This window comes from Enoplosus armatus, chromosome 9 (genome assembly GCF_043641665.1).
Source record: "Enoplosus armatus isolate fEnoArm2 chromosome 9, fEnoArm2.hap1, whole genome shotgun sequence".
In the NCBI taxonomy this organism is placed as follows: Eukaryota; Metazoa; Chordata; class Actinopteri; order Centrarchiformes; family Enoplosidae; genus Enoplosus; species Enoplosus armatus.
The window spans coordinates 5913706-5977590 of NC_092188.1; the positions used below are offsets into that span (position 1 = coordinate 5913706).

The following is a 63885-nucleotide window of genomic DNA, read 5'->3' on the forward strand; positions in this document are numbered from 1 at the left end:
CGCCATGGACAAGTTTGGCTACAAGTACGTTCTTTCTTGCCTGTGAATGTTCGTTGAAGGGTTCGCTCTTCACAGATAGACACATTATATGTTCCACATTATTTGAAATACTTACCCGTTTTTCTGTGATCTTTTAATCCTCTCCAGGCTTCCATACAAGATGTACTTTGGAGGAGTGTCAGCTCTGACGCCACTGCACTACCTCAAAATGAACGGCTTTCCCAACAACTACTGGGGCTGGGGTGGAGAGGACGACGATATTGGAGTCAGGTGAGAAAGTCTAAGCAATGAGCTCTTAAGGTCAGACTCAAAAGATAAATACATTGAAAAATGACCACATTCCAGCTCTGTTATGGAGAGAAGATCAATGTTTTGGTTGAACCACATAAGATTGTTGTGGGACCCACTATGTTTCTTCCCAGAGTGTCTCTGGCGGGGATGTACATCACTCGCCCATCACTGAAGGTTGGCCGTTACAAGATGATTAAACACAAGCTGGACAAAGGCAACGATGTGAACCCAAAGAGGTACAAGTTGCATGCAATTTAGTTTGAATGCAGACTCAAAAAATCTGAAATGTGACATTAAGGGGAGAAACTCTGTTGGCTTGATCATAAATAGAAACAGCAGAAACAATAGTATTTGCTCTATTTTTATGCAGCCTTTAATATTCATTGCTCTGTCTTTGCTCTCCATTTAAAGGTTCAACATGCTGGCCAAGACACGTCAGACCTGGAAGTTGGATGGGATGAACACAGCTGAATATGAGACAATCTCACGGCAATACCTGCCCCTCTACACCAACATCACTGTCAACATCGGCACTGAGGCCGGTCTACATCCACTTCCCCCAACCCCACATCTTCCTGCCAAAGCTGCAGGCAAACCTGCAGTCAAAGCACCTGCGGACGTCCCAGCGAAAGGCCCAGCGAAAGGCCCAGCGAAAGGCCCAGCGAAAGGCCCAGAACTCCTGCCAAACTCAAAGAGGGCCACTCAGAGAAGTAGTAGTGTACCCGCCGCGAGAGGCCGCTAATCATGTTTCACTCTGCCATAACTTCAATGGGTGGTTTTCCTCAGTGGCCTGGAGTTTTTTGATCATTTTGATTTTTTTCTTTGATTGTGCAGTATTAACATCATACTGCCTGCGGACAGTGGGGCACTCATTTGGGTGATAAAAACAATAGACCTGAATTTCTCAACCCTGTGGTGTGACGGCTCTCCACCTTGGTTCCTGTGGCATCACTGATTATTCTTCCAAGGGAGCCACAGTGAAGAGTGAAGGGTAAAAGTTGGACTCTATGAGTTTGTATATCTACAGCGCTGTGGTCGCTGGTTAAACCTTATGATGCCTTAGAATCTTGTTCTTCTTTTGTCTTTTCACTTGTACCTTACATTATTTAGAATATTTGATTTAATGGAGCAGTAGCTGCAATCTCCAGCAGTCACACTGTGCCACAACAGAGAGTCTGACTAATTTTTTGTCTCAATGCCAATGAATAATGAATGAAGGAGACGATTTTCGTTTCCAGTTGAGTGTGTGAAGCTGCTACAATGAGTACTGAGTAAAGGAATTTGACCGTTTTTTTTGTTGTTAGTGTTTGTTGTTTAATAGTTGCTACTATTACCGCTTCTGACATAACGGCGCACATATCCTATCTGTCTGCAAATATCTGGGGTCTTGTTTAGAAAGGGTTCGTACCCAGAGATGCTGATCTATATCCGCTCGGTTTGTGTATCAAAAGATAGACTAAGTCTTGTCTAATGTTTTCAAAGTTATGGATGCTGTACACATAGTTTTGTGTCTCTTATCATGTTCAGTGAATGAGATTAAAGTGAAAACATTATAAATTCTGTACACCAAGGCCAAGGTACAGCTCCTCTGTCTAGCGTTTATCAGTGCATTCAGTTCAGCCTTTCAAATTCCAGCATATCCAATATCATATTGAATTTTGTTATTTGTGCGTTTTTGTGTATTTGCCTTTGTCAAATGGAGCCGGTCTTGGTGACAGTGATCAGTCCTCTGCCTTCAGATGAGCTTGTGATTCACATCAAAATGGAGTCTGTCTTGCTTGATTCTTTTCTTCCTTTTTTTTTTGATTTTATGTACAGTGTACTATATAACCCATTATGTCTTCCTCAAGAGTGCTGGCATCTTTGTGGTATCTTTTGTCCATGTCCTGACCTTGATCTATACAAATCAATGAGAAATGAACTAGGAAAGGCATTTGTTCTGCACAAAATACAATTTCACTTCTGCAGCGTCATCAGATCAGTGTAGGTCCAGGAGTAGAGATTAGTAAATGCTGCTGTTTGAAGCTCAAGTTACAGTAGCTAAATTTATCCATGTAGATAGACAAGTTAGTTCAGTAGCTTGAGACCAAAACACAACATAGCAAGTCTCTGTGGTCGCTGTTGATTGGTAATGGAAGTTATTTTGCTGTTGTCACAAGAGAACATTGTGATTTTGCATGTTTGAAGGATTATATTGTCCTCCTTTGTGTTTTGAGAAAATTGGACTAATTTTAATGATTTAAAAACCCACAAAGTGAAGTCTAAATGCACTGTCTTCAAGTTGACATGTCAATGATGAGGTTTTCACCCAACAGAGTCTGGCATTTTGTGAAGTTTAACTGAAAATCGGAGATGTGATACAGATATCTTTAGCAATATTTTCAAGTTATAGGTTGGCTCGGCAATAAGGAAACAGGCTGTGTTTTGTTCTCTTTTCATTCTTGAAATCTTTTCATTTCAAACACATAAAAACAATTTTATCTCTTGATGTAATTTTCAATATTGAACAAGCTTCCCAGCGATGTTACTCTAAAAGCCAGTCTTTTAACACGTCTGCCATGTCCTTCCCACTAGTGTCCGTCTACTGCATGTCGACCCCCCCCCCCCCCCCCCCCCCCCCCCGCCGCCCTGACAGATTTGATTGTTTACACTAGAAAAAGAAACAGTCCCTTTACCCAGCGAGTGTGGCTGTACTGGCAGGTGAACAGGCTGAAACCAAAGACAACTGCATGGAAACCTGTGATGATGGATAAAAAGTGTGTGTGTGTGTGTGTGTGTGTGTGTGTGTGTGTGTGTGTGTGTGTGTGTGTGTGTGTGTGTGTGTGTGTGTGTGTGTGTGTGTGTGTGTGTGTGTGTGTGTGTGTGTGTGTGTATTAAGTATACTCCATGTGTTGTGAATGATTTCCGTTACACTATTATTTTATCTTAATGGATGGGCTTATCATAATATTTGTAACCTCTTTCAGTTCTGTGTTAAAAAATATCAAACCCAACATGTATTCAGAACAAACCACAGATGGAAAAACCCTGTTTTTTAGTGAAGGGATGAGGATTTTTAAACGCTGTACTGAAACCTTTTTTTTTTAATCTTCATGTCATGTGGTATTTGTCTGCTGAAGTGGACGAGACGAGCTCTGAGAGTGGTTGCCTGTGATTTTCATAAATAGATGACTATATATTGTATTATCATTTGACGTGAATTCATATTCAACTCCTATGGCCTTAGCAACACACAACACTAGTATTTCAACACTCGGTCACTATTAGCATCTTAATATCAAGACCAAATATGCATGGTAAGGAGCCTGTTATTAAGGGTATGGGAATGTACTGAGCACAACATGGAGATGATACATATCGGTGCTCACCTAGAAAATATAAAGCATGCTGAAGTGTCTGTTGTGAACTGGAAACTGTCTTATTGTGACTTTAAATGCAAGTTTCCATCTGCTGTGCAGAGTGCTCCTCACTGTTGTGTAAAATCTGAGGAAAAGCGAAATGAGCTTATATTCCCAAAGTCACAATGTACAGTCTCCGTCATTTACTGTGTAACACTTGACCTGATGTTTTGGGTTTTCTTTAAGCTACTTTATGTTTGATTGGATTTGATTTGACTTGACTCCGTTCTGGTGTGGATTAGCTCAGCAACAATAGAAAGCAGTCATCACAAATTAGTACTGAAGCAACCAAGGGCAATGTGACTTTGTGAGTTATTTCTGCTCTCTATGAATTCTGCACAGTCCTGAGTGGCCTTAAATTCATTAATAAACTGATGATTCAAAAGAAATGCTGTCACTTATTTTTTTATTGGGTTTATTTGGATTTTTTTTGTGTATTTTTGTATCTTGAAACTTAAGTGAGTGGTCAGAAGCATATCCTTCCCAATACATACAGTACAGGCCAAGTGCAAGTGAAGTAAATACAAATAAACATGCCTTTAAGTATACAAGAAAACAATTAACCAAATACTTCTAATGGACCCTGCCCCCCTCACCCCCCTCTAGACTCACCCCAAGTAGGTGATCACAGATGTGATTTGGTTTTCATCAATACAGTTGTATTGGATCACATTAGATCCTACAGGTTTACCTAAAAAAGCGACCACTAAGTCCCGGGCTTGCCATGTGAACAAAATGGGACCTTTTCAATTTAAAGACAAGAAAGACACCATGCAGTTGTAGAATCAGAAATCAGTAATGTCTTTCCCCCCAAAAGTCCAGTGTCCCTGTGTCTGTGAACCAGTTGTGTTCGCTGGATGATACATGCCCAAGTTGGAGTTACGACTGCTAGGAATTGAACCCTAGTCTCTGCAAAGGTGGATGAGTTTTCTTATTTTGTTGTTGCTGCTGCTTAACTAGCCGTCCACCCTTTAGTTGGAATAGCTTTTGCATTTAGGACTTCAGAAAATCAGCAAGTCATGCTATCATCTAAAATCTGACTGAGCTGAATATATTGTCATGAGGATTTTTCATGACTGAACACTCAGCTTGCTTGTCTTGATGTGGTCTGACAGTGCTAGGCTCATTAAAAATGTAATTTCCCCTGAATTAAGAATAATAATACTAATATTCCAAAATTCAAAGGAAAATCCCTTAAGTCATTTACAGTCACCACATGCTTAAATCTTGAATTCTGCAGTCAAACACTGGAACTTAGTGTGGTCAACAATTAACTGAAACAATGCATCTATATTAAAATGGTAACAAATACTTCGAATCATCACTGGTCGGTGCAGTTCATCATTAAGTCCAATAGAGGGCACTCTACGACCACATGTGACTGCAATACATTCCTTTGATAACATAAAACGCTTTGACAAGTAAGATGAAGAAACAACTACAACCAAATAATTTATCTGTGCTCATATGAACAGTGCTGAACAGTGGTTAGCACTGTCGCACGGGAGGTAAAGCTGGTTAGAGCGGGTTGGGGGTTCGATCCCCGGCTGCCCCCGTCATGTCGAAGTGTCCTTGAGCAAGACACTGAACCGTGAAGGTTGAAAGGCGCTGTATAAGTGAGATCATTTACCATTTATTCATTTATTTAGCATAATGTTCAAGGTGCATGGCTTGTGTCTTACATGTGGATAAACTTACATTTGCAGAAATAAAGAAATATCTAATTTCTACCTCAATAAATACCAAAACGAATGTACTTTGTCTAATTTACGCACATTGTGCACAAAACCAGCAACTCAATGGGACCAAGAAGCCACACTACGCCACATTATGTAGCTTGAACTATGAATATCCCTCTAAGGTAATGACTTCTAACTATCTGGTTAACAGAAAACGTAAGGAGCCAATCACAGAACATGATGCTGAAACTGCTGATTCTTGTTCTTGAAGGGGCAAAGGAAATGTTCAAATATTAATTAGCTAATCATCTACATAACTGAGCACATATTGATCCTATTGATCTGTTACTGTCATCAACCAAGCGTCAACTATTATGTCATCCCTTATTCGCAATTCACCCTGTGTGGCCCTTGTCCATTTCCCCCCATGGCCAATTTTAATTTAATTAACCTTGACAGTGCAGTTGTGGGTTAAATTATCAAATGGAAATTTGGAGGAAGATCAGGAGATCTCAAGAGCATTGAGTAGACACCATCCCTTTCCCCACCATGCTGATACTGCTGGACTTGCATGTAGTTTGGCGCTCAGCTGCGTTTCTCCCTGCTGCTCTTATGTCATCAATGACCTCTGCCATAGTGGCCCTCGGTGTTGGACTGCCCTCCAACACCCTACTGACCAGGTCGCAGTCAACATTTCCCCTCAGCACAAATGTACCTGTCAGGAATGTCAGGTATCCAATGAGAAGCTCAGCGATGTTCTTACCCATCACCTTCACGTCTGAGCGACGGTCTGTATACCATGTAATCTCACCGTGTGATGTAATGCAATGTAATTTCATTCACTTCAGTGAGGGAACCAGAAAGCTGTGGTTTCACTAACCCACATGTAGAGGGCGCACAACCACACAAAAGCTTAGCGACCATGTGATGTGGCTAAACCTACTTTGCATTTTCTACATTCACACTTATGTAAAATTATTCGCTGTGCTATGATTTTATCAGGCTTTAGGTCTTGAGGTCTCTTTGTACATTTTTCTCAAAGCGCTTTTGCCAGCATCACTAGCCATCTTAAAAAGGAGGATCACATGTCATTAATGTGACGATGATTGCTCTAAAAGACTGATGGGAAATGGGTTGTCATGTCCGTCTCAGTTGTACATGCAGAGAGGAATGCTGTCAAGCTGGTTCATGCTGCAAAAGAAAACAGATGGTGAATACAGTCTTGTTGTCTTTTCCTTTATTATTCCTGAACATCCTACACATTTTTAGATTGCTAGAGAGAGTTAACAGATTGTTTTATTTAACATTCAAATATAAATTTACCAAAGTTCATCAATACACCCCCGACATGTTTAGAGCCTGACTACCTGATCCCCTGAATTTCACTGTAGTGCCACCATGAGGTTGACATTTGTCATTTTGAATGAAGTATCTCAACAACAACTGGATGGATTGTCATGAAATGTGGTTCAGACATTCATGTCCACCTCAGGATGAACTGACATAACTTTGGTGATCCCCTGACTTTTTATCTAGCATCACCAGCAGGTCAAAGTTTGGACTTTTCTGGTGAAATATCTTAACATCTACTGTATGAAGTGACACAAAATCTAGACATTTGTGGCCCTCAGACGATGAATCCTCATGACTTTGGTGATCCCCTGACTTTCCTCTAGCGCCACCATGAGGTTGACCTTTGTCACTTTAAGTGAAAGGTCGCGGCAACTATTGGAAGGATTGCCATTAAATGGGGTTCAGACATTCAGGATGATTTGTCCAATATCAGCTGTAGCCTACTTTGTTTTTGGTGGTAATTAACAAATGTTAGCATGCTAACATGCTATACCTACACCTACTAGGCATAAGCATATTAGCATTGTTACTGTGAGCATGTTAGCATTTAGTAAACTCTCACAGAGCCACCAGACTCTTGTTTTTGCCACATAGGCAACAATAATGTCTCTCATCCAAAGGCTTGCTCTGAGGACCTAGCCTATGGTCGTCTGCTGAGTTCAGACTGTGAAATGCAGGTTTCCTCCCTCCATCTTGTTTGTCCCTAACTGCCAGTTGGATTTGGCACAATTATCATAGTAAAAACCTCAGCATATAAAAACAACTCAAAACCAAACAAAAACGTTGGAATGATCTGATTTAAAAGACACATTATTAACAAGAATTACACATTAGATACTCAAAAATAAATATTCATAGCAAGGTCAGGCCATCCATTAAGAGTTTTGTTGCCATTGGTAACATGTGACAGTGACTCTTTTACCTGCCACTTTCCTTTTACAGTTTCTCAAAAGTACTGCTGTTTTTGAATTCTTTAGTCAAAAATACTTTGCCACCTTCTTTTGAAAGCAGGTCATCATCACTATGTAGGGTCGCCCTGGTAACGGACAAACAGAGACATTTTTACTTGTCAACTCTGCAAAGGAAACCACACGTCTCACTTTGTTTGTGGCTTAGATGGACTGAAGGATTAACTGCTTCAGATCCACAGATAACAAATTATGTCAGAAACGGTTGCTTTTGATGTCACTGGTTTGGAGCAGGAGGCAACATGTGAAAAGGCTTTAAGACACATCAGTGGGACAAAGACAGATGGTAAATCTTAGATTTGGCAAAAGAAAAAAATACAGATATGCATTTTTGCAACACTGAGCAGGGTGAGCACACTGAGTAGAGTTCAGTGCAGTCAGCAGTGTTGATGTTTTAAGGCACCCTGTGCAGATTACTAGATGGTGGTGGGGTCAAATGCAGTTCATAAGCAGCAGTGTTAAACAAAAACAAACTGGTGGACTGTGAAACAAGCTCTTCTGGTTTTTAAAAGGGTCAGTAGAATAAAAAAAACAGTGTCTGTTGTTTTGTGTATCTGAGCCCTGATCACTAAGAACTAGAACTCTGCATCCAGTGCTGAAACCATTAGTTGATTAAATAATTCATTGATTAAATTCATCTGTAACAATTTTGATAATCAACTGGTGGTTCAATAATCAAATGTTGTACATTGTAGTAGATTCGATACCTTTGGTTTTAAACTCTTGGTAAGACAAAAGAAGACATTTGAAGACATTACCTTGGGTTTTCAGCAGATTAATCCATTATGAAAATAGATGGTCACTGCAGCCCTATTTGCTTCCCCTGAAAAGACGACTGCAACCTTTATTTGATGTTTTTTGGTAATGTAACCCTGACAGCAAACTGAAAACTGATTTAATGTCAGTGTCATGCCCGGGAGTGATGATGAAAATTTTTGATGTCTGAAATTGAAGTCAGACTTATACTGTCTGGTTGCTGTCTAAATGTGTTTGAAACTGCACAATGTGTTCAAGAGTTATAACTTTTTAAATGTTTGGGGAAGATTGGATGATCATTTTACCAAAAATTCAAAATGACAGAAAATCTGAACCAAAGAATTCAGGACAAAAGTGCTTTACGAATATGGTGATATTTGATCCAGCCTTGTTTGGATCACCAAAAACTCACTTTCTTTGCCCTACCCTGCTCATTAGGATCTGTTTTTCTGTGTGTTATTTGTTAATTAATTGTTTCCTGTTTTATTTTGATAAACTCACCTCTCCTATCGTGTCAGAGAACTTCGCTTCCTGACATTTTGTCACATTGATTAGTTTCACCTGTCCCTCATCATCCTTCCCTCCAGTGCCAGTTTGTCTTTGATCCGAATATCTAGCGTTCCAGCGTTAATGTTTAGTGTTTCTGTTTTGTTTTGTTTTTTTATCTCTGCTTGTTTTCCTGACCTCGTCTCAGCCTGCTCCCTGCCGGATTTGCCTGCCCCTCCTCTAACTGATTGTGTGTACCAAACCCATTTTGGCAAGTAAATTACCACCACATTACCACATTTGCCACCAAACTTTCCACCAAATGTGATTGAAATCCATTAACAGGTTTGAGATATCCAGTTAACTTGCATGTAACTCGTAAGTTCAGCCATAGAAGTCAACAATATTGGAGCTAATGGAAATCAGTATTATATTATAGTTTGTTTGTTGTATGCTACTAACCCATGTTGTCTGGCTTCTGATAGTGATATATGTATATATATTAGCTACAGAAAAGCAACAACTGTCATTAACTGCTCAGATTTTCTAATTGTTAAAGCAATGACAAAAAAGGTGTAATACATATGAGTATGAATCATCCCAAAGAAACAAAATCTCTGCAATTGCAACAGATATTTCAGAGTTTGTTTATATACATAAAGACACATAATGTATGAGCCATGTTCACAGTCTTATACTTTCAGGTGCTGAAAAAACATTCACAGATGGTTGTTCATGCCTGCAGATATTTCTTTCTTGGCAAGTACATTAAAAGCTCAATCAAATTCCTAACATGGCTGAATTTCATGTTACAGCACATCCAAATCCATTTCAAGATGTCTACTCATTACCGCTTCAAAATGTTTGTAACAAGTCCATTTTATCTGTGACAGAAACAGGTGCCTACTGTAGCGCTGTCTCAGTTTACTCTTTAGCTCAGTGAAAATATATTTTACATGCTTCCCTAAGAAGATACCAAAAGTTAGGTGACCCTGAACTAACTATTCAACCAGCACATGCAATCCTTTTTGAGGAGATAAAGTATCTGCCGAATAACAAATCAATAAATGTGTATTCTTACTTGCTATTAAACTTGACATCGTCGTACTTGACTATCTTCCCATCACGAGTCACCACCTCCTTCTGCTCCCATGTTTCCACCTCTCCGTTTTTCTCCTCAAAGCGCCGCACCACCACCCTCCCTGTTGTGGGCAGGTTGCACGGCAGATCCTTGGCAGCCTCATGGTACAACCTCATTTTCATGAAGTCTTTTGTGAGGTCAGCTCCGCGTGTCGGTACCAGAGTCTGGTCTTTGCTTTTGTCCTCTGTCCTTGGAGGGGAAGGAGAGAGGTGCAGTGCGCCTTGAGGACGCAAAACTTTTAAGTCTGGTTTGGGTGAACGCTCCCATTTCAGCGGCGATGGAGACCTGTTGAGTGGTGATGGATCTCTGTTAAAGGGTGAAGGAGCCCTATTTAATGGTGATGGATCTCTGTTAAAGGGCGAAGGAGCCCTGTTTAATGGGGATGGATCCCTGTTAAGTGGTGATGGAGCTCTGTTCCTTGGTGATGGATCCCTGTTAAAAGGTGATGGAGCCCTGTTCATTGGAGATGCACCTCTGTTTATTGGTGACGGAGACCGGTTTCTGACATTAACGTGAGATGAAGGTGGCGTAAGGTGCTCTTTTTGAATGGGTGTACTGGTGATGATGCCTGCACCTCCGGCCTTTCGTAACTCACTTATGACCCCACCTATGGAGGCCCTCAGAGAAGGGTCGGGATCCACCATCCTACACACAGCGTGGCAGTACGGCTGATCCTGCAGGGTCTCCTTGATCTTGGCTGGACAGACACTGGGCGTGTACAGCCGAATCCGCGCACAGAGCTCAGCGATGATCTTACCCATGGCCCACACATCTGAGCGCTGGTCCCGCTGGCTGCCCATCTGCAGCACCTCAGGGGCCGAGTAGGCCTCGTTCCCCATGTCCATGGCGGAGTTGAGACCATGTCGGAAGAACTTGGCCAGTCCCAGGTCGATGATGACAGCTCTGTTTGTGTTATGCTCCACCTGGAGAAAAAATGTTGTTTAGTGTAGTTGAAATATTGTATTACTAAATTACAAACAAAACAATTCAGAGCTTTAAAAGTGGGATAATGTACAACAAGTCCTTAGGATTCATCCTATGGGCTCCTTGGATATCTGTACCAAAATGTAATGGTTGAGTCTGGACCAAACTGGTGGACTCATAGACCGACCGACATTGCCATCCCTAGAACCACCCTGCTAGCATGGCTAACAAACTATGACAGGAAAGTGTATGTACATGAGCAAAACACAGGGAAAGCACAGAGAAGCACAGAGAATCTGGGTTTTCATGGTTTGCTACACTGGCAAGATAAGGATCAGCCTTCAGAGCACCTGTTTGCTCATATCCGACCCAAGTAGTTCTTCTTCACTCTGTCTTTTAGAACTTTTGATCAATGAATATGTGGCTGGAACACTCTTCACTCTTTTGACATGAACCCTTCATACAATTTGCTGACAATCTGTTGTTCAGGCCTCCCCTCACCATGATGTTTTCAGGCTTGAGGTCTTGATGGACAATATCTCTGGAGTGGAGGTGAAGCAGCCCTTCACACATGCCGATGATAATAGTGCCTCTGTTAGATGGAGTCAACTGTAGAGATGAAAATTGAGATCAAATTTAGTCGGACTGGCATCAAGTGTCACCCGCATAATATTCAAACCAACTTCCTCATGATGAGTTGAACTCCCTTTTCCTTCAGGCCTGATTTAAACAGCTCTTCTGGAGTTAACAAGGCGTAACAGTGAGGCAGGTACACACACGCAAAAACACTGGATGTCACACATCCTACGACTGACTTTTGCAGACTACAGCCGCAGAAAACATTAGTCAGATTTCTGTCATTGAATTCAAACTCTGAGTCTGAGGTTCGGTCAGAATAAGAAGGAGGTTTATATCCTAAACCAATGCACACTACAAGAACCTGATGTGTCCCAAATGTCCATGGTGACCTGCCTTATTTTGTGCAAACCGTGCAGACTCTCAAGGGTTTTTAGAATTTGTCATGGCCAAATTGGACCACGATTTAAAGTCTGAGTATAACTTAGTGTGTTCCTGGTTTCCACAGTTTCATGAAAAGCAAATGTGGTTTTACTATTTTGTGTATTCTACACACTACTATCCTTTACTATCTTTAATTTCACCTTGAATCATGTGCCTTTTGTCTGTTGTCATGTTAACTTTACCTGTATTTTAGACTTTGACGCTTTGAAGATGGTGGTCTCTAAGTCCTCTCCGAAGATGAACTCTAGAGGAATTATCCATTTCCCGTCTTTGAGATTTATGTTGCCCAGAAGCTTTACTATGTTGGGATGATTTGCCTTGCTGTGGATCAGTGGTAACAAGTCATGGAGAGAAAGAGAAATTGACCAGTCAGCATGAAAGAAAAGAAAATGACCATTTGTTGTCTGAAAGATTTGAAACCATCTGGATCCTCTATCTTTATGTAAAGAGAATCTGCATCAATGTCCTGTAAAGTTTTGAGTCCCAAAATGGACATCACCCGTAAAAACCTTGCAGCTCAGATTTTGTTCAGTTCCATGTTTTTACATAATCTAAAATCAAGTTCATTTGTATAGCCCAGTATATACATTGTCTCAAAGGGGTTTAGGTCAGATACGTTTCCTGAGAAAAGCCCTAACTCCTTACGAAGTACAATAAATAAATACATTTAATTAACAAAAAAAAAAATAGAACTACAATGTGTCATTTAATGTGGTCATGTCCACAAATGACAATGTTAATATTTTGTACATACAAGGAACCAAATATGTACTTACAGGGTACCCTAAAATTAATATTATTGGATGCAAAACAATATATTCCTGGTGCTGGCTCTATCAGTAACACTGAGGTTATACTTTGAGCTAAATGCTAACGTATTATACAAATGTTGGCCTGCTGGCGGGACTAGAGCCGTTGGGGGGTCATCAGAGTCACTAGTATTCATCTTCCGAGCACCATGAATGTCTGTATAAACTTTCATGGCAATCCATTACATAGTTGTTGAGATATTTCAGTCTGGACCAATGTGATGGACTGACTTAGAGCCCTGACACTAGCATGGCCAAAAACGCAGAACAGCTTATTATCATGATGTATGACTCATGCCTTTCAATCTTGCATGTTTGGCTTGATGTATATCCACCCACTTTATCAATGTTGTATGATAAATAACTATGTGTATTCCCTACAAGAAAATCCATTGAATTGCGTGGGACCTTAGATGAGTTTGTATAGGAATGGCTCACATACTCTGGTTGTGAGTGGCCCACAATGATCTTTATTGGAGCATACCAGATTTTAATGGCTTTATTAATTAGGTTTTATTTAACTTTAAATGTTTTGTAGTGTTTCTACCCCTTGTTTCTGTCTCTTTTCTTGTGATAGGATAGCTTTAGTTAGTTTATGGTAAGGAATTTGTGTCTTCTAAGTACACACTGCTTCCATGAAAGATTCTGTTTTGATGTGGTGGGAGGGGACCACTCACTATTTTTTTTGTTATGTGGTGAACATAACAAAAAAATGAGTGATTACACAGCTGTTTTTCTCCCTCTGACATGTTGGAAACTTAGGTGTTTTACCTTCCAGCATTTATAAGAAATCAGCTTCTCCTTTTTCAGCAGCTCCTTCTTTCTAGTTCTTTTTAATCACCCACTCTGCCATTTTTGAGACAGCAAACATCAACAAAACCACTTACTTGTACACTTCACACTCTCTCTCCAGGTCCTTTCTACTGATGAGATGGTGGGGGACCTTCTTTATGGCAGCCCAGGTATCATTGTACTTCTGCTTGTACACCTTACCAAAACAGCCTTGTGCGAGAGTGCCGGTGGAGTACGCCATCTAGGAGACTGGACAGTGAGGGTGAAGTCATTTTTATAATCATATTGACGCTCAGATGAAACAATGTCATTTCAGGGGTAGACTAAATGGCAGGAAAAAAACTCACTCCCTGCAGTAAGTGCCAGTTTTGTGAAGACCACGATGCTTGCTTACTTGCTTGCTGTGGTTTTAACTGTGTAATTGATGTTGTGGTTTGTGGTGCTGTCGTCTTTAGATCTCTGTTTGCTAATGCAGCTGCCCTGTGCGGTAAATGTTGTTGTAATTTTTGGGACTTTCCTCTTTGCCAGCTTGCACAACAGTTAAGAGTTTGTGACTGTAAGGCAAGAGCACCTCAGACAGGATCTACTATCATGATCATGGTCATAAAGGCAACCAAACATGTCAAGCTTAATTCAGCAGTGTGCATCAGCTGTCAGTGTAATGTTATTTAGAGAGCTACCAAACTCAATCAAACTGTCTCCAGTGCAGGACTTTTACTTGTAGTGGAGTATCTTTAGATTTAGGTATCACTATTTTTATTTATAAGTGAAAGAACTGAATACTTCTTCCACCACTAACAGTCTCAATGAAATCATGAAACTAACTGCAAAACATTATGAGATTTACCAAATACTACTGCTACTAAACCACAGAGCTAATGTGTGGGATTGTCAAATGTTCCTACAAATATCTTTCATCCACGCGCCTGAATGGGTTGAATATCAGGAAATGAGCATTCTCAGGAAGGGAGTGTCACCCTTGCTGAGTAAGGAAATGTCACAGCCTGATGATTCAACTGAACTGCCATTTAGTTTCACTTAACTGGAATGAGTATCTGAACAAATAGGAGATACGGTATGGGCGGTGATTAAAAAGAGTCTGAGACCAGGATATCCTGAATCCTGAACATGAATAAATAATACGAGCAAGCTGCTGACCTTAGTGACTGTATAAATGAACCATAACTGAGCCTGTTGTGTAAATAACAGCTCCCATGCGCTGATCTAAACAGACATGTTTATTGTTAAAAAAGAATTTGACAGAAGAGTGAGCCCCAGTCAGCATTCTGCAGCCGATTTCACACAGACTTTGAGCTGTGTGTTGTTTTACAGGAAGATTAAAAAGCTGACAAACTGGTAAGTCCACAAGAGGAAATCATTTTTTTTTTTTTCTTTGCATTGGCTGGAGCACAACGTTGGCATCTTGAAGCACACTGTCATGTTTAAGTTAGCCAATAGCTTGAGAATTAATCATAGTATCAGAGAGAATACAGTCAGTCAATTTACCTTACAGCAATTTATATTCATAAAGGACAGACTGAGGCTGTTATAATAACCAGTTAACACATCACATGAAAGGCTCATCTGTGAATACTTTATGTTTAATCAAGGCATTTTTGCTATTGTTATTATTTATTATAACCCCCTGAAGTTCTATAATCTAGTTGATCCAGAGCCAATACTACACCTCTCTACAACTTTCCTAAAAGTGTATGCATCTATTTTGTCCTATGTTGTTCCACAGAAATCTTCTCAGGTTCCTACCTTTATGTTGTAGAGGGAAAGCGGCGGGGTCAGGTCTGAACACGAGTTGACATAGTTGTCTCTCTTTATACCTGTTCCACGCCTTCTTGTAGCTGGTCCATGGCCCTGAGCGAAGAAGGCACACCTGAGTACTACAGCAGCCTGAGTGGAAGTCGGGACTGAGAAACACACTGTACTGGAGAACCAATGAGAATAGAAAATAAACACTAGGACGAGGGGGAGGGGTATTCCCACTCTGATGACCGTGTGGAAAATACATGAGCAACACCTATAATACATTCCAGGGATTGATTATGAAACAAAGGGCCCATGAGCACAGGCACTTAAAAGCAACCAAATTGTTTTTGTACCCAAAACCTAACCAAACCGTAACCATAATATTGTCAAATGATTTCATCCTGCCAATAGGGGCCAAGAGGTTGGTATGAGTGAAATGCCTTAACAACTGTTTCCATTCATTTTTGGTTCAGATGCTCCCCAAAGGATAAATTGTAATAACTTCGGTGATCCCTTAACTTTTGAGTGTTGCACCATTGTCAGGTCAGAATTGTATTTATCTATATATTCTTTACAGTATCGTTGACCATTGTGTGCCTTTTATCAGAGAGACACAGTAGAGACATGACAGGATATGAGGGGAGATAGAAGGGAAATTATATACAAAAAAGGTCCCTGGCTGGGCGTGAAGGGAGGAAGTTGTGGTACATGTTCGACACACATGCCCCGAGCAAAATACTTTTCATTTAAATTCAGATGTTTCCTTTTATTTGTACCCATCTGAATGTTTATGAAGCACATGGTTGACATTTTTTTTCCACCAAAGGTTGTTTCAGCTCCACACCCACATCCAATGAAATAAGCTATTTGTAGTGATGTGTATTATTTAATACTAATCATAAAGGTAGTCTTTTCAGACAATGATATGTAGTACAAAGTTGCCACGTATGCAATGTTCCAGGTAAACAATTAACAGATGTTGGGGCACCTTAAAGATAAGATGCATTGTTGTTTAGACGAGATCTTCCTTGGTATGTGAAAAGTTATCTTTGAGAGGTTAAGGTACGTGAAACATCATTCTGAGAGGTCTCTTTTCCTGACCCCTAGATAGGGAACGGAAGTTTACAGACTTGTGTGTTGTAGTAGGACCCCATGCATGTCTAAAGGTATAAAAGATGAGCTTGAACAGTGTTCGGGGCAGCAGTACTGATTCGGCTACGGGTGCTGTCCAGGCCAAGATGCGCATGCCTGTTGATCCTGATCTTTGATGCAAATAAAGAATATTATGTAAAAAGTCAGTATCAGCGGAGTTTCCTTCCATCATCGAATCATCGCCTACATCCGGGGAATGAAGAAGAAATTAACAACAGTAGCATTATTCTCAAACTGCGAATGCTTCCGTGAGTGGGTGGCAATGTTACTGGCTCCTCTCTCTTATTTTTTCCATGTATACATTCATACATTTCACTTCGGGGCAGTTCAGAGTCTTGATCAAATGGTTTCATCACATCAAGAAGCTGGTGAGACAGTGAGAAGTACCAGTTTTCTGTGCTCACAGCACTTAAATAACAAATATATTTATTATATTATTGTAAAACCTACATTACATTCATTTATTTTTCTATTTTATACCTATAATATAACTCCTGCCCTATTTTATGTCTTAGATTTACATTTCTTTACTTAGCATAGTTGGAAGGAGCCTGAGAACAAAGAATTATATTGCCAACGACGGCTTCACTGTAATCGTTGTGCATGTGACAAATAAAGAATTTGAACTTCCAACCCAAGTCTGGACAGTTTTCCATAATCGCCTTTCTTTAATTTGTTCTGACATCTTAATATATAATCTTCACAATAATATTGTTCAAGTTTGGCATTTAGAATGTCAGAAAATGATACCAAACAAAATGTACAGAAGTACAAAAAGCTTTTCCTTGCCTAGTTTTTCCCCCAATTGTTGTTGGACTGATATTGGGCTCTTACATCTTTTACATGAATAGAATTGTGAGGCTTTACGCTTTTGAAAAATATTGTTTCATTAAGGTTGGTTAAGATTGAATGAAGACTTGATGACATCCCAAATAAGAAAACTTTTTTGATTACTTTTTTGTTTTGGGAGTGCATTTTCTTCCCTTTTTATTATTCATTCATTTTTGTTGCGTCTTTTTATTTGTTTTAATGTTAAAATCCTGGTTATGGCCCTGCCTGGCAGAACAGTTTCAGTAGTCTCACGAAATCAGGAACTTGCCGTGGACTAAAAAGCTCATAGTGAAACAATTTCAGTTCCATTATTGATCATGATTCAACAAGAGGTTGTCAACCTGATGGGTTTTTTTTCGAAGGGGACAGTGTTTCAGTGTTTCTTGTTTCCCTGCTGCTCTCTTTGGACTTGGTCTCAAATAACCACTTGTGACAGGATTTTTCCTTCCGTAATTTTGAATCTGTAATAAACGGCACTCACTTCTCGACAGAAGAAATGCACATGCAGAGAAAACAACTGAATGAAAATGGAAGGGATTAACAAAAGTAGGCCAGGATAGAGTGAGAAAGAGGAAGTCTGAGGTTTGTCATGCTACAGTATGATCCACTGGATGCTACAATAAAATATGTACAAATAAATGCACAGGGGAAGGTTATGTACCGATGTGTATTTAGAGCAGTCTACTTGTGATCTCAAAAGACACGTTTCAATGGCAGGTATAACCTATGCCTCTCTTTCACTTTCTCTTTTCTCTCTTTGTCGCATATCATGAAACATGTTAATGGGTAACTACATGTGTTGTTGGTGTTGTTGAAAAAAGAGCTCTAACTTGTTGAATTCCGCTATCCTCTGAGGAACTAGAGTCTCTCAAAACAAAACCAAATTCTGTTTAATAAATTTAAATACATGACAAATTGCTAGAGCTACTTCTTCCAAAAACACGGCCAAGTAAAGGTTAAAGAAGCAAATAAAACACAGTGTTTCTTAGCTTACCGGAAATGTCAAATTGCATCAACCCAAGTAGAATGGGCCTCTTGAAGACTTCCACCAGATGGCGATACTGTCTCATAGTTAGTTAGTTGTCTTAGGGGACGAGGACGATGTCATATATCTACCATTCATTTCCTGGATTTAGCACTCTCCTTTCAAGTCACCAAAAGCAGCTCTTCTGTTATTTTTGACAACAATGACGCACCCGACGGATTATTTGTCCCATCCTCGGTCAGAAAGTAAGTTTGTTCATTTAAATTCCATCGTTTGAATGCTTTTGGTGGACAGTAGGGATGCTTTTTACTGAGCTCATATTTAAGGGCCTGCTGCATGTTTCATTCATTGCAGGCCTACAAACCAGCTTTGACAGGATTGCAGTCTTTCTGAGGCCTGAACTCGTTTTTTTTTTTTTTTGTTCTTGTTTTTTTGTTCATATATTTAAGGCTAAAAATCGAACTAATAGGGATATCAAAAGCACCTTGTGTTACTGTACGTTCATTATTTTTATTTCTGGTAATTGAAGTAAAGAGTAAAGACAAAAAAATATGAATTATTTACTGTTTTATGTTTTACACTTGAGGTGGCCAAGGCCCTCACACCCAGGAGAGCGGGTATGTTTCTCTTTTCTCTTTTATTATCCTTTGAAAACATACAGCCTTTGGACGAGGTTAATCCGAACGTCATTTCATTGCACACCTGATGTTACTGTATTTGTTTCCATTAATGTGGGTAAAATGTGATACTTTGTAATTGTTGATTTATTTCACATTTATTTCTCTGGAAGTACCTGCACCTCTCTCTTAAAGGGGACAATTTAGTATTTTGTAAAGGAATCTTGTTTTTTTTTTTCAAATTACAGAGATGATGGCCTCTCCTCCAACATGGAGCACAAGTTCAGTGATAATTACAACAAAAGTGCTTTTCCTGTAGCGGACAAAGGCAGCTTAGTGATACCCATTCCTAAAGGGGAACCAGACGTCTTTGAGTGGCCTGAGAAGGCAGGAAAGATGTGGTCACACCCATCAGTGCTTTGGTATGCTGCTGGTCCAAAGGCAGCGTTGCACCCTGTATCTGCTGAGGGAGGGTTCTTAAAACCACCCACTCTATCTATGGTTCAAACAAAATACTTTCCACCACAAGCAACACCAATAGCCCAGTCAGAAAACAACCCGGAAGAAGAAACTTTCAAGGTTTCACTCGGAACAACAGCCATTACAGAGGGGCAGCAGGATGCAGAAGTGGTAGAAGGTAGCTGCATCATGGACACCAAGATGGACACCAAGGGAAACGCAGCAAAACCAAAAGATCCACCACTGGTTCCTGGAGAAGGGAGAGACAGCAACCGCCGCAGGAAAAGAGCTGCTGGGAAGAACCATAAACGTATTTCAATTTGTATTAATCTTAAATGTATTAAGCATATCATATTTTTTTTTTTTTTGATTTACAAATTTTTAATCATAAATAACATGGGATGATATATACATCTATGCAGTATTATTCAAGTATTTATACTCAGTGGCCACTTTATTAGGCACACCTGTACAATCTGTTGCAAGTCAATACAACAACTCTGCCACAAACTCTACCTTTACGAAGTTTATAATGTTCAGTTTTTGTTGACACTGTCAGAAATGTGTAAATTCAATTATATTTTATTATTGAGGTTATTATTGAGGCGTTGGATTGTGCCGGTGTACACTTCTGAGTTATTGCTGTATCTCAGTTATGATATGCAGTAATCAATGTCATCTGGGAGTGTAATACTTCTCCATGAGGAGAATATATTTTTAATTTGGTTTTTCTGTATTTCCAGTGTTTCTTCTGTGTTGGATGGCAGTTGTATTGGTACATATTCATGTCTCTGAGGGCTTTCCTGGTATGTGGTAAAAAGTGGGAATACAGTTGCGCAGTGCATCCCATATTTATTTCTTTATTTGAGTTTAATTGTCTTGAATTGGAGCTAAAATGTACTTTTCATAATGTACTCTGACCAATAATGCACAGTATCTACTTGATATTTACCACATTTACATATGTTCCTCATCAATGTTTTTCTCTGTTTTGACTGCAGTTAAGTGTTTTACATGCATGGACAAGGACAGATGCCCAAAGTTGATGGCCATATTTGACAACGATGACAATCGTGTGTACGAAAGAGAACTCCATCAAAAAATTCCAGCATGTTCTGAAACCTCTCCACCTACTTCTAAGAGTTGCGCTGTGTGCCGTGACCAATTCAACATCACCATCTTGTGCCCAGACGTTGGAGTATTGGAGGTGGAAGATAGTGATGGAACACAGATTGTAAACTACACTTCAGTCAGTATGTATTACATGAATGTATTAATTAATTAATAACAATATTTCATTGAGCAACAACTCCTGGCTACACATTGAAATATGGTCTAAATGATATTGGGTTTTCCCCTGGAGAATTGTTCAGTCTGGCGGTGATTAGCTACAGATGACAGCCTACACTAGTCACAGTCACAAAATATATGCAAATTTCTGTTCTTTTCCCCTAAAATGTAATGTAGAATAAAAGGTAAAAAAAGTGTTTTCATTTCTATGATGTTGGCCGAGGCAGTCTTTGTTTATTAAACTTTAAGGGGAGTCACCTCGAGCCAGATTATACACACAGCTGCCAGTTTATTAGGTACACCTTGCCACAATGAATGCAGTCTAATACAACAGTCCTGCAATAAATCCTCCCATCATGAGGGCTATAATGTTAAAACCGTTTTAGGGAGGTGTTGATTCAACTGCATGATCAATTTGGAGGATGAAGTTTGTGATGTAGTTTGTAGTTTTTATACAAATGAAACATCTGTCTGCAATACAATTGAACAGCCCCACAAACTACATCCTCCTAAATGACCATACAACTGAATCAACATACACTCTCTGAAACATAATAACCTTTATGAAGGTAGGATTTATTGCAGGTTTGCTCTTCATTAACATTTACAGAACATGCTCTTTACTGTGGACAGTGTTGTAACGTATATACGTATAACTTGGCACTTTTTGTCTCCCTTGAACAGATTGTTCCACCATGAAAGATTTAGGTGTAAAGCAGCAGATCCCTGCCAGTGGCTGTGTTGGATTGGTTCATAGCGGTGGTATGTATTTAACACAAGCACTGACTATCACTTTAATACTCACATTGATGAACTCCATGACTTTTAATAAAGCCAGATTTTTTTTTGCCTTGACCCACCATGACAGGCTGTGCCGGCCTCTTCTTGATTGTGGTGGCAGCGCTGGTGATCTAAAAAGCGTAAGTCTGCATGAGTCACTGGAGTGATTATATTTTAGGTCTTACGTTTTCCCAAATAAAATCCATTCAACGCCATTCAGAGGATACAATGATTGTATGTTTTGGATATGGTATGTGACAATTCACTATTTAAATACATTTTTTATTCTTTCCTTTTAGCGCTGCCAGAAACAGGTAGGTTCTGTCTGTTTTAATGAATTTAATTTCTTTACCAGAATCAGGTTTATTGCCAAGTACGTTTTCGTATAACACATAAACATATAACAATAAACATATTATGAGAAAATAAAAAATAAAAAGCCAGTACTGAAAAGTCAAGAAACATAAGAAATTAAGTTCAATTTATATGTTTTTCTTAATGAGAAATTCTGTACATTTTGTGCAGGAATGTGCAAAATATTGACCAAGGAATGTGCGAAGGTTCAGAGTGTGAAGTCTCAAGAATATGTGCAAAGTACACAGATAATAATAAAAGAAAAATCAAATACTAATTCCAAACATACAGGAGGCCCACTAGTAGACTGTGAATATGTTTAACTCAACATATTCACACTTGACACTCAGATCATGTTTTTCTTTTTTGTTTAAATAGGATTGAAAACGGTCAACAGTGAAGAAGACTGCATGACCAAGACGAAGATAGCAGAGACCATCTTTTACCTAATAATCCCTAGCTTTAGCGGCTATATACTGTAGATACTAAAGAGAACATACACTATATTGCCAAAAGTATTGGCTCATCTGCCTTGACTCGCATATTGAACTTAAGTGACATCCCATTCTTAATCCATAGGGTTTAATATGACGTCAGTCCACCCGTTGCAGCTATAACAGCTTCAACTCTTCTGGGAAGGCTTTCCACAAGGTTTAGGAGTGTGTTTATGGGAATTTTTGACCGTTCTTCCAGAAGAGCATTTGTGAGGTCACACACTGATGTTGGACGAGAAGGCCTGGCTCTCAGTCTCCGCTCTAATTCATCCCAAAGGTGTTCTATCGGGTTGAGGTCAGGACTCTGTGCAGGCCAGTCAAGTTCATCCACACCAAACTCTCTCATCCATGTCTTTATGGACCTTGCTTTGTGCACTGGTGCACAGTCGTGTTGGAACAGGAAGGGGCCATCCCCAAACTGTTCCCACAAAGCTGGGAGCATGGAAATGTCCAAAATCTTTCAGTTCCTTTCACTAGAACTAAGGGGCCAAGCCCAGCTCCTGAAAAACAACCCCACACCAAAATCCCCCCTCCACCAAACTTTACACTTGGCCCAATGCGGTCAGACAAGTACTGTTCTCCTGGCAACCGCCAAACCCAGACTCGTCCATCAGATCGCCAGATGGTGAAGCACGATTCGTCACTCCAGAGAACGCGTCTCCACTGCTCTAGAGTCCAGTGGCGGCGTGCTTTACACCACTGCATCCGACGCTTTGCATTGCACTTGGTGATGTACGGCTTGGATGCAGCTGCTCGGCCATGGAAACCCATTCCATTAAGCTCTCTACGCACTGTTCTTGAGCTAATCTGAAGGCCACATGAAGTTTGGAGGTCTGTAGCGATTGACTCTGCAGAAAGTTGGCGACCTCTGCGCACTATGCGCCTCAGCGTCCGCTGACCCCGCTCCGTCTTTTTACGTGGCCTACCACTTCGGGGCTGAGTTGCTGTCGTTCCCAATCGCTTCCACTTTGTTATAATACCACTGACAGTTGACTGTGGAATATTTAGGAGCGAGGAAATGTCACGACTGGACTTGTTGCACAGGTGGCATCCTATCACATGATTTTATACACCTGTGGCCATGAAAGTGATTGTAACACCTGATTTCAATTATTTGGATGGGTGAGTGAATACTTTTGGCAATATAGTGTAGTTGTGAAGGGTATTTTGGGAATTCATTTAATTATTGATTCATCTGCTGATTATTTTCTTGATTAATTAATTAATCATTTGATCTATAAAATGTACAAAAAAGAAAAAAAAACCTCCTAGCCATTACCATCTCTTAATGTCGAAAACGATGTCATGAAAGTGCTTGTGTTACAATTTGAGTACAATTTCCCCCCGGGGATCAATAAAGTATTTCTGATTCTGATTCTGATTGTGTTGTCTGATCAACACTCAAATGAGTTTATTATTGAACAAGACAAAGAAAAGCAGCCAATTGACTTAAATGATTAATCGATTACTGAAATAACTGCAGATTATTTCTCTGCCAATCACCTAATCGCTTATTTGACTGATGAGCTTTCAGCTCTGCTTGATAGCTGATAATGATGTTTTGAAATTAGTGAGCTTTCTGCAAAAATGGCCTAATGCATATGTGTACCTGCTGTCTTAATTAAAAATGGCTTTAAACAGCATGTGGTCCTGTCATTATTTATAACATAGAAACCACTAATCAGTGGGGGGAGAATCCCTCAGATCTTTAACTTAAAAGTAAAAGTAGAACTGTGTAAGTCCTGCATTCACATTATTACTTAAGAAAAAGTACACAGGTAGGCCTACCAGCAACAAAATATACCCAAAGATAAAGTATTCATTACACAGAATGGTCCTTTCCTGAACAATATATATCGGATTATAATTATTGATGCATTAAGGTATGAGCATCATTTTTATGTTGCACCTGGTAAAGTTTTCACTATTCTATTTACTGTTAGGTAGTCTAATCTATTATAATGTATTTGTTGATTATATTTTATATTAATGATCAAAAAAATCATAAATAAATAATAATAATAATAAATAATAAATCATAAATGTGCAAAGTAACTAGTAGCTGTCAAATACTGTAAACGTAGAGAGTAAAAGGTAGCATAAAATGGAAATACTCAAGGAAAGTACCTCAAAATTGCACTTTAGTAAATGTTTCACAGTGTTTTCCATCGCTGTGAATATCTTAATACCGTGATTATAAACTGCGGTACCGTTGAGCAACAGACAAAATCTAAATAATAAAATAAAATTGCAAAATCTAACAACTACAGGAACTTGGTTGCTCTTCTCTTTCTCATTCACTCCCACGCGCACACAAACACACTTGAGTTCCCACAGACAGGTTGAACATTTACAAACAGTACTTTGATAACGTTATCGGTGTCTGGATCGTACCAACTAGCGGGTAGGTGAAACTTACAAACTTCTATCTTAGCGAAGAAAAATATGTTGGTCAAAGAAACACAGATTTTTTTAAAAACTCTGTCGAGCTCTCACCACCAGGTCCTTGTGGTCAAATTAGTCCACCGTCGACAAACAAAGAAAAAACAAGCCTAAACAATGTACACACCCCTGTGTTTCGCAACCAGAGTTCACCTGTTGGCTGAACGGCTGACGTGGGGCGTTCAGGTACTCCCCTCGCCTGCAACATACAAAGAGACAAAATGGAGCTGACACTACCTGGCTGAGGAAAAGTACAGTTTGCGCGCAATATTATGCACAAGCTGAAGTCTTGTTTGTGCACTTTATGAAATTATAATAAGCCAAGTCGACTGAAACGCCGAGGAAAGAGGATTTAAAATGTTCTGGACGTTAATCATCGCCGCCTTAATGGCAACAGGTAAGTTGGCCTGTTTTTTTTTTTTTGTCAGACAGGGTGGGCCCTCTTCCGTGAAAAGTCCTTTGATAAATACTGCCTCTGCGGCAGCTCGAGTTTTTATCCGTTTTGACACATTTTCTTCGTGTAGTGACTGTTATAGGGCTCTTTATATTCACGTCAGGGGTTATTTTAATGCGAACGTTGTATTAGATTATCAAACAGCAGTTTATCAAACAAGAATTGTAAACCATATGACAGCCTGTTATAACAGGAAATGAGTAGTTTGTTCTTCTTGTTAGCTGTTTTCTGAAACCTAGGATGTTCCTTTAGGCCTACAATAAAACTAGCTTGAATTTTGCACTTTGTTGACATTATATAACCTATGTTTTTAAACGAAACCTACAAGGATAATGGACGATTGAAGGGTTATTAAAAAAAACACATGCCAATAAATATGATATGTAACATAGTTGTTGAAAGTTTTTACAGCCTTTCATATTTCCTCAATGTACAAATGGAAAAATATTGTCGTTGGGGGAAATGGAAACCATGTTTGTTTGGAAACCACACATTCTTTGGTGCTGTGTTGGTATCGTTCCTGTGGGGCTTTTAAGTTTAAGATGTAAGACAGGGAAGCAGGGCAGACACACACTCTGTGAGTGGACAAGGCAGTTCAGTACAACAGCACCACAAAGTACAGCCTCCAAAATGGCATTAAGTTAAGTCAACACCAAGGCCTCAGATAACCTCCAATGTAACAACTTGTTATAACAGAAATGATGGTTGTGGTCCTTCACAATCCCGCTATGATTTTGTGCTATTTGACATTAGTATACTTAATTATGGCAGAAAATATAGTTACATGCTTTAATGTCTGCAGTTAGAACCTGTACACAGTTTTTTGTTGTTGTTGTAGTTTTTTGTAGTGTTAATGCTGAATGTGTCTTCTAGCATTGTATGGTTCCTTTTGGGCCTTTTACATTTAACAGTAGGAATATGGTAAAGGTTTCTTGGTGCGAGAAAAATCTAGCTAAGCAGCAGACACTGTGGCTATCAAGGGAGCACCTCCAGCAACACATGTCTGGCTGGAAATAATGAATATATTCTTCTTCCTGTCAACAAATTCCGTGAAAATACCAAAACCCTCGAGTCTTGACTGTGAATCCAAAGCCTGGTACAGATTGTTCCTCTGTTCTTACAGCATGCAAAGTATGCGTAGCTGTCATAGCTTACTCGGCTGTAATGGTCAGGCCGAAAACACAAAGCTGGGTGACTCATCAGACCCACTCTCAGTGATACTAGCAGTGAGGAAATATTGTTTGTCATATACCACGCCCTAGGGCTACTGTAGACTAATGAGCCTTTACCCAATATTACAAAATGTGAGTAACATGATCACCACTGTCGTCCACAACTCAGTCTCACCAATTTAAATGATTTATTTTTAATTTCTTTCTAGAGTCCACCATGGCCATCTCGGTCCAGTGCCCCACAAAGAGGTACATTGTCATCCTCTTCCAGCCCGTCACCCTCACCTGTAACTACCAGACAACCGCCACTCAATCTCCTGTTGTCACGTGGAGGTACAAATCGTATTGCCGGGACCCCATCCAGGCTGCGTTGAATCCCAGCAGTGCGGAGAACATCCTGTCTCAGAGCAACCCCAACTACGACGCCAACATCGAGTGCGCCGACAGCCAGAGGACAGTGCGCATAGTGGCCTCCAAGCAAGGCAACGCTGTCACCCTCGGCGGGGATTACCAGGGTCGCAAGATCAGCATCCTAAACAGTGAGTTGATCAAAACTTACACTTTACTATACATCTGGATGGGATTTCAAAGGCTGGGTATGATTTTATTTGACAGGGATGATTTAAAAAATATGTCATTGTACACTTTTAACAAAGAGCTGCAACAATTAGTTGGTCAACAGAAAAATATTTGGCAAATATTTTGATAATTAATCATTTCCAATGGTGAGAATTAGCTGCTTTTCCTGTTCTTGGCATCATAGTAAATTGAATATCTTTGAGTTTTTACTATTGGTCGGACACAACGAGGCATTTGAGGAGATCACTTCGCGCTCTGAGAAATTGTGATGAAGGTTTTTTACTTTTTTTAAAATGTTTTCTAGACCAAAAGATGAATCGTTTGATCAAGAACTTTAAAAGACTTCAAGTCTTTAAACCACAACTTATGATATTTTACAGACTTTTGACCAAAAAATCTAGTGAATGTATTTTAAACTGAATTCTAAACTGAATGATCTCTCTACATCTACTCAGTCAGTAATTGTTTCTTTCCCCCATATTTAATCCGTAAATTACGTATGCACTAGTTTCTTTGAGCTTTATGACCCGTTCTCACTGACATGTCTTTGTAGATCTGCTTCTCAAACTGAATTAGCATGAATATGTCCAAGTGGGACAGGAAGGACTAAAGTTATTTTCATAGAGAGAGAAAATGTCACATACTCGTATTTTCAAAAAAGAAAAAACATCCTGAAAGCTGCTGTGATTAATGACTTTAATTTAAAGTTTTGTTTAATTTTCAGTTTACAAATGTGTGAAACATTTTAGGAATTAACCAAAGCTTCCTTCTTACAATTGTTTGGATAATGGCATTTTTTTATGTTATCAAATGAGAATACTGTAGCCACTTTAAAAACCTAAATAAACCCTGTGGATCTTTTGTTTCTCACAGATGCAGACCTAAATATAGCGCAGACAGCATGGGGCGACAGCGGTGTCTACGTCTGTTCTGTGATCTCCTCCCAGGACCTTTCAGGAAACGGTGAAGACTACACAGAGTTAATTGTGCTCGGTAAGTTACCCTTCGTAGGAGTCACATTCAGTCACATTCTGATACACATACACACAATTTGTTTCTTCTTTTTTCTCTCTGTGCTTCCCCTTTCGGCACCTTCCTTCTCCCGTTCACACACATCTGATTACACTTCAGAGGTTTTCAATAAATAAGCGGAAATGTTCCAAATAAACTTGGCCTGACAGATTTTGTAAGTGGCTGATGAACTATTATTGGCAGTTGTACAGCCAACAGAGAGGATGCTTGGCCGGTTCTGAATAAGTTTTTAGAGGCAGTCGTTGCAGGCAGTAAAATTAGACCAATACCACTTTTAAGTAATTGTGGCTCTATCTTTCTTTCACAGAGAGAAAGTCAAATACTACTGACCTCCTGCCTGGCATTGACTTACTGGTTATGGAAGGTAGTACAAGCCCCTTGATTATAGCTCAGTCTTGTTTTAGTCCCACAATAGAGGTATGTGAGGGAGAATCAGGCAAACATTTCTTGTACAAAACCTTTGCTGCATTGCTTGAGGCCACCCAGGTTTGTGTTTGTAAAGTGCACAATTACAGACAAATGAGTGACTATCTTGAGCACAGGCCCCTGCATTTAAGCTACAAACATCCTGTTGTGGTTGAAAGTGTAACAATATAATAGTGCTCCAACTGTTGTGCTACTGTCTCTCCCTTACACTCCCTCCTTATCTGCCTCTCTTTCTTTAATATGGCTCTGCCCCAATGTGTGACTTTCTGTAGCTGCTTGGTTGCAACAAAAGGGCATTCAGCACCCATTTCCCTATCAGTGTACACAACCAAATAATGTTTTTACACTGTGCTCTGCTCACCCATTTTCCCTTTTAGTTGATTCATTTAAACAAACAGTATCTCCCCTCTCTGTGCTGTTTTTGTCTCTTTCCTAAGTGGCATGTGCTGCCTGAACTGACATGCAGAGTGAAATCATGCCCTGGGCACAAGGACGAACTGGCTTGACCGGTTTACCCAAATTACCGCTGTAGCCAACATGTTTTGTTGCTTTTAACACTCAACAACAAACAGGAAATCTGGTTAAATCATTGTGTAACTCTCAACACAATGATTTAACCAGATTGTTTGCATTTATAAACAAAAAGCAGCAACCCGGTTTATTATTAGACCGTGGTTCTCTGGGAGTATCGTTCTACTCTAGTAATTTATTACAAAAATAAATCTCCCTAATGAAAGAACTGTGGGAACAATTAACATACCTGTTAAAGGAGAAAAATCAAGCCTTGTGGATTGATAACGTAAATCTTTTGATGTAAATGTATCTAATGCTTTCCCTGCTGGCCCACACAGACTGGCTCCTGGTGGTCTTGGTGGTTTTGGGATTCCTGTTGCTGCTGCTCCTGATTGGGATCTGCTGGTGCCAGTGTTGTCCACACACCTGCTGCTGCTACATCAGCTGCCCCTGCTGCCCCGACCGCTGCTGCTGCCCACGAGCATGTAAGTGCAAAATGGAAACCCTTGAACTTGCACTTGTAGTCTTTCTTTTACTGCATGTAACCTACGGCTGGGTTATTGAACTTAAATACTTTTTTGGACTATAATGTGTCTGATACTAGAGTGTCAAAAACTGTCAAGTACCAACAGTCGGCACTGAAGTTTGGTCAGATTCTTTGATCAGATTGTTTGATAATCGACTGTATGTCATGTAGGCAAAGATCTTATATGGCTGCTTGCACTTGGACAACATTAAACATTTGGGAAATTTGGTGTCTTTTGTTAAAATAAATGTTAATGAAAGGAAAAGAAAAACATGTTCTAACCTTGTGAAATACTAACAACTACTTGAAATCAAGTCTCAAAAGGCTTTAAATGGTGCAAAAAGCTCTAGTGGAGGTCTGATTCTTGTAACACTCATAATAATAGTCATCAAAACAATACTAAAAGTGAGAATGTAACATCTAAAAAGGCAGAGTTCCTAAGTCTTACATCACTTATTCATATCATGTATTGTTGTACTTGACTTTAGTGTGTGGGGGCGTTATGTGAATGTATTGGAAACACCCCGTCTGAATTCACCAACATTTCACGGCTTACTTCAGCTCTGGGTTGTAAAACTGCCTCACAAATTGGGTTCAGATTGTGTATTTATTGTGGAGCATCTACAGTAGAGCCAACCACAAGTTTGATAAAGCACAATTTAAGTTACCATTTTCCTCACCAAAAAGAATTTATAGTGTTTTTTTACAGTTTATACTCCATGAAACAGTCTTTCATTTTTAAAGTAATAGTTACCACTCTCGTGTCTGTACAGTACATATGAAGCTACCACCAGCAGCTGCTTAGCTTAGCATAAAGACAAGAATGCAAGGGGAAACAGCCAGTCTGGTTTTGTCCAAAGGTAAACAAAAATCGCCTACCAGCACCTTGAAAGCTCACCAATTAACAAGTTATATTTTGTTTGTAATTCGTACAACGACTGAACCGTTAAAACAACAGATTGTGGTCTTACAGGGACTATTTGTTGGTATGCTGCAGTGTAAGGTAAGCTAACTGGCTGCTGGCTGTAGCTACATGTTTAACAGACATGAGAGTGGTATCAATCTTCTTATCCAACTCTCAGCAAGAAATAAACAATTATGCCAACATTTTGAACTATTCCTTTTAAGTTTGCCCATAAAGCTTTCGGTTGTCCTTGCAACCGAAGCTATATGAGGTGTTTATACTGTTCCACACAGTCATGTTTTTGCGATCATGTCTTCTTTCCACTTTAACTGTCTTCCATTATTCTGCAGTGTACGAGGCGGGAAAAGCAGTGAAGAAAGGCGTGTCCAGTCAATATGCTCCCACCCTCTATGCTCCCAGTATGTATGCTCAGCCTGCATACAGTGGCCCGCTAATGAACCAGCCTGTTATACCCTTGCTTCCTTTACCCAACGGCGCTGGACCCCCACCTCCTCAGAATGGTTACAGTCGTGAATATGATGGCGCCAGCTCAGGTGAACACACACACAAACACACTTTCGTTATTTCTGTCCTGATTAAGAAGCAGTCCTCACAATGTGTTGAGTGGGCATTATCAGTAAAAGTCAGTTAACTGAAAATATGATATGATATGTTTCATAAAGACATCATGTAATCTCCTACCTAACATGTTTAATGGTGAGCTGTGTTGAATCGTTGTTTTAATTTGCTTTGTTGTGTGTGTGCAGTTGGACAGGGCTCCCAGGTGCCTCTCCTGCATGATCAAGACAGTGGAGGGGACCACAGTGAGTAAATGGGCGGGGGGGGAAATACACTGCCGTATGGCAGCTTTCCCACCTGCACCGCAAAACCTGCCCACTTAGAGAGATTTTCACACTTCCACAATGAGTTGCACCCTAATTATTAGAGTTTTTACTTTCTTTTTTAGACTAAGTGACTTATTAGAATAGATGTTTTTTTCAGTGTGATTGTAATCAAATATCATCCCAGCCTAGGTATTTTTCCCTCTGAGAATCTACATGTACATATAGCATGAAAAACAATCTGTATATAAAGAATATTTGTGATGATATTCCACACTATATCGTATTAAGTTGATGTGAGCTGTAAATTCACTACGTTTTAAGCAGAACCGGGCAGCTGCCACCATCTCTATTGGACTCACCCCACGTCCGGGTCCACAGCTGCCTGTACCCGTTGCAGACATCTTCACCGAGCATAGTGGATGTGAATTTACCCTAGAGAGCATCGCTACACCTGTTATTTCAGTGTATCAGATGGATATTAAATCAACATTTAGGAAAATACAAGTATTGGAATCGGAATCGGTAATGTTTAAGGACTCTGATTGGGTCCAATACTGATAAAATTACAGGGGGCTGTGACTCCAGTTTGCGGGTTCTTGTACTGCAGTTATGTTCAAAACGCTCATTGTATTTGCATGAAGCTGCAGAAGCTGAAATCGGACTTCCTCTCTTCCTCTCACCAGCACGCAGTGGGTATCGTATCCAGGTGGACCCTGATGGGAACGCCACACGTGCCATTTACTATATGGAGAGGGAGCTTTCCAACTTGGACCCATCCAGACCTGCCAACTACAACCGCTGTGAGTGACTGATCACTTCCTGCTGTTCGGGTCACAGTTGCGTGCCAACTGTGCCCCAGACTACTGTGGGAGAAAATAAATCAACTTGTGGTAAAAAGTGTCAAGAGTTAGAGGCAGCCACTTAGCAACTGCCTACTTCACATTTCCTCCAAATTGTTGTGAAGTTCATTCCTGTCAGAGTAAATTTTATAAAAAGGGGGTTAACTTCAAGCTCAAACTCGGGACATTTAATATGATCGCCCAGCTCTACTCTCTGCTTGAACAGATTCCTTTTAATCAATCAAGGCTTTTCAAAGTCTGACACATTACACAACATATGATGGAAAACCCGTAAGCAGTACATGACGTTATGTGAATTTTGACAAATGAACTCTGAACTTTGGAATGAACTGGAATGAACATGAAAGTGTCCACTCATCTGTAGCCAGTGGGTGGCAAGTTTCAGTCTTTCAGACTAGTGTTTTCCACATTAGCCGGAAATGGCTGATTACTACTGTCAGAAACCTGAACTGTAAGTTATTGCCCAATCGTTTTTTTTGTTTTATTTAATGATATTGGTAAATAGAACTATAAATGACTTCAGATGTGCAATTGACCAATGTGCAAATGCGCAAAGCAAAATTCAACTAAAATTTGCACAGGATAAGTGAATATATTGTATAAATTATAATTTGTGATTTGGGGCCCCTTGATGGCTGCAGGGCTTTTTAAGTAGCTACTTACCTCATTCGGACTGGATTTATTTGCTTGGGTGATTTTATCTGACATTATCTGCGCTCATCAGTGATTTTAATGTCAAAAGAGTCAAAAATGTCTGCTAATCTAATAGATGGAAACATGCTAGCAACAACATATATCTGGGAAATTGTATGACGACATAAAAAATGAAATCCATCAGTAGAGCAAAACCCCATAAAAGCCTGTCCAGTGGGCTGAACTACAAATAACTATGGACCGGCATTCTCTTGTGAGCTCTGTTTTTTTGCCTATATTTGTTTACATTTTGGCAAATCAGGGCGATTAAAAGTGCGCCGAATCAGCTATTAGCAGTTCCTGTTTGCATTGTACCCATGGATGTACAGACAACTATGGCTGGATTACTTTCATACTGAAGAAAACTTAAAAATGTGATAATTCTCAGGCAAGTTCTGAAGTGTCTTTTCTCCATGATTTCTAAGTGGATTTATGGACATTTATTCGTGATGGACATCAGATATAATGATATCCTCATTTGTAAGTCTCACTGAATGATATCAATATATGTTTCATGTCTGTGTGTTAAGATTTGACTGTAATAACTCTGAGAAGGAGTACGATTTTTAACTCAAATTCACCTCATGCACTATTTTTGCCTCCCCTTCAACTCTGCGCCCCCTGGTGGATGCTTTTGGCTTTCTCTTTTGACCTTGTCCTGCTGAATGTTTGTCTTTTACAGACCATATCCTGTAATTTTCCAAATGTTGAAATGATGTCTAGATCAATGAGTTAAATTACAGAGGAGCACAGTGAATATTTCATTCCCCACCTCCCCCTGTAATGTTAATCACACCCGAATGGGGCTTTAGTTTGCTTATCCTTCACCAAGACACCATTTAATTTCATCTGTTCTACTTACCATCTCTTCTTCTCTGTTTTTCCTCCCTAAGTGGATAATATGAGTGAAGTCAGTTCCCTGCACGATGGCTTGGACCCTCGAGGTCGCGGAGGTCGTTCCCAGCCGCCACCTCTGGCCACTGTCTATGACCGGGATGAAGCCATGAGCACCATCAGCAGTGTTTCCCAGCAAGGCTACCGCCGTGATGACTACCCGCGCCGTGGTGGAGGGTACATGGGGGATCGTGTGCGTGCCCGCTCCATGGACAACCTTGACGACATTGGACGTCGCTATGGCCGTGACGACTACCCACCACACCGGCGCCCAGATGAGCCCAGAGGCAGGAGAGGGTGAGGCGTATTTCCCTGAGCAAGACCTTATTGTAACCATTATCATCCCCTTTAGAAGTGGAAGTAGAGAAGACTGTTCACATACCGTATATATATATATATATATATATATACATACTCATTTATTTATTATACAGTATATTTATTTTGCAATGTATATCAAGCATCATTGTGATGTATATAAATGGACAAGAATTCCACTTCTGTCTCATCTCATCTCAGTTTCCCTAAAACAGCTACAGTTGTCTTTCAAGTTGAGTCTGTGCACTGTTGGGAGTTTCCCCAAGTCATTAGCATTTATTAGTTAGTTAGTAAGCAAGTAAGTAAAGTTTATTTATAGAGCACATTATAGGGGCTGTCCCTAAAGCTGAGAAATGCATCAGTATAATGTTACCAAGACAATGATTTTTGACTTTTTGTTTTACCGTTATCTTGTAGGCTGCATCTCAGTAAGTGATGATTTCTAAACTTATTTAACAGTTTCAGCTGGTTGAAATGAAAAATGAAAGGTCTCTGATTCTTGAACCTCATCATTCACATCACTAAAGGTGATGTCATGCAGCTCTAATTTAGACTGAAAAGCAATATTAATATCGCAAAATATAGAATAAGATGATTCCAAAGCTGATGCTTAACCTTATTATTTTTACATGTTTTTTTACAATGGCTTTAATTTTGTAAATAGGTTGGAGACATTCTTCCATTGTTTAAAAGTGGAACCTTCAGTAAGTAAAATGTAAAAAATCAACCAGATCAGTGGCCTTCCAGTTGAAGTTGTGCACTGGGTGGGTCTGGTTTTGGTGGTTTAAGCTGCCGCCAACATGATTTCACTGTCAAGAAATGCACAGTACGTCTGCAGAAAATTTGTGCGAGAGAGAGGGGAGGTCCCCCCAACGTATGTGATTCACTAAAACATAGGAAAACATGGGTCTTTGTAATGTTGTAAGTCAGTTCTCTCATTTCCCAGCACATGGTAAAAGTTTTTTTTTCAAATTAAGTTCTCAGTTTATTATTTCACTAATTGTTGCGGGAACTGAGGGAATCTGTGCATCTGTTGCACATGAATTAAAAATGTATAATTACTTACTTTAACATACAGTGCATCCGGAAAGTATTCACAGCGCTTCACTTTTTCCACATTTTGTTATGTTGCAGCCTTATACCAAAATGGATTAAATTCATTTTTTTCCTCAAAATTCTACACACAACACCCCATAATGACAACGTGAAAAAAGTTTTGAGATTTTTGCAAATTTATTAAAAATAAAAAACCTGAGAAATCACATGTACATAAGTATTCACAGCCTTTGCTCAATACTTTGTTGATGCACCTTTGGCAGCAATTACAGCCTCAAGTCTTTTTGAATATGATGCCACAAGCTTGGCACACCTATCTTTGGGCAGTTTCACCCATTCCTCTTTGCAGCACCTCTCAAGCTCCATCAGGTTGGATGGGAAGCGTCGGTGCACAGCCATTTTCAGATCTCTCCAGAGATGTTCAATCGGATTCAAGTCTGGGCTCTGGCTGGGCCACTCAAGGACATTCACAGAGTTGTCCTGAAGCCACTCCTTTGATATCTTGGCTGTGTGCTTAGGGTCGTTGTCCTGCTGAAAGATAAACCGTCGCCCCAGTCTGAGGTCAAGAGCGCTCTGGAGCAGGTTTTAATCCAGGATGTCTCTGTACTTTGCTGCATTCATCTTTCCCTCTATCCTGACTAGTCTCCCAGTTCCTGCCGCTGAAAAACATCCCCACAGCATGATGCTACCACCACCACCATGCTTCACTGTAGGGATGGTATTGGCCTGGTGATGAGCGGTGCCTGGTTTCCTCCAAACGTGACGCCTGGCATTCACACCAAAGAGTTCAATCTTTGTCTCATCAGACCAGAGAATTTTGTTTCTCATGGTATGAGAGTCCTTCAGGTGCCTTTTGGCAAACTCCAGGCGGGCTGCTATGTGCCTTTTACTAAGGAGTGGCTTCCGTCTGGCCACTCTACCATACAGGCCTGATTGGTGGATTGCTGCAGAGATGGTTGTCCTTCTGGAAGGTTCTCCTCTCTCCACAGAGGAACTCTGGAGCTCTGACAGAGTGACCATCGGGTTCTTGGTCACCTCCCTGACTAAGGCCCTTCTCCCCCGATTACTCAGTTTAGATGGCCGGCCAGCTCTAGGAAGAGTCCTGGTGGTTCCGAACTTCTTCCACTTACGGATGATGGAGGCCACTGTGCTCATTGGGACCTTCAAAGCAGCAGAAATTTTTCTGTAACCTTCCCCAGATTTGTGCCTCGAGACAATCCTGTCTCGGAGGTCTACAGACAATTCCTTTGACTTCATGCTTGGTTTGTGCTCTGACATGCACTGTCAACTGTGGGACCTTATATAGACAGGTGTGTGCCTTTCCAAATCATGTCCAATCAACTGAATTTACCACAGGTGGACTCCAATTAAGCTGCAGAAACATCTCAAGGATGATCAGTGGAAACAGGATGCACCTGAGCTCAATTTTGAGCTTCATGGCAAAGGCTGTGAATACTTATGTACATGTGATTTCTTAGTTTTTTATTTTTAATAAATTTGCAAAAATTTCAAAAAAACTTTTTTCACATTGTCATTATGGGGTGTTGTGTGTAGAATTTTGAGGAAAAAAATTAATTTAATCCATTTTGGAATAAGGGTGTAACATAACAAAATGTGGAAAAAGTGAAGCGCCGTGAATACTTTCCGGATGCACTGTACATCAATTAATGTTAATAGCTTAAACATTTATTACAGATGTCACACCCACCTACTTTATCGACAATCATCAGTTAATCAGTTGATCAGTTATTAAACCATGGTTATTGTGAATTTGCCTCCTTACTGGCTTCTTGGCTTAAAAATAAATTGAGGAAGATTTCGAGGAAGACAATTGATGGCAGGCATTAAGAAGTGGACATAAACCAAGAACATTACTTTAAAAGCCATAGATGTAGTCATATAAATTGTTATAAAATATGGAGGGAGACAATAGGCAATACATTCATTACTCTAACTGCATTAAGCTGTATTTACTATTTTCTGCAGATTTGCTAAATTTCTTACATTCAAGTTTCCATTAAAACTTAAAAAATATAAAATGTTTTCAAAACACTATCTTACGCTGTGCATTAAGGATGGCTGTTTAAGCAGTATATTCACATCATGTTTTTTAGTTTTATTCTTTTAACTTTGAATCAAAATATTATTTCGTGTCTCTTGTCCACGAGAGACACACAGACAAAGCCAGTCTTCTCTTTTTTTTCCTCCTTTTTTTCCCTCCTAACACCTGTTATGTACCATTTCCAAGTATGTTCACTATCTTCAAAGTGATTTAACTTCCTTAGGAACTTCAACTTCAAACCTCAGATGCAGTCCAGTGTGGTGACTTCCAAGATAGAAACTGGGTGTGAGCTAAACCTCAGCTCTGGTTTAAACATGGAACTGAGGACACAGCAGCTAATCTAGATCAACACCCCCAGTATGTTTCTGTTTCTCCTCAATTTGCCACTTTTTGTCTCTTTAGCTCGGATGATGGGTGGAGCAGTAGTGCCCGTAGCGGCTTCGACCGCAATGTTGACGACCGCAGGCGTCACGACTACTCCCCTGATGATCGTAACAGAGGAAACGGAGGGGCCCACGGTGGCCTTCCAGGGAGACGCAGCCGCAGCCGTGACGACCTGATGGACCTGGAGAGGGATCGCCGGCATGGTGGTGGTGCCGGTGGTGGTGCCAGGGGCGGGCGAGATGATTATGATGACAGCTTCCTGCGAGAAGCCATGGAGAGGAAGAAGATGGGCGAGCAGCAGAGGGCGCGCAGCCGGGATCGACTGGACAGCGAGAGCGACCGCTCGGATCGGGGGAGGGCGCCACGTGGGCCCCCACCCCTTCCTCAAAACCCGCCCTCTGGATATCCCGGACGCCGTGATGACTACCCACCTCCTCCACCACCACCGTACAGCGAAGACGAAAGTATGTCATCTTCAAAGAAAAGCAACCTTCGCAAGGTGAGTCACAGCAAAACTGTCTCAAAGGGAAATTCTGGTATTCTAGCATAATGTATTCATATTTATACTGTCCTACTTGATACCTGAAAATTTCGTGATTGTGATGATCAAAGTTATGACTTCTGTGAGGGGACTACTTGTTGATTATCTTTTAATCTTACACTTGCGGCTATAAGATTAAAGGATACGTCTAATGATATTCTATATCAGACAAACCCACACAATTCATTCATCCCAAAAAGTGTTTCTGTGTAGCCAAAGTCTAGAAGGTCTTATAAAGCTTATCCCTCAAAAACTCATCAGTGAGGCACACTGTTGCACTTTTCTCCATTATCATGAACATGGGCACAGTAGTTTATTTTGAGCCAATCCTAAATCCTACTGCTGTAAATACTCGCCATTGCAACAAACAACAAATGCACTTTTAATTTATTTATTAATTAATGATATATATGTGAAGATTTATGTCTTAGAGTCATAGTCAAAGGCCCGGTGTCCGACAAAGTGTTTTTCCTTTTGGCCAGCGTATTTTTTTTAGTGGTTTGAAAAGGGGGCGACACGTATTTACGCAATGCTACAAACTGAGAGTTGAGAGCTGTTTTTTTTATTTTATTTGTGAAGTTGATGCAACTTCTTTTGTTTTACAGAATGGAGCTGTGAGCCGGGAGAGCCTGGTGGTGTAAAACCAACCATGATGTGAGCAATCAGTCCAAAAATGCAGCTTTGATCCGTCTTAAAAAAAAACAACCAAAAACCAAAAAAAAAAGGACCAGTTAATCTCTAAGACTGTAAATTTTAGTCACACTGGTGATAATAATGCTGAATGTGTCTGTATAATTGTCTGAAGAGGTGCACAGATGAAATGTTATGTGCCTTTTCATGTATAAAACATTGTGGCTGCCACAAGTGCCTTAGAGTGTACAGAATTTTACTTGTAGATGTGGAAGTGAAATGGTTCTCTGTAAAGGTGTTTGCATCTTGATGAGTAAACATGTTCCGATTGGTTTCAACTTTGTTAACTTTTTTAGCTTTTATGTAGTTTCAGTTAATATAGGTACTGATGTAGATTTGTAGGGGTCTATAGATTTTTCTGACTTGTTTTTGTACATTTAAAGGAATTGATTTTATCTTTGCTTGTTAGAATGTGCTCTAAAGTGTATTTAGAAACCAGGTGAGCAAAATAGACTTGGTTAGAATTTGTGTTTGAGTACTTGCATTTTCTTTTTTGTTTTGTTTTTTATTTTATTTTTTTACACAAAATTTCAGTTTTAACCTGCAGTATATTGTACAGCTGACCAGTAATACACAAATGCAAATATTGTGATGTGATGAAATCTGATTTTACAATAAAGGACTCTATTGTCAGGCCATTTGTTTTTGACTTGCAGTGTTTTACCACTAGATGACACCACCATGTTAGTCTGTAATTTAATGGCACATGAGATTGCAGCAGTGGTGTTGTCATGGACCATAGTCTGTGTTTCTTTGGACCTCAGGACCTCTACGTCTCTACAAAACATTTCACTAAAAGTTACTTAACAGGTGGCTCCTCACACTGTACGCCCTTGCTGCCGTCAATCAACATCCTGAGGTTTCTGATGCTAAAGGTTTGTGCCAATCATTACCACACAATGTCAGTTGTGGCAGTTGTGACGATCTGTGAAGATCTGTTGAAATCTCTTCAGGTGCTAAAGTCTTTTACACTTAAGGATGCTTTCTTAACTGTTTCATATTAATGCAAGTGTTTGAGAAAGTCATGAATACCCACATGAGACAGAGAGGGACGTGCTGCTTCTGCTTTTTGCTTGTCTGATTTCTGCATTTTTCTCTTTCTGCCAATAACTAACTTTCTGTGATTGCATTAAGACTGACCTTATGTCATCACTACTCAAGCCTACAAATGAAAACAAGTGTCAGCTTTATAAATGATGCCTGATTTTTACACAGTTGTAGCTTAATTTGGGAATCCTACACAACTATTCTTTTTAAAATAGATAGTAATGAATAACTAATGTAGGGGTAAAATTGCACATTTCTCACAACATGTTCAAAGTGGGAGAGAAACTTTTAATGCTAGTGAAACACATCACAGTGTAATCATCCTTTAACACACATAACTGATATTGCATCCAATAGTTACAAATTTCAAAAGCACTACACCATAGTCCCCTCGTTTTGTGAGATTAGATTTTTGATATTTAAGTTGTATTATTTGTTCTGTAGGTTGGAGGCAGCAGAGAGGACACCTATTACCACTGTCAGTGAAATTGTGTTTTTCTGGGGACACTGCGTAACACTCTGAGAGACTCCTAATGGTCCCCAGGCCCCACTTCAGGAGCCACAGACTGGTACCCTCAAGCACACCTATTGAATCACTGTCAAACAAGACTACAGACATCATGAACCTTATTACAGCTCATAGTGTTACTTAAAGTTTCATTTCACCACTGAGATCCATCAACTTCCAGAAGTAAAAAACAAAGAAAACACATTTACCTGAGTGATCGCTCCTGCACAGTAATCCGAGACGAAACACCGGCTTCATCTTGAGGGGCTCCACTTCACTCCACTGATTTAGTATTGCACTTCCATAAAGTTGGGAGACTCACAAGAGCCAGATTTAAAGAAGAATGATGAAAATCGATGCAGCAGAGGCCGAGATACTGCTTCCTTTACCTCCAAATATACTGTTGGCTTGTTTACAACGTCAGGCCGATCATGTTTCTTGCCCTGTTGGACTTCATTGTAGTGATGTTGCTGTGTTCCCAGATCTCAGCAGTTACATAGGTGAATACAGTGTTAGCATAATGACAGAAATCACAGCCAAAGCTATAAAGCTATAAAAAATAAAACTCAAGTTGTAAAAAAACAGAATTATCCTTTAATTAAATAAAGATAATGTGTGGATCTAAAACCTGAGAGCTGCCCCCCCCCCCTTCCCTCTCCCATCACAGGTTCTGTATGCCAAAGACCCAATCTGCTGACAGAGAGAGAGAGAAAGAGGAGGGAGAGCAGGAGAGAAAGCAAATGCCGAAGGAGAGAAGACGACTCTCTGAGCTACACACTGGCTTCAGATCAGCTGATAAGGTAAGGGCTCTGCTGGTCTCTGATCTACAATTAATATTTATTACTTTTAGATTTTCCTCATATGTAAATCCTGAACGTGCTGCTGGGTTTTGCTTCACTCTGAGTCACAACTGTTTTTCTGCTCTGCTCTGTGTTTAGATTCCTCATTTTTAAATTAGCAGCAGAATGGCAGCGAGTTTAATATTGTGGTCATAGTTGGCAACACCACAGGCACAGATATCTCACAGCAGTGTGGTGTATGTCTGGAATTAACAGCTCCTTTACACACAGTTTTATCATTGCAGTATATCCATATTTGTTGCTATAACACATGCGATTACAGCTGAGAATAATACACAGAAAATAATGAATGTGCTTGATAACCATGCATTATGTATTTGTTGGAAGACTGGAGCCTGGTGACTCAACAAGCTCGTAATTCTTCCAATATTTTGAAAGAAGATAGAAATGTTGGGTTTCATATCGTTCTCGCCATGATAGATTATCAACTCATTATTACGTTTTTTTTTTGTCATCACAGCCATGTAAACTGTCATTTTGTGTCATTGCTCTCTCTGCTTTGGATGTCTGTGGTGTCTGGCTTTTCAATTCACTGTCATTAGACAAATACTGATGAAGGAACATTAAAACTCAAAAACACAACTTTTTAGAGTGATAGTTTTTTAGATGAGTGTTTCATTGCTACAAAATGGCTGTCAATAATCTCAATGTCTATAATGGAAACAGATGATTTAAAAAAATGACCTGCATATCAAACACACTCCAAATCCGCACAATGACAGTTGGAGCGCAATATGGGAACTTAGGCCAAGTAGGACAAATTTGAGATTAGTTGCACCTTTGGGACTAAAAATCCCATTTAACACAGGGACACGAGCATGTCAGTGCTGTGGATATCAAGTCCTGAATTGGGCCAATAATCCCTCATGGAGATATACAGTATTTTAAATATTTGAATATGGACAATAAGAGACTTTTTGTCCCTCATAGCTTTGATGGTGTCATTAGCGCCAAATTTGAAATTCAAATTGTTTTACTGCATCCTTTCCAAAGTCCCTCTGAGTTGGATTTTGGAAATGTTTGAGTGTTGACTATAACTTTGGACATTGCCTCTGAAATTAAAATATTTTCCTCTTTGTTTCAGCAAAATTAGAAAAACCTCTGAATTGAAATACCTGAGCAGCAGGCACATTGTCTTTTAAACCTGCTGTTAGTAATTTGTTTCCATCTAATTCTGCACGTCCAATGAATGGCCAAAATGTAAAACACCTTCTAGGTGGAGCAATAAAAACATTAAATGCGATCGTTTCCAGCAGTTTTGCAAATGGCAGCCATCCACTGCTTCTGTCCAATCGAGGTGGACAGAGGGACAATGGATCCATTCTCAGTGTGTTGTTCTGTCGCCCGTCTCTGTCCAGCACAATCCCAACAACCCCCTCAACTACCCCCATAACCTCTCTCACCCACACCACCCTACATGTCTGCACCACAATACTGTAAAAGCATGCTTGTGTGTGTGTGTGTGTGTTTTACTCTCATTACAGCAACAAGACTGTTTCAGAAGTAAGGAGATACAGTATGTTTTTGGATCTGAACGTTGGGTAGTAACACTGTCTACCCAGTGCACCCAAAGAGTGACAAAATTCTCAGTTGTACATATTTTCTGCCTTTTATTCAGCTGCTTTGTGTTTAAAACAGGATTTGGTTAAGACAAAAGTAGCAGCAGATCATCACTGTCTTCTGAAAAAAAAACGTGTATCTCAAACTCATAAACTAAACTAAGCAGCCCTGTGTTAAGCTGCTTGACAATGCATTTTTGAGATGTTTCATTGGGGCTTTAAAGGCCCTGCACACCCACACGGGTGTTTTAAATTATTCTTGCTGATTACACGTCTGGTTGAAGGTAGGCGGGGCTATGCTAGTATTAGGTGATGTCACGGGACTCTGTACTAATAACAATGATAAAGGTGTAATTTGCCCAGGCCTAAGAGGTGCAACAAAGGAGAGTGAGGGAACATCCAATAAAAACAAATCTGTACGTGCCCACACAGCCCTGACAAGAGGTCTAATCAGCCAAAACAATTCAAATCACCTGTGTGGGTTTATGGGTGTCCAGGGCCTTCAAAAGGTTTTTTATTAGCTATAATAGTAGGATCATTTTCTCAACTTATTAAAGAACACAATGCTGTGTTAAAATAAGACACTTTGTATAATGCATAATGCTGTTTTGCGGGATTATAAAGGCCAGTTAGTAAGACATGTCCGACCATGTCTGAAGGCAAAAGTGTGTATAGCTGTTCCGAACGACCACACTAGAAGACGGGATGAGATGCATGCCATCGGCGAGACGGGAGACGCAATAATCGTTCAAATGGGGATGACGGCGCGCGCTTTCAGACAGTCTCTCCTTAAAGGCATTCATGGTGTCGCGCTCCTTTGTTCATACCAAAAGTGATGGAAATAGTTGTGCGAAGAATGAAAAAAAGAGAGAAATTACAGCGTGAAGTGGGTGTTGAAATTGGATTGTCGGTATTGAAAAGGGCAAAAACAATTGTCTGACACAGCCCCCTCCAATTACGACGTCAACGTACACATAAGGCGTATTAAGCATTTGAACAAACAACTGGTGACGTTTTTCTTGTGAGGATGGTCTGTATGACAGAAGTTTTGTGTTGAGACAAAGGAAGTTTGGTTATATCAGTCAATTCATGCTATCAAAAGCCATATATATTCAATCATGGATGGGCTTTATAATTGATTAGTAAATTGGTGTTTGAGGTGTGTTTGATATGTAGACAAAGATGTTGTTAATAGATTTAATCATTTTAATAGATTTCATAACAGAAGTTATGTCGCCTCTTGTATGGGACCCATCATTCCTAGTTTCAGCCCTGCTTCCATCACAAAGGTTTTAGCTCACAAGCTCGATGTGGCTGGTCGAACTCGCTAAAGGCCCGGAGAGTTACAACCAAGAGAGAAAGGTCGAACAAGAGACAGAAACAATCGAGCGAGGGCAGAGAAAAGGGGATTGTTGTGATTAAAAGACAATTATCTGTGCACATCGACTTCCCAGTGTTGTGCGGTGTCAGGCTCGAGCTGAGCTGTTCTGTCCCAGAAGGCCTCGGGAGACAATGGATACTGTGTCAGGAGGGGGGTGGGGGTGCGTTAACAAGTCTTGGGGTTTCATGACACGGTCACAGCACCATGCAACTGTGTGAACACTCTAAATGCCACATTTGGCTTAATAATGTGTTGTATTTTTATTAATGGTAGTAGTAGAAAGAAAGAGTTGGCAGGTTGATACGGGCACATTTCCCAGTTTGCTGTACAATTGCCGGAAAAATCACAATATCGTAATTGAGATGAAGTTTCCCAGATTACCTTTAGATTCAATATCAGGAGGGCTGAAACGTTGCAAAGTGCAACTATTACGCAGAAAAAGAAAACAAAATCAATGTGTTCAAAAGCAGCTTCGGAGTGACCTCAGTTCACTGTGTGCTGCAAGGACATCAAGGTGCAGTCTGTAGTGCCTTCGATCAGAGAGGCAGTGGAGATGTTTCTCACACACGACTCATGTGTCCCAGCTTCATAGTAAGGTGTTGTAAAGCCCAGTAGCCCAGTAATATTAGCGCAAAGGTCAAAAGTATCATTAAGATAAGACAACTACTTTAGTCTAGTTAAGTCGATTTGTGCTCATCTGTACTCGTTATGACTTTTGAACTAATCTGAACAAAGACAATGACTTTCTAAAACAAGACACTCCTGATGGTGCATCATCAGAAACGACAGCATTTTATAACCAAACATCTTTAGCTGGCTAATCACAACATGGGTATTCAATAATGACATCATCATTACAGTTACATTAGCACTCATGCCGCGTTCATGTCATATCTTAGATATTGCAATTATAAGTTTCTGACTTGTAAATATTGTTCTCGTCAGTTACTACTGGGGAACTTATAACCGATAATACAAAAGTGCCAAACAAACATGGATGCCCAATCTATGTAATTAAACCCAAATTCAATGGATATAGTGTTTTATTGTCAATGCATAACATTTTTAAATCTCTGTTTTTCTGTTTGTTATATAACTTCAATCTTTTATGAAATATTAGTAACACTATTGCTGTATTGAGGTGTGACATTGAACTCTGCAGCTTGGTGTTAGAGCTTTGTGTATTAGAGTTTAGGCATGTTTTAGCCCATTTACTACAATACTTTACTGTGTTTGTACTAGCCTCCAGTCTTTCACTTGGTCCCATCAAAAGCTTACTAGACATGTGAAAATCATTGAGATAGATAATAGATAATCCATCCATGTTTCTTGTCAAACATACAGTATTGCTATGTCTTGTAGACATTTTAAATGCAGTAGTTAGGCAATTATGTGACTCTGACATTGATAAAACGGATCACCTTTCTAAAGCAACCTCACACCAAAACTATTAACCGCTACGTCATGCACTGAAAAGCAGATATGTGGTCACTGGGGTAAAACATGCAAATACACCAGTTCTAGTTCTTTAGTTTCTCGAGCCTCTGAAGTGTTGAGTGGGGTTTTTAGAATTTGACTAAAAGACGAACACAAGCGTTTAGGCTTCCTCACTACTTTCCCTCATATTGGCCCTACCCGTCCTCATCATCTGCATCACCCCCTCCCTAACTCACTTCCTGCCTTCTGTTACACTGACCTCAAAAACAAAAAGAAAAAATGTGGATGTGCTCTCCATCAATCCAAAATGATCAAATATGCTCAGTTCCGTCCAGCGTAAACCAACTGGCTGTGTCGGATAGAAAGGGCCTCGGAGCTCAAAGCCTCACCCATATTTGTTGGGACGAGGGGGAACAGTGTGGCTCTTTGTGGCCCCATGTGTATTTATGAATGGCTGAGCCTCAGGGCGAAGCCTCAGTACAATGCTGCTACACTGAAGGACTGATTTTCATATGGGAGGGGTGATGGTGATGATGGTGGCGGCAGTGGTGGTGGTGGTGGGGAGGGCAGTTTATTCCCCACCGTTGGGGCTTGGTACAGAGAGTGGCGAGAGGTCTTGCTGGCTGGTGTGACGCTTTGCATGTGAGTGTCAGAGGGACGGCTGCAGGAACTGCTCATACAGGAGCTGCTGAACACTTGGAGGTCGTCCACGGTCACCTACACAGGTGAGCAGCCCTTGGAAGACTTTGGAATTGGAGATTTCTTTAGCAAGAAAGAAGCAACTGGATGTAGATTTTGGGCAGATAGGGGAGAACAAATGGAGGAAGGATAAATGGAAACCAATGACGATAACCAATAACTTCTGATCATGTTCTGTGCATTCCCTACACAAGTGATCTATCTATGTTATTTTTGTTCTTTAAGGTCAAACACCTACTTTCAGGGTGAGTGTGTGCTTGTTTGCGTTGGCGTTCATAGACGAGGTGATGAGTGAGCGAGTGAAAAGATTGAGAGTTAGATGAGTCACAAGTTAGAGTTAGAGTTAGGTAATGAATAAGTGTGTGTGTGTGTGTGTGTGTGTGTGTGTGTGTGTGTGTGTGTGCCCTAATTAATGCATGCTTGAGTGAACGTGTTTGTGATGATGTGTAAGCGTGCACACATGAGTGAGTGAGCGTGTTTTCTGTGTGTGTGTGTGTGTGTTGTTCGGCGTTAGCGGGGGCTGCTAAAAGCCCAGCCAATTATTACTGGACAGATTTCGCTGCCTGTGCCATTAGCGCTGAGCCGTTCCTGTAATTGCCAGCGCGTATTACCACATCCAAACAGCTATCTGATGCCAGGTAGAAGAGCCTCTGATTGCACAGCCAACCAAAACAGTTATTAAGTGATTAAGTAATTTATCAGTGGTCTGCATTATTCAAACAAGAGAAAAAGGTTTACTTTAATGACTCTGTCAGACGCCATGGTGTTTCACTCCATCTGCAAATAGAAGGCATACAGAGAAAAAGGTGGAAAGACACATGTTCTCAATGGTGTCTTGCAGTTTTAAAGGCAAACACAAGTATTTCATGAAAAATCAGAGTGGTGGTGGTGGAGTGGTGTAATTTTAATTCTTAATTATGGCCCAATTGGTGAATTTTGAACTAGATCAGAATGCCAAAAAGCATAATCCCTCCTGTTTATGCTAAATCACATCAGTGGTGACACATTTGAGTTTCAGATTTTGACCTTTAATTATAGCTTCCCCTTTAGGCCAATTTATGTATTTTTTAAGAATCGGTTGACGGGTGTAGCAAGTTTCTCCATCCTATCAGACTTTCAGTGTACGATTTTCAAGCTTTTTAATTTTAATGTATTGAAATTTTATAATGTAACAGAAGATCTCGACTTGCACCATTCTTTCATGAATGACTATGCCTCCCAGCATGCCAAACATTATGTTCAGTGCAAAGATGTGTCAGCCCTCCAAATGTCACTAAAATCAGACCAGTGATGGAAGGACAGAGGCTGGCAGATTTATATTCACTTTCCCGGTTTGGGACAGCGAGTCAAGTGGAGGGTTTTAGGCAGCATTGGGATGGGGCCACACTTTATTTGTCTGTGTGGCTGAACAGGTGACGGCTCTGTTTGTCGCCCCCTTTTGTTCAGAGCGGAAGGGAGAGCGCTCTAATGAGAGAGGAGGCCTGTGGCTCACCATCTGCCCACTGGGCTGGGGATTGCCAGAGTCACCGGGTTTGCCAGGTAGAAAAGAGGGAAATAAGCTATTGGTGCTCTTGTTATGTTGGTGATCTGCCAACTGAAGCTTACTCTATTGTCATGCTCACTTCACGTGCTTGTGGTAAACGGCTTTCTGTAGGTCTTGAAATAGAAAAAAATGCATGCTGATTTGACGCTCAAATCAAACAGAAACATGCAGAGTGTAATATGGAAAATGCACAGACTTATGTGGCATCAGTACAAAGCAGAGCTATGCAAACACTAAGAAAAACACTGTTAACATCCTGAAGTCACAGTTTACTTGAAAGACCTCAGATAATAAAAGAGGACAAACTTAATTGTCACAGCAGCAGAAGTAAATACAAAAATACATAGTATAGTTAAAAAAGTATTCTAAAACTACTAAATACCACATACATTATGGGCAAAAAAGTAAGAATAAAGGTAATTTATGCTCCGTACATAAACTTCATACTACATAAATATCTACCGTAAGAGGCAAGCAGCAATGGTTTTATTTTCTTTGATGACCTCAAAGTCCAGTCTGAATCTTGTATTTATGCCAGCACTCTCTGCAGTACCTTGGACAGACTGTGTGACTGGATATTGGCATATCTCCGTGTTTATGTTTGTATCTTGCGTGTACGAGTGTGTGTGCGGTGCACTGTGCTCATCGCAGCTCGGCGCGGCATGTGTGGGAGGGGGAGCAGTCATGTTTTAAGACCATCTGCTCCTCTGAGTATTTTAGTGGGGGCCTTAGCTGGTGGTGGACCAACGCGCGTCACAGGCAAACAGCAAAGCGCAAGCTGTGAGCGGGCCTGTTCCGGAAAAATTCCTCCAGTTTCTCCCTTGCACAATGGGCAGTGTTCTGCATACAAGGTTCCCATTCTTTTCCCCCAACTGTGCAAGAGCCACGGTGAAGCTCTTGTACACGGGCCGCAGACGATATTCACAATGAAAATGTTCTTCTTGGCACAGTCGGTTGGTTTGTGTGAGCCTTTTGGTTTGTGTGAGCAATTTCAATAATGTAAAATGACTCATAAAAGGTGTCGTGGCCTGATTTCGCAGAGATGATTGTTCAAATATCATGTGTATACCTGAAGCGTGATGTGGAATAAGTAATGATGTTGAGGTTTGATTACCTTAGATGTTAGCAGAGGAGGTTCAAAAAGATCAAGTGAGGATGCACTGACGTACTTTATATATATATATATATTCAAGTCTTTACTATCTTGTTGTGTCTTTTTTGCTTCTTTCGTTGTGATAAAAGACCACAGAAACAAACATGACATGATTCTGTTCATGCTCACTCACATTTAATGTACACACACTGTATATACAATGACTACAGTCCCAGCAGGACAATGGATGAGGCTGAGCTTACAATGCAGAGGAAGGTCACATAGCTGCACACCCCACACTGAGGAGCGTGTTGGCATGTCTTCTGCTGCATGTGTGTGTGTAGGGGGGGTATGGCATGCCGCGTATTCGTTTGTACACGTCTCCAGAGTGTCAATGCAGCATTCTCTTCCTCAGCTCTTCTCCAGACTGTTTACGGAGGGATTCCCTTGAGGTTATCCATGGCTCAGTCAATGCCATCACTTGGCTGGTGGCCTAACGGCTTTTGGACACAGTGACTCACCCTACATGTAACAATGAGGGTGGGAAAACACGTTGCCTTTGTTACTTTTATATGTAAACTAGGCTCCCCACCTACAAACATTCCTCAGCAGAGAACATATTAGATCTGCATATAGCTGGAAAGATCAATTATCATGCCTTGAAGCCATCTTTCATTTCTGAAATTCAGCTTCATCCAGCCATGACTTCAGTTTCACGTTCTTGAGTTTAATTGTGTAATTGAGGCTCTTTTAGTTGGTGATTTTAAATAAACAAACCTTTCTAAGATCAAAATCTGTATCAAACTAACGTAAATCTGTAATTTAAATAATCATATTCATCTCCCAAGTTCTAAGTTCCTCCTACTCTCCGTATGTTGCTCTAACACAGCCTTACTCAAAGTGATACTGAGTCATCATTCCTTCACCGTGCAGTGTTTGCCCTTGTGTCCTGGGCACCATAGCATGAAAAAGTTCAGCTAATGTCAACATGTTTTGCTTTGACCTCAGAGGGAAGTATGATCAAGGCCTGGAGTTCAAGGCATTGAGACACATGGGACAGCTCAGGGAAATGGTGGTACAGAGGAAAGGAATGCCGAGTGGGCCAAAGAACAGCTCCAGAAATGCCTGAACGCATATTCAGATCTGCCCACGACACATGTAAACCAGTGCTCACACAGACTCCCTCTCTTCCCCTTCCCCTTGTCTTTCTCACATCTCTCTTTATCTCCCTTTTCTATCCTTTCCCATAGAATCTGACATCGAGGATTCAGACAAGACGACCAACTCAGGGAGAAGAAAAACAACGGGAAGAAGAAGAAGAAGAAGTCTGGACTGAGAGGGAGCAGGAGCCTGGTGCTGAGGCTGGTATGAGGCAAGTGTTTTGTGTGCGTGTCGCGTGTGAGTGTGTGTAAGTGTGCACACGTATGCTGTGTGCTCTGTGCCAGCCGTTTGTCTGCCCCATCAATGAGGCCGTTGTTGTTGGGGCTGGTGGTGGTGTCAGTGGCCCTGCCTGGCTGCTCGGCTCTATTCTCTCCTGCCGCTGCTGATGCACGGCCTCTCTGCCTGGACACACTCGCCCGGCTCTTGGCCTTTTGTTGCAGTGCAGATGGTGGAGCTTGACGCAACATTGGAGAAAAGTTAGGATTGTCACAGCTGACAGTGTGGCATTATGGGCCAAGACATGTCAAAATGTGACCTCTTTCAGAGATATTTATTTTTAAAGTGGCTATCATCGATATTTTTATAATGACCATGTGAAAAGGGTCGCTCGTAATGGGGAACCTGCAGAGAATTGTCACCTGAATCTGCAGTTCCTCTCGGCTTTACGGAGCTTTATAGTGAGTTTCAGCTCATTGTTTAGCTGTTCAGCCAGCAACTTTACTGTCTTGGTTCACTCTCAGCGCCACTAGTAGAAAGGCAGTAATAGCCAAGTACTGTAAACTTCCTTTAAGTGCTCAAATATCTGTAAAACTGTGACCGTTTGCCTCTCGCAATGTCAAACCAACAGCATTTTTCACATCTCTCCATCAACAAGGCTAATGTTGGTCATGAATTCTCTGGGGGATGTTGGGATGTGTTAATCACGAAGCTCTAAAACACAATCCACTCTTAGGCCTGCCATCTGCACACACCGGCTGCTGCAGCATGAGGCTAAGTCTTCTGCCTCTACTTCTGCTTGTATTCATTCTACATCCACTGCCCAAATAACAGTCGTCATGATAATAGTATACATTTTATTTATATAGCATTTTAACAGTTACACATTTCTTTAAAATCATGAATAGTAAAAGCCACTTAGTATGTTGAAAATGTAAATATAAACCAAAACACTCATAAATAATGTACAAAGCAATGACATTACATTACACTGATGAGCGTAAATAGATAAATTGCAATATTTTCTGCTGCTGCATTATTGTTACCTGCCTCAGACTGCAGAGTGGAGAGGAACAGCGTTGAAAATGTGCTCGTTTTAGCATGCAGACGGGTAATACACATAACATGTTACAGTGTGAGCAGTCAATGCTGAGTGAATGACTAAGAGCAATAATGAAACATCAACTGGAGAGAGTGATGATGTATTTAGTATTGAAACAAGTTCTCGGAGTAGAGTGTGATGTTGGGAGGTATCATTCATATGTGTAAACAAATTGGTATTATTTGATTTGACTGGAGCAGGACACATTGTTCCTAAATCAGTCTCATTATTAGTATTGTTGTTGGCTGGAATTTATATAAAACAATTATAAATGTGCTTTGTCAGTCATCAGTGGAGAGGAGTTTATGATGCAATACTTGCAAAATTAGCAAACATGGTATAAAGATTGTTTTTCATTGTGACTTAATGAGTAGTGCTATATGTTTTCTCTTTTTTTGTTCACCTTATGTAACAAGGTGCAGCTCAGAGCCAGCATACTGTATTCATATATATCTACTGACTTCACTTGACGACAGTTTGATTCTCTGCTGCTGTGTACTTTCAACCTGTTCAAGCTAACTATGGAAGTTATTTTTATTCATTTATCATTGTAATGATGTGTAATTTCATTCAATTCAAAGAAAATACTTTGTTTAAATGCAGAGGTTAGGATAGGAGTTTAATGACAAGACTCCTAAAGACTCCTGTTCCTGTGAGACGGGCAGAGATATCATAGTGCCTCAACATGAAATTACTAATCCTCGCCATTGGTGATATTTAGGGTTAGTGTTTAACGGCAGTTGAAAGTAAGGGTGATACACTAGCTTGATTGACAAGTTTAAATTAAAATTGATACTCATCTATTTAGATTCAGAGCTGCTATTCCAGACCATAAACAGATAAAAGAGAAAAGAAGAAGAAGAAAACCAAACAAATAACCCAGACACAAAAAAACAATTTGTAGTTTTCTCGTTTAATAAAGATATAAGGGGAGCCAAACCATCTATAGTTGGATTTTGGAACAACATTTAATGCTTTAATCCTTCTCCTGTGCTATTTAACTCATTTTCTAGTTTTTTTAATAAATGCAGTGGCATTTGTTTACGTGCATTGTCATCACCCCCCCCCCCCCCCCATACAGCACAGATAGTATCAGTAATCAACTGATGACATGATGTGTGGTGAGTTTGGCGTTGTGTCAGAGCTCAGCCAACAGTCAACAGTGAGTGTCATTCATTGGACAGGCTTACGTATGACCATAATGAGTGACTCTACTGAGGGGCAGCGAGCAGGTGCTGACTGACGCTGAGTTTGTGTGTTTGCGTAACTTACTACGGCTCAGTGCGGGTGAGGGGACTGTGAGTGATGTCATCGCCTGATGATGCTGATGTCACTAGTATTTTCTTCTTCTTTTTTTCACAGAGAAGAAGGCTGTCAGGCTGTCTGGGTGTGAGTGAACACCCTCTAGTGGAGCTGCTGACCAGCTGTCCTGCAGAGCTTCTGTCTGCTTCCAACCATCAGCATTTCAAGGTAAAACCACAAGTCATATCTCCACTTAGAAAATGGAGATAGAGTAACACAAGAATACTAGCTCATTCAAATCTTATTTTCAACTCGAGTTCAAAGTACAAGTATGTTAAATATACTTAAAGATACTGCAATACATTCAAAACCTTTCACATATTTTGATCCAGTAATTTAGTATATAATGTGGTCCATAATGTGCTGTTGTGTTCTATCATATCATATCATATCTAATTTTGTTCATTTCTTATTCTGTTAATAATCTCAAAGTAAGAAAAAAGGATTGAAACCATATGAACTAAGACTGACGTAACATTATGTGTCTCCTGTCTTTCTGCCTGTTGTTAGAGTTGCTGGGTGTTTTTGTAAATAGATATGTCTTTGACACGTGGCTGCGGTGTTATATCAGCTTTGTTCCATATGGGGCATGAAATTAGTTATTGTGCTAAGAAGAATACTGATACAGGGATGTCTGTGATGACTTATGCAAATATGAAATTAGAATTGCTTCTTGGTAATTGCAAAAGATGTGTCATTTTGTTTTCTCAGTGGTTTTCGATGTTTGGTGGGTGCCACTAAACTGTTAAATCTCATAATCTCAGAAACATTTTGAGTATTCATGTGATTCTTACAGGTAGATGCAGTGTCTGAGTCATGCAGCAGCATCAAGGCTGTAAACAAGACATTTTAGTTTTTTTTATATCTCTTGATGATGCATGTGCTGTGACTGACAGGATGTTATGTGTTCCAGAGGTCTATGGTCCAGCGTTGAGCCGTGACCATGTGGTGTTTGGAGCTGCTTTTACCACTGCTGTTGATCATCAATGGTAATAAATTCTTGTACCTCTTCCCTGTTTGATGGTAGACACAGTAAACATATTCTTCCATTGTACTTTACACTTCATCAATATACATGCAGTGATCTTACAACTTTGGAGAGGATATCTGTAATCATATTTCACTGAGCGTCCGTTTCTGATCTTCTCTCAGATGCCAGTTGCCAGTGGAACGTTTGGGTACCTCGGGACATCTCGGCCATGACAAACTCCTGTGTGGTCATCCCGTGCACCTTCATGTATCCGTCTGGTATCAGGCCGTACCGTGGCATTCACGGTATCTGGTACTTCGGTCAGCCGTACCCTCAACTCTTCCCTCCTGTTGTCTTCAAAACACGCACAGATGTTGTGCACGAAAGCTACAAGGGCCGCACCAAGCTGCTGGGTGACCTGCACCAGAGGAACTGCACTCTGCTCATCAACAACATCGGCACAGAGCACTCAGGGAGATACTACTTTCGTGCTGACCTCGGTGGAGCCAACATGTATACGTTCCCAGACTTCGCTGAGCTCAAAGTTCTCGGTAAGTCACTGATCAGAGTGGGATATGCTTTAACCTCTAATCAATAAACCAGAAATATGAAATCAGTTTACAGCTAATAGTAAAATAACAATTTAGAATTTTGCCTTAAATCACTTCAACGCAAAGGCTGAAAATAAGTAAGCAACAATCACCATGTTTTTATATCTTATTATATATAATTAATGACCAAATATGTAAGCCTGTGTATTGAAATTTGACTGAAGAAAGTAATAAACATTTCAATTCATATTATGTGCTGTATGGCAAGCTTGCTATTTATTTTAGACATTTCAAAGACCTTTAATTTGGGGTAACCTTTCCTTTACAGCTTTAATGTTTTTATTCTTTGCCATTTCCACCTTTTTGTATTTATTAAGAAATCCAGAAACATCTTTGTATTCCTGTCCACCAGATCAACCAAACATCGACGTGCCAGAGGAGATTGTCAGCGATGAGAATCTGGAGCTGACATGCTACGCTCCAGACAACTGTCCCGACATGACTCCAGAGATCCAGTGGATGTACACCGACTACCTGCCTGACCCAGAGTTCAGCTCTGACTACCTGGAGGAGAGCAACACAGCTGTACTGTCCAGCACTCTTACCTTCACACCCAGACCCATGCACAACGGGCAGCTCCTGGGCTGCAGGGTCTACTACCCCAACACCACACTGGTCTATGAGAGGCTCATCTCTCTAGACATCAAGTGTAAGTTAAAAAGCACCCCACACTATGAGGTCAGTAAGTAATAACGATGCTTCTCCACCTCTCTCTATAGTCTCAAAAGGACTGTTGTATCTGACATGTCACACACAAATGGCTTTAGTGGACCTAACGCTAAAGCTAGCTTTCAGATGAGAGCAACTCTATGTAGATCATGCAGAGCAAAGTCAGCTTTTCAGAATAATATTCCACACATCCAGCAAAACACGTGAAGACCAGACACAAAACATGGCAGTTAACAAAGAATTTCTGGATTAAACCAAACAGAGATAATAATAAGTAATAATAATGCAGGTATGATGTTTATAGTGTTCACCATCTTAGTTTAGCAGGTTAGATAGCTTACATTTGCTAATTTGCATAAACAGGCTGATTGGAGTATTGCCAGTTTTGCACATAAATGGAACCAAGTTTCATGAGAATCCATCCAATAGATAGAGATAGCGCTTGAAGAAACAGTCATTCAGTGTTGCCCAGACACATTAACACATTCTCCACCTTACTTTCCCTCCCAGACGCTCCGCGCTCTGTGTGGGTGAACGTGTCCTCAGAGGTCATGGAGGGCAGCTCTGTGATGCTGCACTGCGAGGTGGACAGTAACCCTTCTCCCAGGATCTCCTGGATGTTCGGAGACCAGGAGCTTCTCTGGGACACGGCGTCCAACGTCTCCCTCTCCCTGGACGATGTGACGCCTGCGCAGGAGGGAATCTACACCTGTGTCGGGGACAATGGCTACGGCATCATGAACACTTCACTGTACCTGGCTGTCAAGTGTAAGTCTCTGAGACAGTAGCTGTGTCCCAATTTCAACATACATGTTGTTCATTTGGGAGTTTAGAAGGTGTTAAAATGAGTTTGGATAGTACAATTAACTTGAATTCTCCCATCAGAAACAGTAAAGGAATCGTCCACTGAAAATGTTTTGAGTATCGAATACTCACCCCCTACAAGCTTGCAATGTGGCTCTTAAAAGATAGGGTTCACAACAGCTACAATGGATTTCAACAGGGAACAAATAAAAAAGCCTCAAAACATTCATAGATATTTCTCAAATCACCCCTCCAGCTGCTGTTGATACGTATTTTCCAAACTATCTTTGCTTCACCAATAAATCAATGTGCACTGCAGAGCTTCGGAGCCACAAGACAATGGCGGAACAATAAAGAGGGAAAGAGTGTATTGTGCGCTGTGTCCCAAATCCATACAACATACTAATAGTATCATAAATCAATGTATTTTTTGTTTTGTACAAACACCGAGTGACACAAGACACAATCAGACTGTGACTGCCGCTGCCAATTGAACTTCACAACAAGAGGTAAAACGTTTTCTGAAGTTGTAACACTTGTTTTCTGAGATCTCCCTGAAGCTGTATGACCAAAATCCACATAATATCTTTTTTTACTTTTTTACAGATGTGAGTTTCTTTTTGCATTTCACTGTGAGGTAATAGTGTTGATCATAAGTGTTGAACATACTCAAAACCTGCTGATCATTGGTATGCAGTATGGAACTGGGACACAGCTCATGAGTGCTTTGACTTTCCTCTTGAACAGTTTAAAAATGTGAGTAGGTTGGAGGATTTGTGTGTTTTGACAGCCAGAAACCTCTACCCAAAGTGACCACTGAACATTTGCTTTTATTAAAACGCACATATATTTTATACTGAGACAGAGAACCTCACTCTGTGTGAAAGGGGTTGCTCATAGTGATGAACCTAAAGAGAATTACCACCTGAATCTGCAGCTCGCCTCAGCTTTACAGAGCTTTATAGCGAGTTGCAGCTCATTGTTTAGCTATCGGCCCTCATCTTTAGTGTTTTGGTTCACTCTCTCCGCTCTCATCGTGTTGTTTTTGGCTGCAGCAGGCAAAAAAGCTCTGAAAACCACTGTACATTATCTGTTCTGCACCAAACTGCAGACAGACACAGTTACAGACAAGCTGGTGAACATAGAGGAGTATTTAGCTGTTAAAAGCCAGTTATTTCCCTCGGGAGTAAAAGAATTTGCCAGATGGCCTGAAGTACAACTCCAAAGGAACAATAATGTTGCCTCGTAACTGCTGGATGTATAAATAAGCAACTGTTTGCGAGCAAGTTCACTATATCAATTTAAGAGGCGATGACATGCCAATGATGTGTTCACAACTTCTTTCTGCTGCCCCCAAGTGGCCAAAAAAAAATCAGATATTACAGATTTAACAAAATGTTGTCTCTTTAGAAGTCTAAAAAAGAAAGAAAACCCCGACTGAATTTCTCTACATTGTTGCAGACCCTCCCCGTGAGCCCCTGGTAAATGACTCCATGACGGTGCAGGAGGGAACCTCTCTGGCCCTGCACTGCAGTACCCAGGGCAGCCCGGCCCCAACCCTCACCTGGCTGAAGGACGGGGAGCTGGTGGGAACCATCACCGCCGACGAGCTGTCAGTGCTGGAGATCTTGGAGATCACACCGCAGGGAGACGGACAGTACCGCTGCCTGGCCGAGAACGAGCACGGAAGAGCCAGCAGCTCCCTCAACATCACTGTTGAGTGTGAGTGCTTCACTGTTTCGCATAGTGTAAAAAACTAGGACATATAATGATAATGAGCATCTCTAAAGTTGCTGCTACAACTTTTTTTAAGTACAATATTCAGCTTATATGAATTACACTTGCCTGTCATGTCTTATATAAAGTATAACTGTGAGAAAAAACAATGTTTGTATTCAAATTCAATGCTGTTATTGTAGCACTTTACTTTGCTGCCTCCTTCAATAGATGCCCCGGTCTTTCTGGAGGAGTCAAAGTGCACGGTGGTGAGGGAGGGAGTCCAGTGTGTCTGCATGGCCACAGGAAACCCTGAACCCACCATCGAGTTCTACCTGCCCGACCTGAACGTCACCATCAACGAAACAGACGGCCGGTACAACTTCTACACGCACACGGACGGACACACCTCCACGGGGATGATCAAGCTGCGGGAGAAAGGCGAGCGGGTCGACAACGGCCCTGCCGTCAACGTCCACTGCAGCATCTACAACATGTACGGAAGAGAGAGCGTACTCCTGGAGCTACAGCAAGAGAGTGAGTAGAGACCAAAAACTGTACACCAAAACTGATTATTTACTTTTGATTCTTGTAGTGATGTTTGATAAAATCATGTGAGAATTTCGTCCTTCTGCCTCTGCCTTGTCTTTGTCATCTTTCTAATAGCATCCTCATGTGTTATGCAGTCTATCCTTATTTAAACCAGTATGACACTATTGTAAAATCTGTCTGTAGATATATTAAATGTTTTCTTATTGTCAACAAATCCCATGAAAATACCAAAACCAACAATAAATTGATCCTACTAAGCCTGATATATCTTATTCCCTTGTCCCGCAAAGCTCCATTGTTGTCCAAAAACTTTTAAAAGGACACCAGTCAACCACACCGTTGCAAGTGACATGTTTCTTCATTACCATGAACATGGGCACTGTTGTGTTTTTTTAGTTGATCCCATACACGCTGTCCTGCTGCTGTAAATTAAATGTGTGTTTATCCGCAGAAGAAAATAGTCCCCAAGAAATGCACTATTTCCTCCTGTTTGAGTAGCTTTTCCTAAAAACTACAGTGCCCAGCTGTTTCAGACTTATCCTTTAAATTCTCTCATTTTAATAGAAGTACATAATGGACACGGATGGAAACGGTTGCTTTCCTACTCATCCTGCTGTTTCCCTTCCTATGTATACTCCTTATTGACAAGCAAACAGCATCTTTTCCTAAATTGATGCAATCATGCTGTTTTTTTAAGTGAACAATCCCATAATCTTTGGTAGGCTACATAATGGAGGTTTAGGATGGTGTCTTCCTCCTCCCTATGCTCTTATATGGTGTCTTCTTGTTGGCTAGCTGCACTGTTTTCTATGTAATGTGTTGATCTATAATGAAATTGTCCGCCCTCGTTTTTAATTTTTTTATCACCTTTGTTTCCAGAAAAGTACATGATGGCAGTTATAGTTGGCACCATTGGAGGAGTAGCGGTCATAGCCTTCATTATTGCAGCAGTGAGATACGTTGGCCACAACAATAAGAAGTGAGTATAAATGACAAACTAATGGAGCGGGCGATGCGAGGCAGGATTAGTCATTTTTCCTCACTAAGCATTTTCTGAAATCCAAGGAAACACTTAAGCCTAGTCATCCATTCTAAAACACATTGATGCACATTGTACATGAGTGAATGTGGGACTGATGGACGTGAGAATCATTTCTCCAGAGCAATTTCAGTTTATTTGCCACGACAAGTCCCTGTTGAAATCGTTGGAGATCCACATTGGCTGCCTTGTGGAGTGGGTTAGTAAGCTGGACTAACCTTATATTTTGCAGGCACAATTCCCTGCTCTGACACTGCTTCTGTATCCTTGACCTGCTACGCTAAATACAACCCAGGTAGCCCTCTTAACCAAGGTGCTTTATTTTAGCCTCAAGGCATATTTGGACCCCCAATTTGCAAGCTTTCTCTGGCAAATCACCCCTGAAGCGGGTGTGAGCTCAGCGACTAAACCCATAATTTAACCACGTCACTCGCAGCCACAGTTGCCCTCCAGCATAACCTTACAGAGCTTGTTGTTTTAAAATGGATGCCCAGGCTTGGCGTGTCGCCCTGCGTTAGTGGCAGTCGAGACCGAGTCTGATTATGTGACTCCGTCCCCCAGAGAGAATGGCAACCCTAGGCAGGACGTGGTCCTGGAGAACCCAGCTTTGTACTACAGCGCAGTCAAGAAGGACAAACAAAATCTGAGGAAGAAAGTGGTGAGACATGCTGATGTCAATGATTATGAATATGATGGAGGATGGGTTGGATGACCATTCTCAGATTGTTTGGGGTTATAGTTTTGTGTAATGCAACAAGTTGTAAATTATGAGACCCCATTTTGACCTCTGAAAATGAGGTAATAGAAGGAATCTCTCCCACTAGCAGTCCAGTAGCTCCAACCATGACCTTTCCAAACACTGTTTTCTCTTGCTTTCATCGCTTCTCTGCGTTTTTCTGTCTGTTTTTCTCTCCCCTAACTCTTGCACAGCTTAAGACAGAGCTGTTGGGCTCAAAGTTTAACTCCATTCTAGAGGAGACTACGGTAAGGTTCCTAAACAAATCCCCATTAAAAAACACAAGCCTCAGTGACAGATGCATCTCCTTGCATATCAGCTTCTGTGTTCTGTACACTGCCGTTTGTTTTCCGAAACTGCCTTCTGCATGGCTGCGTCATTGCTAACACAAACTGCCAGACTAACAGGAAACATCTCAATCTCCTTGTCAGTTGTCGACCAGTAACCTCTAACATCTTTTCTTTATGGTGTCTGTCACGCTCGTCTGTCATCTGAGGTGTCGCCGGCACCTTGCCAGTGATTTGTGCCGCTGATCGGTCCTTCTGTCTGCAGGGAGAAGACGGGGATTATCAACCTGTGGGCTCTATGGCAGGACTGGAGAGGCAAGAGCTGAATTACGCTGCTCTGGAGTTTATCGGGGCCAGGTCCAGGGAGGGGGCCTCAGGGAGGGGGGATGACGGCAGCAACTACACGGAAATCAAAGCCAAATGAATCGCAATCCTTCCCTGATCCCTCGGCTATGCGAGACGCAGTGGCAGCCCCAACACATCATCTGCCCCATAAACTGTGTAATAACCCCCCCCCCCCTTACTGGATTTCACCCTGCATATGATGACTCCTTGTCTCTCATTTCTTCAGATTTGTCACATATAATGTACCACTCGATGCCAGTACTTCCCCCTCATGCTGCCCCCCCTCCATGGGACGCCCATTTTCACACGCCGTCATTTTTGGAAAACTGGAAAAATACTTTTTTGGGTCGGAGCGTGATCCACTGGACAATGTAAAAGAAATTATTTAAATTTCTAGCCTCAGTTGTAGTACATGGGCTCTAAAACATGCAGTGTTAACCAGCGACCATGTTTTTGTTGCTTTCTCCGTGTTCTTCATTGTGATTGTTGATGTTATTGTCAAACGACAGACATCTCGAGTGCTCGCATACGTCTCACTATTTGCTCTACATCTGTCTCTTGTAACTGTCACTGTGTCTGCTGCCAGTCCAAGCATCAGGGCAAGGAGTAACTGCGCTTTTTGTTCTCTTATATTTATGCGTCTATCTGCTGAGAGCAAACCTCTCCTCTCTTTCTTTTGGTTAATTACATCCCTAGAAGATAACCGACTGAGGCGAGAGATGGAAACGCATCTCAGCATCTTGTTACCACATAATTGTATTTAATGTGTGCTGTGACTCGGTAGCCTCTCATAATAAATGGAAGAAAAAAAAATGTCACCATCACTTTTGATAATAATTGAAGAGGTTTTGTAAATTGAAGTGGTACACTGTCCAGTTCTGAAAAATGCCACTGCTTCTTTCCAGCATTTTCCAGTTAACTGTAGATTGTGTTGAGATTTTTGGGGGAATTTCCTGCACAGAGCGTGCAGCGTGGCCGACGCAAAATGTCTGTCTCATCTTCTATTTCTTCTCCCTAATGGGTTCTAGCTCTCTGATTGAACTGGAAAATACAGACCTAAAGCACAACATATTTGCGTGTGAGCGGCCAAAGTGTTATCTCTTTTAGACAATGTGTGTGTGTGTGTGTGTGTGTGTGTGTGTGTATGCGTGTGTGTTCAAATCGTGCTGAAAGATCATAAGATCACTGATCACTGATCACTGGGGTCTTTGAGAAGGTCGAGCATCACTTCACTTGAGAGGTTGATGCTTTATAGACTAGCCAGTTGGTTGTGCTATTCAAAGACATTTGATGAACCTGTGATGTAATATCAAAGTGCACTAATAGTCTAACTTTATAATGATGGTGTCAATAATATATATTAATAAGATATAGTATATTGATAGGGAAAGGGATGCCAGTATGTACAGTAAATACCCTGCATGACTGCTTTATCAGCAGGCACACATTTAAGTATTAAATTATGGATAAAAGCCAGTGTAGGAAGGACAAACAGTCTTGTCACACATCATTCAAATATTTTTGACTGAACACTGTCTTAATATGAGCTTAGTAAATCGCACCAACCTCTAACTAGTGTGCACTATAGTCAAACAAAGTCAAATCAGAGGCTATGTTTACATGCATAAGCTTGTTTATTGTTGATTGATTGTGATTGCGGTTGAAGTACAATACCTGCTGTGTTGATCTATCTTTTCTATTAACCCTTCAAAGGGAACTCCAGCGATAAAGTTTACTTCAATTAAATTGGGTGAGACATAATTTGAAAAATAATGGTCAAAATCAAAGCAGCAGAGGCAGAGATGTCTTGACTTTTAGTCCATAGTATGGGCCAAGTCCTACATTACCCACAATGCAACCAATAGCATCTTTTTTTGTTAGACCCTCCCTGCCCGGTAAACTCCCGTGGCTTTCAAACTCCATGCGTTTAGTTTGTAACTCTGCTTTCTGTTACGACATTGCAGTCTCCAAGCTCAGGCTGAGGTAACCCTGACGACATCACCAGGGGTTGTTTTTTCTCAGACTTCACTAAGCTTCTCTAGAACCGCGGTATAGGGTGACATCATACAACTGTTTTAACAGGCTGGTTAGTAAGTCAGAGTTCCCCTTTAATGTTTACAAAGAGTACACCTCTGTCTCTCTCAAAATTCCTTAAAAATAACTCATAGACACACTGCAGCCTTAACTCACTAACATGGCCTGTCATTTTAAATAAGACAACAGGTAATGATTGATTGTTATTTTTAATGGGTCTATTTTCACTTTCATTCAATTACTTATAATGTAGTGAAAATACAAATTGATATTCACCGAGTATTGTATGTTCGATTGTTTTAACCATGTAAGTCATGATAAACAATTTCGTTGTCTAAATGAATCATGCAAAACAATGACCCAGTCAGTTTTCTCTGCAAGAAATGATACCGAAAGTAACAACTACAGTGTTGAACATCAAATATGCAACTTGTCCACTTTTTCCTCCTAAACAGACATTGTTACACTGTATGTACTGATGTTGATAGAAGGCTCAAGTGGAAAGTAAAATCTAGCTATTTGTGTGATGTGTAATAATCTCTTCTTGAAGACTGAAATGGCTTTTGATACACATGCATGAGTAAGGCTTTATAAATGTATGTTATGAAACAATGCCACACTGTGGCAGTCTCATTTAAAATGACGGATTAAGTTAATCAAGGCAGCGGCATGTCTCTGTGAGCTGTTTCTAATTGGTTTTACAATCAGTAGAAGCACAAAATACAGCAAAGGCCTCTGACTGCGAGCTCTATTTATGGGTGGATTGGTCATAGGCAGCAATGGCAATATGAAAATAACAAAATTACACTATGAGGAGTACTTCAATTTAAGCTGTTCCCATGAACCCACAGAAATCTCTCTCTGCCAAAACCCCAGTTTGAATAAAACCCTCAGGTAGCCTCTGACACAGGGCTAAGAAAGATGCTAAGGATAAATTGTGTAAGATCATTTTTCTGGCATCAAGACATACCCATAATGCTGTGCTGTGCAGGTCTGAGCATGTAAACTACATGTGAGATCTCACCAGATGCTCACCAGTGTTGGTGGTGATATATTACAAAGTCCTGCATTGTTAGAATTATTTTTTACCTGCAGCTGAGTGACGGCATCACTGTCACTATTTTAATGGTCACATAACAGTTACTGTTGTAACAGGCGAATTGCTGCCTGTTTTCCACTATTAAACTTCTTTTAATTCATGTTTGAAGTTAAACATGTAGGGAGACTAATTGCAAAAAATGAAATAGTGTAGATTTCTTAAAAAAAAATCCAAGCAGAACTACAAAATGTATTGGCATGGAATACAAAAAGCTCAGTACAAGATGTCTGAACTTTATTTACATGCTCCAAGCCACAACAGGTTAAAGATACAGTTCTCTCTGCAAGTAGACAAAGGTAGTAGCAACCATGCTGACTCACTTTAGCCTTTTAAGACATTGTTCTGTTGACTTAATGATGGATATGCTGGCTAGCATTCTGAAAT

General features: G+C 40.6%; 4 protein-coding genes across 6 annotated transcripts in view; 3 read left to right on the plus strand and 1 right to left on the minus strand.

The window, feature by feature from the left end:
- LOC139289892 (beta-1,4-galactosyltransferase 3) overlaps positions 1–2140 on the plus strand; it is a 5965-nt gene extending 3825 nt beyond the window's left edge. Inside the window, exons 3-6 of the mRNA XM_070911552.1 lie at positions 1–24; positions 148–270; positions 423–527; positions 703–2140. The exon at positions 1–24 is cut by the window's left edge and continues 164 nt beyond it. Of these exons, the coding sequence (XP_070767653.1) occupies positions 1–24; positions 148–270; positions 423–527; positions 703–1033 (583 nt within the window). The 3' untranslated portion in view covers positions 1034–2140. The remainder of the gene's footprint in view (positions 25–147; positions 271–422; positions 528–702) is intronic.
- Positions 2141–9562: 7422 nt separating this feature from the next.
- On the minus strand, positions 9563–15487 carry LOC139290433 (probable serine/threonine-protein kinase kinX). The gene is made up of 5 exons (XM_070912213.1): positions 15382–15487; positions 13713–13866; positions 12199–12337; positions 11498–11605; positions 9563–10995 (listed from the first exon to the last, which is right to left on the minus strand). The coding sequence occupies exons 2-5, from the start codon at positions 13856–13858 to the stop codon at positions 10009–10011; spliced, it is 1380 nt and encodes a 459-aa protein (XP_070768314.1). The 5' UTR covers positions 13859–13866; positions 15382–15487; the 3' UTR covers positions 9563–10008.
- Positions 15488–25010: 9523 nt separating this feature from the next.
- On the plus strand, positions 25011–39369 carry lsr (lipolysis stimulated lipoprotein receptor). Of its 2 annotated transcripts, XM_070911634.1 has the most exons (11): positions 25011–25179; positions 26618–26947; positions 27861–27980; positions 28327–28383; positions 29297–29443; positions 30739–30942; positions 31156–31212; positions 31917–32033; positions 33680–33977; positions 37519–37999; positions 38647–39369. In XM_070911634.1, the coding sequence occupies exons 1-11, from the start codon at positions 25140–25142 to the stop codon at positions 38680–38682; spliced, it is 1887 nt and encodes a 628-aa protein (XP_070767735.1). In that variant the 5' UTR covers positions 25011–25139; the 3' UTR covers positions 38683–39369. The 2 variants fall into 2 exon arrangements, with proteins under 2 accessions (XP_070767735.1, XP_070767736.1); XM_070911635.1 differs by lacking the exon at positions 28327–28383.
- Positions 39370–53582: 14213 nt separating this feature from the next.
- On the plus strand, positions 53583–60447 carry mag (myelin associated glycoprotein). 2 transcript variants are annotated; one of them, XM_070912395.1, is made up of 10 exons: positions 53583–53628; positions 53792–54160; positions 54573–54869; positions 55400–55657; positions 57155–57415; positions 57641–57946; positions 58841–58940; positions 59562–59658; positions 59931–59984; positions 60289–60447. In XM_070912395.1, the coding sequence occupies exons 1-10, from the start codon at positions 53583–53585 to the stop codon at positions 60445–60447; spliced, it is 1947 nt and encodes a 648-aa protein (XP_070768496.1). The 2 variants fall into 2 exon arrangements, with proteins under 2 accessions (XP_070768496.1, XP_070768497.1); XM_070912396.1 differs by lacking the exon at positions 59931–59984.
- Positions 60448–63885: the final 3438 nt, after the last annotated feature.

Coding starts and splice junctions, on each gene's coding strand:
- LOC139290433 (XM_070912213.1), bottom strand. CDS start 13,858: ATGGCGTACTCCACCGGCACTCTCGCACAAGGCTGTTTTGGTAAGGTG. Junction 11,606..12,198: donor CGTCAAAGTCTAAAATACAG/GTAAAGTTAACA, acceptor TCATCTCTACAG/TTGACTCCATCTAACAGAGG. Junction 10,996..11,497: donor TCAAGCCTGAAAACATCATG/GTGAGGGGAGGC, acceptor TTTTTTCTCCAG/GTGGAGCATAACACAAACAG.
- lsr (XM_070911634.1), top strand. CDS start 25,140: ATGTTCTGGACGTTAATCATCGCCGCCTTAATGGCAACAG. Junction 25,180..26,617: donor CGCCGCCTTAATGGCAACAG/GTAAGTTGGCCT, acceptor ATTTCTTTCTAG/AGTCCACCATGGCCATCTCG. Junction 33,978..37,518: donor GAGCCCAGAGGCAGGAGAGG/GTGAGGCGTATT, acceptor TTGTCTCTTTAG/CTCGGATGATGGGTGGAGCA.
- mag (XM_070912395.1), top strand. CDS start 53,583: ATGTGGTGTTTGGAGCTGCTTTTACCACTGCTGTTGATCATCAATG. Junction 54,870..55,399: donor CATCTCTCTAGACATCAAGT/GTAAGTTAAAAA, acceptor TTTCCCTCCCAG/ACGCTCCGCGCTCTGTGTGG. Junction 55,658..57,154: donor ACTGTACCTGGCTGTCAAGT/GTAAGTCTCTGA, acceptor ACATTGTTGCAG/ACCCTCCCCGTGAGCCCCTG.